Source organism: Schistocerca nitens, chromosome 10, assembly GCF_023898315.1.
Source record: "Schistocerca nitens isolate TAMUIC-IGC-003100 chromosome 10, iqSchNite1.1, whole genome shotgun sequence".
NCBI lineage: Eukaryota > Metazoa > Arthropoda > Insecta > Orthoptera > Acrididae > Schistocerca > Schistocerca nitens.
The window spans coordinates 61,590,572-61,662,660 of NC_064623.1; the positions used below are offsets into that span (position 1 = coordinate 61,590,572).

The 72,089-nt window shown below is 44.2% G+C and overlaps 1 pseudogene; it reads left to right on the forward strand.

Moving 5' to 3' along the window:
- Nucleotides 1-19,681: 19,681 nt before the first annotated feature.
- Nucleotides 19,682-19,799, forward strand: LOC126210936 (5S ribosomal RNA; annotated as a pseudogene).
- The last annotated feature ends 52,290 nt before the right edge of the window (nucleotides 19,800-72,089 follow it).

A 72,089-nucleotide genomic window follows, 5' to 3' on the forward strand; every position in this document is an offset into this window, starting at 1 on the left:
GAGGCTTACGGTCACTTTGTCACGCACAACAACAATGTTTTTTTGTGTTCGAACAGAACGCGGTCGTCCTGTTTGTGAAGCAGAATCCTTGGTCTCAAATTACCGGACCAACTTCGGAACTGATGATTCGGTTGGAGCAGCATTACGACCGCCGGCCGCTGTGGCCGAGCGGTTGTAGGCGCTTCAGTCCGGAACCGCGCTGGTGCTACGATCGCAGGTTCGAATCTTGCCTCGGGCATGGTTGTGTGTGATGTCCTTAGGTTAGTTAGGTTTAAGTAGTTCTAAGTTCTAGGGGACTGGAGACCTCAGATGTTAAGTCCCATAGTGCTCAGAGCCATTTGAACAATTTGAAGCATTACGTCCGAGTGTCACAAGCAATTCACGAAAGGCTGCCGTGGGACTTTCACTGTTTTTGTAATAACTTTTTATCGCTTGGATAAGTTGTTCAGTTGTCATCCGCTCCATGACGAAAATAAGCTTCAAACGACAATCCTCACCACACAAAAACTATCAGGCTACTAATGGGAAGGATCGCAGACAGCAAACAGTAGAAAACCACGGCTGCCAACCGTCATATGACAAAATGGCGCAAAATTCAAATTGGTCCTTACTTCCCGAACACATGTTAGTTTTTGAAAAGAACGGAAAAAGAGTATTCTTTGTCTCTCAAGTTACTAATTGCAGAGTTAGACTCGCGGCTTCTAAAGTTCAAATTTATACAGGGCTAGATTTGAATAAGAGGTAAAAGTCTGGACGTGAATGGTAGCAGCAAAAGGAACTGTGAAGGTCATATAAACACACGTCCTGGTATGGACAGTGGGGCTCCAGCTGCAATACAGCAGTTTGTACTCTCCTGCGATGCAACGGCCTTTGGTAGTGACGGCGTCATAAACTGAAGGAATCGTCATCGAAAGTTCCAGAATACACTCGAGGAATGGTCGAGTCAGCAACAGTTTAGTGTCAAAGTCTCATTTGACACCTAGCCTTCACAGACACACATATATGAAAGTCCTGCAGAAAACTGCTTCTTTTACTGGAGAATGCGTTTTAGCAGCACGACAGGTAGGGTGGCGATGTAGTACAGAGCACAAGCCCACTGCCATATCGCTGTTCGCCAACACCTCACCTACGTGGCCCCTAGGAGACGGGCAGTACGGTTAGGCCCTCACACCTGACCACCTCGATGACTTCGAAGCCCGATACTGGATTACTGCATATGGAAGTATCTGAAGAGCATTTTGAACCAGATCTACCTGCTGATGTTCAGACCCTTGAACATCGCGTCTGCTTGGTCTGTAGCGCAATTTAGAACATTCAAATAAGTAAGTCAATCCATAATGTGGTGTATGAACGATTGCATTGCATGTCATGCAGCATACTTTGAACGTCTTTTGTAAGATGGAAGACATTAATAATGTGTAAGGTACTGGACAGGGTCATCTGCATCTTCATCTACATATTTACTCTGAAAGCCACTGTGCGTAGCGGAAGGTACCCTGTACAACTACTAATCATTTCATTTCCTGTTCCACTTGTAAACAGTGTGCTGGCATAAGATGTCGCCAGCATAAGATGTCAAGCGCGCCTATCACGAGAGAGGCCAGAGACACAGCCTCAAGCAATATGCCGCCAACGCCCTCTCGACAGCAAGGATTTAGGCCGCCGCCGCTGACTGGAGGGCCTCACTCACTCGCTCACTCTACTCACTCAATCATCCAGTTGCTGGTCTCCCCTGAATCTCGCAGATAAAATATTCGTTGTCAAAACTATCCATAGCGCTCGCGTGGTCGGATAAAACTTGGCAACTCTGCCAGACAGGCGGGTCTGCCTGCAGAACCTTGCGGCGTCCGCTCTGCCAGCACAGGTGCCAGACTTAGACAGAGGCCAGCTGCGACAGACTCTACTGCGTCCCATGCTTCTGTCTGGCATCTCTGCCAGCAGACCTGCCGAGGCGTTCCATTGCGAAGGCAACACGAAAAATCATCGGAGTAACAGTCGTGGTCCCCCATAAGACATCTCTTGCTGGCTGCCGCTCGCGTATTAATCGAGCCCAGTGCAGGCACCCGCGAGGGACGACACACGTAGGGTCATCAAGCGGTCGCTCTGCATCGGTATCGAGAGGAACAGGGACCCGGTGCAGCCGTCGCCTGTAACTGACCAGCGCGCCCGTGCCCGCACCTCGCTGACGTCACGGGCCGCGTGCAGTGTCAGGCCCGGCAATCGCGGAATGCGCCCCCCCCCACCCCCCCGGCCCCTCTCTCTCTCACTCTCTGACCCTGGCTCGCTACACAACAGCTGCCAAGGTGAGACCGCGACCCAGCCTGTCTGTGTTCTTCGGCACATAGTGGGCGCACATGGGCCACACGGCTTTCCCATACGCCAGCACACTTGGCCTACTAACCTTCCGTTTCGAAGGCGCAGGCTAAAGGCTAACTTACACGGCGACATTAAGTTGCGAAACTCGTTAGGTGAACCAGTTTCACGAAACTGACTTCCTGTATAGCTGTAGACACAGCGACGCCCATGAGCACCTCATTTCTCTCGTTTTTTGATTGTCAAAGGGCGGAAAGAACCGACAGGTTAACACCAATACTGGTATTTTTCGGTATTTCTGTGGTCTCTGTTATGACGGGTGCTTTTTATTTTTTACTAAAAGCCGAGTAAAACAACATAAGTCATAGCACCAGAGCAAATTATGATGTGGGCATTACTATTTGTGTCATACACTGTTGACTTGGAGGGTACCATTGGTTGTGATGTAACACCATTCAAAAATGACGCAGTCATTTTAAGGGAGTGTTATCAGATATTAATGACAGTTGCAGAGCTCGGTTGTGAGCTCTGCAAGATCCATGAGCTATTTTATATTTACGTGACAAACCCTAATTCTATGGCTATATTTTATTTTTGACACATGGATCTATGCCGACAATTGTAAAAACGGCGACGATACAGTAGTCCTTACTAATGTCAAATTTATATTTGTCGAAACCTAGGTGGAGAATTTCTTTATCCATTGCAACTGGTCGGCTGTTTATAATTTTATTACGTGAAACCGTTGCTGTTGTGCAGCCATGTTTAAAATATTAATGTAGGAATATTATGAACATTCAAGGTGTCTACGTGGACAAGAAAAAAAAATTCCCGGATGTTTCCCGGATTTTCCGGTTAAAAACACAATTTCTCCCGGATGAAATTACGTATAAAGCGGGTGAAAATATATCCGTGTTAAGTAACGGTATACTTTCCCTCGGAGCTGTAAAACCTATCAGTCCTTTGAATCGTAAAGGTCTTATACCGGCGGAGGACGTCCCAGCACTTTAGGAAACGAAATCCAGGAAAAACAATGCGTTTGGAAAGTTGTTTGATGCGAGACAATATGCACAGAGTTTATTTTCGTATTGCGAAAGTAATACACAAATTCCACAAATTACAGCACGGTAGCTTCCGAAACTCTAAAATAGAGGTTGCGTTGAGCGATGTACTTTTGTCACCCAGTCATAGCTCATGTCACGTGATCTCGCTAGCGAATGACGGCAGTTAATCAGAGCACGAGGCCTACGAGAAAGACAGGCCGCGGCCCGTACGTTACGAAGGTAGGCCGAGCTCGCTCAACTCAGCAAGAGCGTTTCTACACCGGTTAACTCGTAAATAGATGTGTATGTATGAACGAGAATTGCATCGTCTATTGGCATCCACTATTATTAGTCCTACAACGATAGGAAGTCCGTAGGCCTACTAACAGGCTATAATTTGGCAATTAAAATCGTGCCAAAATGATTACAGGTTGCGTAGAAAAGTCGAGGTGTTCTGGCATGAAGAGACTTGTGACATTGCTCAGTAACACATTATGCACATTTTTTTGAAGGTCAATTACACTTTTTGCCATCGAATGCATAATTTTTTATCTATGAAAGAACAACATTAAATATGAAAACTAACTTGAAGCTCGGTCTTTTTTTAGCGTGTTTTACACGTTAAGTTATATCAAATACAAATGTGCCGGTAAAATTTTAAATAGTGGCATAAATAATTTATCTTCTGGGCCCGACATTTTTCAAATGGCTGATCCTCAAAGTGTTACGTTTTGAATGAGAGTTATAACGCCCTGTGATTTAAGAAATTCTCTGCACATTATCATACGTAACATATATCATCTTGCGTGGAAATTTACTTTGAAAGTAACGCATCTCAAGCCACTATTCGTAATATTTTCTGGTGATCTGTTAGAAATGTAAACAATTGTGACGTCACGCACATCGAATGCACGTTAGTTGTTACGGACGTACTGCATAATCTTCGACCTAAAGCCGTTGACAGTTTTCGGCGTCGGCAAACTGGTCTGTGCATTGTGTAAATTACCGATTTTCTATGCAGCTAAACTTTTATTTTGGTGTTATTCTCTGATTTATGTTTCATTGCTGCAGTATTATTCAACAGTAGTGGACTAAAGTTCTTTGTCAGCGTATCAGATCTTACACGTCAACCTACAAAACTTTAACTGAAATCTAAAACAATGAAAAATCCCGGAATTCTAAAAAATTCCCGGGTTTTTCCCGGATTTGTCCCGGGTTTTTCCAGGATCTCCCGCATGTCCCGGGCCGTATACACCCTGACATTGTAATATATTGTTCAATTTAGCCCGACGCGTATAAGCACACAGTAAACTAGCTCAGTTCTCAGAGGTTATGCAATTGTAAATACTCATTTGTTTAACTATTAAAACACCACAGATATTCCTCAATGTATGCGTAGTCGACGTCAAGTTAAAAAATGGCTCTGAGCACTATGGGACTTAACATCTGTGGTCATCAGTCCCCTAGAACTTAGAACTACTTAAACCTAACTAACCTAAGGACATCACACACATCCATGCCCGAGGCAGGATTCGAACCTGCGACCGTAGCAGTCGCGCGGTTCCGGACTGAGCGCCTAGAACCGCTAGACCACCGCGGCCGGCAGTCAAGTTAAAAGTCGTGTGCTTATAGCACCAGAGAATATTTCGCCAGAGCGTTCACTGTACAACAATAAATTCCATAACTCAAAATCGTGGTTTCTTGATTCCCAATATAAGATAACAAGCGTAGCTTTTGCAAATAAAATCTTATACCAGAAGTAGAATCCTGTGACCAGGTCTTCCTGCCTGGGATGTTATCTCGCAACTTTGAGAAAATCTGAAAGCGAATCTTATTAAATTATTTGCAGCGACCGCCAGGCTCGTTCAATCTGAAAGAAAGGTTTAGTTTTCTAATTATTTTTTAAGATGGTGCCTAACAATGAACAATTTCTGTTAAGGCCCATGTCTACTCTAGACAAGCAAGGTTTAGGGTCACAAATGATTTCAACACGGACACAATTTTTAAGCCACAAACAACTCTATTTTCAGTTTTGTTAATAACTTACATTGGCTGATACAGCAAGATGAACCTTCAGTTTAACGCTCCTTACGGTTCGCGTTCATAAGCCAAGAAGAAGAATAGTAATGACAAAAGAGGTCAGAGTTCAAACACAGACTCTCAAGTCCATGGAATAGGCATACGTTGTAGCATAATATATTGTTCCTTGGTAAAACTCGCAAGTTACTCATACAATACTTATCGTAAAGACATGTAATCCATACATTTCACATTCATGTCCACCCAGGAGAAACAGTACAACAGAAACAAATATAATCTATTACATATCGTCTGATCTGTCTCTTTTTCAAACCACAACTCTTAGTCGATGTGTTCAGAATAGCGATATTCGGCAGCCATAAGACGATTCTGTAATCACCCCATACACTCAAAACTTTTCCGACTCTGCAGAAACACACTGTAGTGCTACGTAACGGCCGGCCGGAGTGGCCGTGCGGTTCTGGGCGCTACAGTCTGGAGCCGAGCGACCGCTACGGTCGCAGGTTCGAATCCTGCCTCGGGCATGGATGTGTGTGATGTCCTTAGGTTAGTTAGGTTTAATTAGTCCTAAGTTCTAGGCGACTGATGACCTCAGAAGTTAAGTCGCATAGTGCTCAGAGTCATTTTTTTTAATTTGCTACGTAACGCACGTCGATAAGCACGAGAGGCGTTTGAAAAGTCCGTGCAAAAATAAAAAATACGTACGTGTTTGGGGTAAACCTTTTTTATTTTTCGACAAAGTCTTCATTTAGACTTATACACCTCGTCCAACGCTGTTCTAATTTGTTGATCCCTTCCGAATAATAGGAATTGTCCAAGTCTGCAAAATAGCCACTACTTGCTACAATCGCCTCCTCGTTTGAATAGTCTTTGTCCCGCCACAGCCATTTCTTCAAATTGGGGAACAAACACTAGTCTGAGGGAACCAAGTCTGGAGAATAGGGGGGATGTGAAACCAGATGGAATCCTGTTTCCATTAATTTTGCGACCACAATTGCTGAGGTGTGTGCTGGTGCATTGTCGTGATGGAAAAGGGCTTTTTTGCGGTCCAGTCACCGGCGTTTTTCTTGCAGCTCGGGTTTCAAACGGTCCAATAACGATGAATAATATGCACCTGTAATAGTTTTACCCTTTCCCAGATAGTCGATGAGGATTATTCCTTGCGAATCCCAAAAAACAGTCGCCATAACCTTTCCGGCCGAAGGAATGGTCTTCGCCTATTTTGGTGCAGATTCTCCCTTGGTAACCAATTGTTTAGATTGTTGTTTGGTCTCAGGAGTATAGTAATGTATCGATGTTTCATCCACAGTGACGAAACGACACTTAAAGTCCTGCGGATTCTTCCTGAACAGCTGCAAACCATCCTTGCAACACTTCACACGATTCCGTTTTTGGTCAAGCGAGAGCAATCGCGGAACCCATCTTGCGGATAGCTTTCTCATGTCCAAATGTTTATGCAAAATATTATGTACCCGTTCATTCGAGATGCCCACAGTAGTAGCAATCTCACGCACCTTAACTTTTCTGTCGTCCATCACCACATCATGGATTTTATCAATGATTTCTGGAGTCATAACTTCCACAGGGCGTCCAGAACGTTCAGCATCACTTGTGCCCATATGGACACTCCGAAAACTTTGAAACCGCTTATAAACTGTTCTAATCGAAAGTGCAGAGTCACCGTAATGCTTATCAAGCTTCTCTTTAGTCTCCTGAGGCGTTTTACCTTTCATAAAGTAATGTTTAATCACCACACGAAATTCTTCTTCGTCCATTTTTTTGACAATCACTCGACTTCCTTGATTCACACGTATGCCAAACAGAAAGAAGTAGACCAATATGGCGGAAACTTGGTGTGCATTCTTTCCAAAGATGCTACTAACTAAACATGTCCTCGATAGGCGCCGGTGGTGCCATCTCTCGGACTTTGCACGGACTTTTTAAACGCCCCTCGTAACCTATACAGAATCCTGTTGAGGAACCTCAGCACCGCAGTACCCGCCAGCCCAACGTGCTGACGCACCGAGTCCCTGCTCTATCGCTGATGGCTGTCTCGTTCCCGCCTTTCTGTGTCGTCTCTCCCGCTTTGCAGTTTTATCTCTAACGGACGCGCACGTGTGGATCAGTGCGCAGTTTCTTCCAGCGGACGCCGTTCTGTCCAGATGAAAACAACAACACTGTAGCCTCAGAACAGGAAACCGCGACACGCGATAAAACAGCACGAACGGAAATGCGCGGCTGCGGGATCGCTGCGACACACCTTCTGACCGATAGGTTGCGGTTTCTGCAGCGCCGCAGCTTTCAGAAATCAAAACTTTCCGACACGCGAGAATGCGTCAGTTCGGCGACCACACATATCAGAATACACGCCAGGAATCACGAGGTGTATGCGCAATAGCAAACCGCGCCGCTGACGTCAAAGTGAACCCAACCGGCACTCAGTAGCACGCAATAGGCTATTTTCCTGTGTTAAAAAAAATGGTTTGGACTGCCGCTATTGTGATTGATTATAACACTCAAATAGAATTCTCACAAAATATTTGTTATTTTTTTGTAATTAAAGCTATAAAGCTATTAAATAATCAAGATTTGGTCACGTGATCAAAAACGCGCTGTTATTCACTGATGCTCTGGCAATGTCACAGACTAGGAGTAAGACCAAGATATACGTGTGTTAGAGATGTGTTAACCGGAGTTTTGAGGTTTTTACGTACTTTTTCTACAAACAGTTTAGCTGTTTAGTATGGAAAAACGCAATTGCAATTTTTAAGTAACATTAGAAAAGAATTTTGTGAACGCTGATAGCGGAAACCTTGCAAAAGTTGGGACGCTTATGCTCTTCCATTTACAACGGTGATATGTGCAACGACGGACATTCTTTTCTTTGCTCCTTGCAACATCATTAAATTCGCTCAAAACCAAAGCTTATTTCACGCAATGTTTAGTACTGATTTCTTATACACACACAACAACAAAATTTTTACATCAACTCAGATCCCAGAGCTCCTGAAGACAGACGTTGACCGTGCATATTGTATCACAGAGACAGTCCCTTTGACTGTTCAGATATCTCACTAAACCCGCCCAGCCGGCCGCGGTGGCCGTGCGGTTCTGGCGCTGCAGTCCGGAACCGTGGGACTGCTACGGTCGCAGGTTCGAATCCTGCCTCGGGCATGGGTGTGTGTGATGTCCTTAGGTTAGTTAGGTTTATGTAGTTCTAAGTTCTAGGGGCTAACGTATGGCTCTGAGCACTACGGGACTTAACATCTATGGTCATCAGTCCCCTAGAACTAAGAACTACTTAAACCTAACTAACCTAAGGACAGCACACAACACCCAGTCATCACGAGGCAAAGAAAATCCCTGACCCCGCCGGGAATCGAACCCGGGAACCCGGGCGTGGGAAGCGAGAACACTACCGCACGACCACGAGATGCGGACTAGGGGACTTATGACCTAAGATGTTGAGTCCCATAGCGCTCAGAGCCATTTGAACCATTTGAAACCCGCCCAAAGATGTAAACAACTATACATGTGCAGCGCATATTAGACGGAGGGGGTCACACAGCCGATCAGTTCCAGTCATTCCACCAGGAAGGAGGTACACAGCTCGTGTTGACTGTAGTTCAACCATGCCTAGACGGGCAATACTGCGGTTCGATCGCGTCAGCATTGTTACTTTGTGCGAGGAAGGGCTCTCAACAAGAGAAGTATCCAGGCGTCTCGGAGTGAACAAAAGCGATGTTGTTCGGACATGGAAGAGATACAGAGAGACAGGAACTGTCGATGACATGCCTCGCTCAGACCGCCCAAGGGCTACTACTGCAGTGGCTGACCGCTACCTACGGATTATAACTCGGACAAACCCTTACAGCAACGCCACAATATTGAACAATGCTTTTCGAGCAGCGACAGGACGTCGTGTTACGACTCAAACTGTGCGCAGTAGGCTGCATGCCGCGGAGCTTCATTACCGACGTCCATGACGAGGTCCATCTTTGCAACCACGACACCATGCAGCGCGGTACAAATGGACCCAACAACATGCCGAATGGACCGCTCAGGATTGGCATCACGTTCTCTTCACTGATGAGTGTCGCATATGCTTTCAATCAGACAATCGTCGGAGACGTGTCTGGAGGCAACCCGGTCAGTCTGAACGCCTAGACACACTGTCCAACGAGTGCATTAAGGCGGAGGTTCCCTGCTGTTTTGGGGTGGAATTACATGGGGCCGACGTACGCCGCTGGTGGTCATGGAAGGCGGTGTAACGGCTATACGATACGTGAATGCCATCTCCGATGGATAGTACAACCGTGTCGGCAGCATATTGGCGAAGCGTTCGTCTGCATGGATGACAATTCGCGCCCCCATCGTGCACATCTTGTGAGTGACTTCCTTCAGGATAACGACATCGCCCGACTAGAGTGGCCGGCATGTTCCCCCGACATGAATCCAATCGAACATGCCTGGGATAGATTGAAAAGGGCTGTTTATGGACGACGTAACCCACCAACCACTCTGAAGGATCTACGCCGAATCGCCGTTGAGGAGTGGAACAACCTGGACCAACAGTGCCTTGATGAACTTGTGGATAGTATGCCACGACGAATACAGGCATGCATCAATGCGAGAGGACGTGCTACTGGGTATTAGAGGTACCGGTGTGTGCAGCAATATGGACCATCAGCTCTGAAGGTCTCGCTGTACTGTGGTACAACATACAATGTGTGGTTTTCATGAGCAATAAAATGTTGACCTCTATTCCAATTTTCTGGACAGTTTCCGGAACTCTCGGAACCGAGGTGATGCAAAACTTTTTTCGATGTATGTATAATGATTGCAGCAGATTTGTTTACGAGAGTAGTAACGTAACCAATGCGTCACGTCCGTTGGGGACACAAGTTCAGAACTAAGAGTTATACGGATACAATTCAACCCTGCGACGGGTGAGATAACTCGACGGACAGTGTGGGCGGTGTGAACTCGTCACCCACGGGTGTGCTGCTGGATGGGGCAAGTGTCGTACAACGTGAACTACAACAGACTAAAAACTAACCTTAGAAAACTAGTAACAGTGCGTTGCTTTTCGAAGGGCGGCACATATTTCATTATATCATCACTTAAGAGCCAAACATAAATAAATAAACATCTGCCCAATCAGCGACATTGGTGACAACCAACAAAGCACTTGATAGTTGGGTAGCATTCTAAATACAGGAATTAGAAAACCAATAAGGCTTACGTTGCCCAAAAATTAATTGGCAAACAGTTACTTGGACTAGTTATGCAACAGGAAAGTTATTACAAACTATTTAGAAATGGAACACTGACTCAAATTCAAATGGTTCAAATGGCTCTGAGCACTATGGGACTCAACATCTGAGGTCATAAGTCTCCTAGAACTTAGAACTACTTAAACCTAACTAACCTAAGGACATCACACACACCCATGCCCGAGGCAGGATTCGAACCTGCGACCGTAGCGGTCCCGCGGTTCCAGACTGCAGCGCCAGAACCGCTAGACCACCGCGGCCGGCTGAACACTGACTCCTAACATGTTTTGCAGAAGACACTAGTCATAAGTAACGAATCGGGTAGCATTTACTAACGTAAACCCCACTATTTCGAATAGCTAAGCAACTGAATCTGAGATGTCTGACTTTATTTAGAAGGCCGTAACGGTACATTCTTATTGTAGCAGATTTACCATAGAAAATCTCAGAGTGTAGGTCAATTAACAACTCCACCAAAATGTTTTACAAATAATTAATATGATTGCAGTGCAAAAGGCATTATGATTAAATTAGACTTACCCCACTAAAATGTTTTGCAAATGCTTCACTAAAATGAAAGGCACATTGATTAAGATAGATTTCACTGTATTTAAAAGGAGGAACAACACACAGCTCAGCCCTAACGTGGTCCACGGTAAGCCACTCGAAATGTGCCCATTTAAACAGACAGTTCTGATTAATGTACCTCCACTAGCTCTGGAACACAGACCACGCAATTTCCACACGTTTCCCAAACATTTGCGACTAAGGTCTGTAATGAAACAGAGTTGCTTGCATTAAGGTAACGCTGTGGCCGAGCGGTTCTAGGCGCTTCAGTCCGGAACTGCGCTGCTGCTACGGTCGCAGGTTCGAATTCTGCCTCCGGCATGGATGTATGTGATGTCCTTAGGTTAGTTAGGTTTAGGTAGTTCTAAGTCTATGGGACTGATGACCTCCGATGTTAAGTCCCACAGTGCTTAGAGCCATTTCAACCATTAAGGTAAACTTCATTTTTTTTCTGAGAGAACACCCATAAACAGCAAACACAGCAGACCCTCCGGGAAGGAGAATGTAGTCGCAGCAGTACGACTTAAGCAAAACGAGGCGCAGAAGTCACAGGAAGAGTCTCACCAAAATATTTGATGGATCGGTAGCGAAGTGGCACTCGAAATCTCCACACGCTCGGCACAGCCAAATTTCTGGAGTCCAAAAAAATGGTTCAAATGGCTCTGAGCACCATGGGACTTAACATCTGAGGTCACCAGTCCCCTAGAAATTAGAACTACTTAAACCTAACTAACCAAAGGGACATAACACACATCCATGCCCGAGGCAGGATTCGAACCTGCGACCGTAGCGGTCGCGCTTCTGGAGTCCCATCGCCGCCACAGACAAGGAAAAACACTTCCTTCGCGGGATGAGGTCTGTGCTCTGCAAAAACCCTTTACTATCTGCTCCACACAGCGGAGGTAAACCGACCTCGCGCCCTGCAAGTGCTCCTTCCAATTCGGTCCGTCACTTCTGTCAACCTTCGTGCCAGTCAAACTCCTCGCGTGGTGAACCACCAAAGGTCGTGCCCAGCTATCGCGATCTTGCAATCGATGCGAGCCGGTACGGCTCACAAATGTAGCGTACTGCGTATACATAGTAGACAGTAAGGTTCATGATTGTATGATTACACTATTGCAGAACAATTACTGGAAGCAGTTACTCATGTAAAATACACTCCTGGAAATGGAAAAAAGAACACATTGACACCGGTGTGTCAGACCCACCATACTTGCTCCGGACACTGCGAGAGGGCTGTACAAGCAATGATCACACGCACGGCACAGCGGACACACCAGGAACCGCGGTGTTGGCCGTCGAATGGCGCTAGCTGCGCAGCATTTGTGCACCGCCGCCGTCAGTGTCAGCCAGTTTGCCGTGGCATACGGAGCTCCATCGCAGTCTTCAACACTGGTAGCATGCCGCGACAGCGTGGACGTGAACCGTATGTGCAGTTGACGGACTTTGAGCGAGGGCGTATAGTGGGCATGCGGGAGGCCGGGTGGACGTACCGCCGAATTGCTCAACACGTGGGGCGTGAGGTCTCCACAGTACATCGATGTTGTCGCCAGTGGTCGGCGGAAGGTGCACGTGCCCGTCGACCTGGGACCGGACCGCAGCGACGCACGGATGCACGCCAAGACCGTAGGATCCTACGCAGTGCCGTAGGGGACCGCACCGCCACTTCCCAGCAAATTAGGGACACTGTTGCTCCTGGGGTATCGGCGAGGACCATTCGCAACCGTCTCCATGAAGCTGGGCTACGGTCTCGCACACCGTTAGGCCGTCTTCCGCTCACGCCCCAACATCGTGCAGCCCGCCTCCAGTGGTGTCGCGACAGGCGTGAATGGAGGGACGAATGGAGACGTGTCGTCTTCAGCGATGAGAGTCGCTTCTGCCTTGGTGCCAATGATGGTCGTATGCGTGTTTGGCGCCGTGCAGGTGAGCGCCACAATCAGGACTGCATACGACCGAGGCACACAGAGCCAACACCCGGCATCATGGTGTGGGGAGCGATCTCCTACACTGGCCGTACACCACTGGTGATCGAGGGGACACTGAATAGTGCACGGTACATCCAAACCGTCATCGAACCCATCGTTCTACCATTCCTAGACCGGCAAGGGAACTTGCTGTTCCAACAGGACAATGCACGTCCGCATGTATCCCGTGCCACCCAACGTGGTCTAGAAGGTGTAAGTCAACTACCATGGCCAGCAAGATCTCCGGATCTGTCCCCCATTGAGCATGTTTGGGACTGGATGAAGCGTCGTCTCACGCGGTCTGCACGTCCAGCACGAACGCTGGTCCAACTGAGGCGCCAGGTGGAAATGGCATGGCAAGCCGTTCCACAGGACTACATCCAGCATCTCTACGATCGTCTCCATGGGAGAATAGCAGCCTGCATTGCTGCGAAAGGTGGATATACACTGTACTAGTGCCGACATTGTGCATGCTCTGTTGCCTGTGTCTATGTGCCTGTGGTTCTGTCAGTGTGATCATGTGATGTATCTGACCCCAGGAATTTGTCAATAAAGTTTCCCCTTCCTGGGACAATGAATTCACGGTGTTCTTATTTCAATTTCCAGGAGTTTATGTAGGAGTATACGTACGGATCGACTTAAAGTGGACAACACATACGAGGGGAGTTTGAAAAATCGGTGCAGAGTCCAAGAGATGGCACCACCGGCGCGTATAGATGTCATGTTTAGGTAGTAGCATCTTTGGAAAGAACGCACACCGAGTTTGAGCCATATTGGTCTATTTCTTTGTGTTTGGCATTCGTGTGAATCAAGGAAGTCGAGTGATTGACAAAAAGTGGACGAAAAAGAATTTCGTGTGGTGATTAGATAAAACGCCTCAGGACCCTAAGAGAAGCTTGATAAACATTACGACGAAACTACACCTTCGATTAGAACCGTTTATAAGTGGTTTCAAAATTTTCGGAGAGGCCATATGGGCACAAGTGATGCTGAACGTTCTGGACGCCCTGTGGAGGTTACGACTCCAAATATCATTGATAAATTCCATGATACGGTGATGGATAACAGAAGAGTTAAGATGTGTGAGACTGCCAGTGCTGTGGTCATCTCGAATGAACGGGTACATAATATTTTGCATAAACATCCGGACATGAGAAAGCTATCCGCAAGGTGGGTTGCGCGATTGCTCACGCTTGACCAAAAACGGAATCGTGTGAAGTCTAGCAAGGATGGTTTGCAGCTGTTCAGGAAGAATCCGCAGGACTTTAAGCGTCGTTTCGTCACTGTGGATAAAACATGGATATATTACTATAGTCCTCAGACCAAACAACAATCTAAACAATGGGTTACCAAGGGAGAATCTGCACCAAAAAAGGCGAAGACCACTCCTTCGGACGGAAAAGTTATGGCGACTGTCTTTTGGGATTCGCAAGGGACAATCCTCATCGACTAGCTGGAAAAGGGTAAAACTATTACAGGTGCATATTATTCATCGTTATTGGACCGTTTGAAACCCGAGCTGCAAGAAAAACATTGGTGACTGGACCGCAAAAAAATCATTTTCCATCACGACAATGTACCAGCACACACCTCAGCAGTTGTGGTCGCAAAATTAATGGAAATAGGATTCCAACCCGTTCCACATCCCCCCTGTTCTCCAGACTTGGCCCCCTCGGACTACTATTTGTTCCCCAATTTGAAGAAATGGCTGGCAGGACAAAGATTTTATTCAAACGAGGATGTGATCGCAGCAACTAATAGCTGTTTTGCAGACTTCGACAATTCGTATTATTTGAAAGGGATCAACAGCGTTGGACAAAGTGTATAAGTCTAAAAGAAGACTATGTCGAAAAATGAAAAAGGTTTACCCCAAACACGCAAGTAGTTTTTATTTTGGCACAGACTAATCGCACGGACTAATCGCAGGAAACTCAGATGCCAGACTGAGTTTCATTGGAAGAATCCTCGAGAAGTGTAGTCTACCCACGAAGGAGGAGGAAACTTAAAAAAGCCTCCTTCGACCAATATTTGAATATTAATTGTCAGTGTGGGAGCCGTACCATGTTGGATCGATACGGGAAGAAGAGGAAATCCACAGAAGAGCAGCGCGTTTCGTTACAGGCTTATTTAGTAAATGCGAAAGCATCACTGAGAAGGTTAGCCAGTGGCAGACGCTGCAAGAGAGGCGTTCTGCACCGTGGTGTGCAGGCTGTATTCCTCAAATGAACAGCTTAGGGAAAGAAGCGGCGACACTTTCTGCAGGACCTGCCCATCATTGTCCAGGACAATGCTCGCGCGCATTCGGCGTAAATTGTGGCTGATTGGTTCGAGAAATGGGTTGGGATGTGCCGTACCACCTACTAAACTCCCCAGACTGTGACCTCAACTTGATTCCTGAATTGGAGGAAGCACTTCACGGCAAGCGCTTCAAAACTGTCACAGCGATTCGTCGGACAGTAGACCGCTCTACTCGAACTGTCAACAAAACTGGCCCTGCTAATGGTATCCTACGACTCCCGCATCGGTAACAACGGGTTATACGCGATACTGGTGACTATTTTGTGCGATAGTGAAACTTTGAAAAATGTATCTCCACTTATGCTCATACATTAAGGATAATTGCAGTATGTGGTGCCACACAAAGTGGCACTACACAAAACTGGCGCTAACAGCATAGGCACATGGGGAACACACACAACACAGATCTGTAAGTCCACGGTGTTGGTGATAAGTTGAGAAAACCGTCCCGAAACACATGTGCTACAAAATGTCACAGTTTCCTGGGCATGTACCCCGACATCAATAAGGGATATGATCACCATGCACACGTACATAGGCCGCACAACGGGTTGGCACACTCTGGATCAGGTGGTCGAGCAGTTGCTGGGGTATAGCCCCCCATTCTTGCACCAGAGCCTGTCGGAGCTCCTGCAGTGTCGTAGGGGTTTGAAGACGTGCAGCGATACGTCGACCATCCCAGACGTGCTCGATGAGGTTAGGTCTGGAGAAGAGGCAGGCCACTCCATTCGCCTGATATCTTCTGTTTTAAGGTACTCCTCCACGATGGCAGATCGGCGGGGCCGTGCGTTATCATCCATCAGGAGGAAGGTGGGACCCACTGCACCCCTGTAAAGGCGGACATACTGGTGCAAAATGACGTCCCGATACACTTGACCTGTTACAGTTCCTCTATCAAAGACATGCAGGGGAGTACGTGCACCAATCCTAATCCCACCCCACACCATCAAACCACGACCTCCATACGGGTCCCTTTGAAGGACATTAAGGGGTTGGTATCTGGTTCCTGGTTCACGCCAGATGAAAACCTGGCGAGAACCACTGTTCAGACTATGCCTGGACTCGTCCGTGAACATAACCTGGGACCACTGTTCCAATGACCATGTACTGTGTTCTTGACACCAGGCTTTACGGGCTGTCCTGTGACCAGGGGCGAGTGGAATGCACCTTGCAAGTCTCCGGGCGAATAAATCATGTCTGTTCAGTCGTCTGTAGACTGTGTGTCTGGAGACAACTGTTCCAGTGGCTGTAAGGTCCCGAGCAAGGCTACCTGCAGTACTCCGTGGTCGTCTGCGGGCAATGATGATGAGATATCGGTCTTCTTGTGGTGTTGTACACTGTGGACGTCCCGTACTGTAGCGCCTGGCCACGTTTCCTGTCTGCTGGAATCGTTGCCATAATCTTGAGATCACACTTTGTGGCATTCGGAGGGCCCGTGCCACGACCTGCTGTGTTTGACCAGCCTCCAGTCGCTCTTCTACTCCTCATAACGTCATCAATATGTGTTCTTTGAGCTATTTTCACTACTAGCACGTCTGAAAACGTCTGCACACTTACTCGCTGCACCGTACTCTGACATGCACCAACACACCTCTGCGTATGTGTACTGCTGCCAGCGCCACCGTGCGACGACCACAGGTCAAATGCACCGCATGGTCATACCCCGAGGTGATTTAAACCCGCAAATCGCCCACCAGAGCGTTGTTTCACCATGTATCCGCATTTTCCTTAATTTATCAGCATGAGTGTACTTTGTATAACTTTCAAATAAATAGTTGCCACTATTATAGCTCGAACACTCTTAGAGGTAGAATAATATGGGTGGAGAGAGACCGGAAGTATGCTAAAGTGACTATGAAGTATCTTGTATGCAGCAGATGCGTAGACATGAAATGATTGATACAAAACAGGAAAAGATGGTGGACAACATGAAGGTAGTTGAGCTACTGACGACTTACAAAATGACTATGGCTTTTGATTTTTGGACGAGTAACAATGAAATGAACGGATGGCATTGTTGGCCGGGAAGCAAAGGGGCAAATGGGGAGTTCGGCCGCCGTATTACAAGTCCTTTTTAGTTGACGCAACTTCGGCGACTTGCTGATCAATGATGATGAAGGATACAACACCCAACACCCAGTCCCCTGCCGGGAATCGAACCCGGGCCCCTTGCGTGGTAGGCGATAACGCTACCGCTACGCTACGGAGGCGGACGGACGACTAACAGAATTAGGTCGATTAGACGTAGCGTACTTAAAAGGAATTGTGTTGTAGTTTTGCGGTCGCTCGGAGCCTTTCTGGGCACTGCAGCGCAATACAAGCCGCGCGCTGTTTCATGCTGGAAGGCGACTGGACTGACGATTTGTCAACGAGTGCAACTTTGTATGGCTGCCGGTAACGCAACCTCAATCGCAATCGCAGGCTGCGTCCGGCGCACACGTGTTAGCCGCGATATGACGTCCATGTATAAATGGTAACTAGCCGCTTCCAAGTACCATCACACTTCCCGTGACGTTGGCGGCAGGTACAGGGCTTCCCCCCCCCCCTCACCCCTCCCGCCCCATCTGTTTCCTCGTCCTAATAGTTCTTCCAGCTAGTAGACTCCCCTCACGTTCAAACAACATTAGCTCACCCTCTCAGAAAAACCGCAGTATATGATTGTCAAAGGGCCACCGGTCAACACACTGTCAACCCGCCCGTTAATACCAGATTTCGAAAGGAAACCCGTATTTCTGATTGAGGCTGCTCTCTAGTTGTCCTCGCCATGTTTGCTACGCGCCGTTCTTGTTCCACCGCCAACGCGAATTACCTACCAGGTCTTCCAACCGAAACATTACGGATGTCACACACGAAGAAAACTAAAAGTTGAATAATTGAAACAAAGATGGAAGGAGGCAAAATTTCAGTGGCTGGGGAAAAAAATCATAAGGTTCAATTTTGGGTACACTCCTTTTCCAATACAGTATGTTCCAAATTCAGTGCTCGAAATGAGAGGTACGATAACGGAGATGACAACAAATATACATGGTTAAACAATCAAGTGTCAGAAATGTGTATTAAGTGAGAATGTAGTAAACCGAAACTGACAGGTATGGTAATGGAGACAATAACAAACACATTTCACTAAGAAGGCAAGTATCGGAAATGCATGTTGTATGGTTCAAACGGCTCTGAGCACTATGGGACTTAACACCTTAGGACTACTTAAACCTAACTAACCTAAGGACATCACACACACCCATGCCCGAGGCAGGATTCGAACGTGCGCGGTTATGGACTGAAGCGCCTAGAACCGCTCGGCCACAGTGGCTGGCTATTTCGGAAAACCAGATCAAAATAATTACAGTAGTTCCTGAGATTTCTGACAGATTACGAATGTAATGTAAATTTGTAATGGCAAAAAACATTTCCTTATGTGACGTAATTACAATTTAATGGTTTTCTGATTTTTTACCCTTCTTTGTACTACGAAACCTCGATTTTTGTCAAATTTCATGAGTCTAGGTCAAAGGGTAGTATCCTACAGGTTTAGCGAGTATCAAAATATGTCACATAAAAGGCCGTATGTTTTGACTGCACTGACGCAGAAGCTTATACTTTCTACACCGCCAAGGGACCGCAGTCCTAAGTTTGTGCCATAAATTTCAACTCGATACTGATACCCTTTCCTGAGAAGAAGGGATCATAACACACGGACAGACAGACAAACAGATCTTCGTACGTCCATATTTAAACTGGATGAAGGTGGGACACAACTGGTATAATTTTTATTAAAAATGAAATTCCTTCAGCTGTACTAAGATTTTTTATTTACTTCGCTACTAGTTTCGGCGTTGCGTCAACGCCATCTTCAGGCCTTTGCTGAAATCAGTTGTGTGTGGCTCGGTCTAGAAGTCCGCGGTGAGATCAACACGTGCTCCACATGAACGGCGGGCAGCAACTAGTAACAAAGACAAACAGTTGGATAACAAATTATAAAAAAAAAAATTCGGTGTGATATAATCACAGATTAACAATTTTCGGATTTTTTCTCTTTACTTGTACTTTGAAACTTCGTTGCCTAATTTCATGGTTCTAGGTCATAGCGAAGTATGCTCTAAGTTTTGATGAGTGAGTTTGCGAGTGTTAAAATTTATTACATAAATGGCAGTATCTTTTGATTGCACTGACTTAGAAGCTAGCCAACGGCCTTGTCGCAATGGTAACACCGGTTCCCGTCAGATCACCGAAGTTAAGCACTGTCGGGCTGGGCTGGCACTTGGATGGGTGACCATCCGATCTGCCGAGCGCTGTTGGCAAGCGGGCTGCATTCATCCCTCGCGAGGCAAAATGCCGAGCCACTTGATTGAGGAGTAGCGGCTTCGGTCTCGTAAATTGACACAGGGCCGGGAGAGCGGTGTGCTGACCACATGCCCCTCCATATCCCCATCCAGTGACGCCTGTGGGTTGAGGATGAAACGGAGGTCGGTCGGTGTCGTTGGGCCTTCGTGGCCTGTTCGGGCGCAGCTTTAGTTTTAGATATAGAAGCTAAAGTTTGTACACTTCCAAGGCACAGTAGACCCTAGTATGTGCCAGAGAAAAGGGGTTCTTAACAGTCAGGAGGACAAACAAACAACAAAGTGATACTGTAGATACGGGTTCCGTTCCTACCGAGTGAGATACGTTGTGACGGGACATCCTTCTCTAGCACTACTCTTCCTCAACAGTAGTTGTCGATACCAGTATTAATTTTTCGAATTTCGAACAGGTCAGTATTATCTCAGTTGCTGTTTTGGCACACTTAAAATTTAATTTATCAACTACACAATACTGTACTGGTTACTATATTTATTTCTGGATTCATTTATGAAATAATAATCGAAAGTATAATGTAACAGAAACTAGCAGAAATTTGTTAAGAAAAATTGTAAACCCTTTGGAATATTGATATTTCCGCAGAGTGTGAGAGTCGTAAGCATGCCCCTGATGTGATCGGACGTATTTTTGTATTGTATGCCAACAATGTGATTCCGACTTTGTTAATGTGATAAATCAAAGGACTATATGATACACTAAAATGTGAGAAAATACATTTACGTAAAAACAAAAATTCTGCAATAACTATCTTCAAATTTATTTAGATCAATCCAACCGTGAAGACGTGAAATGTGACATTTTCAGCTTCAAGAATCAGACCCCTAGACAAGAAGAACTGGAGCCAACTCTACATGACAAGCTAAGTAAACTATAAAGTTTATTATAATCTTCGCTCCTCTCATATCTTCGTAAAAGACTAATGTGGACAATAGATGGAAGTAGCATGGAGGGGGGAGATTTCAAAGTGATCCTAAAAAAGAAAAAAAATATAGTTTTTGTGTAGCTGCATAAGAAAGTCAGAGAAGTAATATGTTCATTATTAATGAAAAATACACGAAACAGTTGTAATTTCTAAAAATTAACTATCTTACAATAATAAATATATTTGTTTATCTTTGTACCCGACGATGGCATGACACCCGAAAACAGTTTTGTAAAACAATAAACACTGTAGAATATTAAAATAGTTTCGCGTGTTCTTTTTCCATTGTAGCAACAACCGGCGGAAGAGTTAATTGATGCGATAACGGGTGCGTTAGTGTCAAAAGTAATCATGTACACATATCCTGTAAACTGATTTCCCACTGTTTCGATAAATAAATCGTTCAAATGATCTACAGAACATTAAGTCACCTAAAGCAGGGTATCAAAAAGGTACATATTTATTAACATTGATCTGGTTTGCATGGAGATCGGCAACACTTGTCAAGAGATTTAGAGATGTGTTCATATAAAAAAAATGGTAGAAAAACAGCTGACATTTAATGCCACCGCAATCGTCATTTTGAACAACTGCCCTGGAGTGGTAGCCCAGTGGACCATCATTGAGTCTGACAACATGCTCACGCCTAAACCTCAAACATTTTTCATTTACGGATACAAGGAGCGACCAAACTATGTTTCATCCCTGCATACCTGTATGGAATAATTAACGTGTAACTGTCTGCGATAATAACGCAACAGATCCCTCTTCCTGTCACACTGACGCTCGTAACTACTACGTAAATATTATCAGCGTCATAAAGTGTGGATTAGGTCTTACAAGGAAGACCAAACGCCTATCGCATTTTTGAATTCGGAACAGAAACACCAATCATTTGACAATATTCTGCTGCGATAGTCACTCAAGCCATCACGCATTACCCTCTTGACAGCCAAACGCGTTTCATTCGTTATCTATCTACAGCCCTGCCCTATGTTTTACATCTACACTACTGGGCATTAAAATTGCTACACCAAAAAGAAATGCAGATGATAAACGGGTACGCATTGGACAAATATATTATACTAGAACTGACGTATGATTACATTTTCGCGCAATTTGGGTGTATGTTGTTGTTGTTGTGGTCTTCAGTCCTGAGACTTGTTTGATGCAGCTCTCCATGCTACTCTATCCTGTGCAAGCTTCTTCATCTCCCGGTACCTACTGCAGCCTACATCCTTCTGAATCTGCTTAGTGTATTCATCTCTTGGCCTCCCTCTACGATTTTTACCCTCCACGCTGTCCTCCAATACTAAATTGGTGATCCCTTGATGCCTCAGAACATATCCTGCCAAATGATCCTTTCTTCTAGTCAAGTTGTGCCACAAGCTCCTCTTCTCCCCAATTCCATTCAATACCTCCTCATTAGTTATGTGATCTACCCATCTAATCTTCAGCATTTTTCTGTAGCACCACATTTCGATAGTTTCTATTCTCTTCTTGTCTGAACTATTTATCGTCCATGTTTCACTTCCATACATGGCTACACTCCATACAAATACTTTCAGAAACGACTTCCTGACAAATCTATACTCGATGTTAACAAATTTTTCTTCTTCAGAAACGATTTGCTTGCCATTGCCAGTCTACATTTTATATCCTCTCTACTCCGACCATCATCAGTTATTTTGCTCCCCAAATAGCAAAACTCCTTTACTACTTTAAGTGTCTCATTTCCTAATCTAATTCCCTCAGCATCACCCGACTTAATTCGACTACATTCCATTGTCCTCGTTTTGCTTTTGTTGATGTTCATCTTATACCCTCTACATTTTATATCCTCTCTACTCCGACCATCATCAGTTATTTTGCTCCCCAAATAGCAAAACTCCTTTACTACTATAAGTGTCTCATTTCCTAATCTAATTCCCTCAGCATCACCCGACTTAATTCGACTACATTCCATTGTCCTCGTTTTGCTTTTGTTGATGTTCATCTTATACCCTCCTTTCAAGACACTGTCCATTCCGTTCAACTGCTCTTCCAAGTTCTTTGCTGTCTCTGACAGCATTACAAATTCATCGGCGAACCACAAAGTTTTTATTTCTTCTCCGTGGATTTTAATACCTACTCCGAACTTTGCTTTTGTTTCCTTTACTGCTTGCTCAATATACAGATTGAATAACATCGGGGAGAGGCTACAACCCTGTCTCACTCCCTTCCCAACCGCTGCTTCCCTTTCGTGTCCCTCGACTCTTATAACTGCCATCTGCTTTCTGTACAAATTGTAAATAGCCTTTCGCTCCCTGTATTTTACCCCTGCCACCTTCAGAATTTGAAAGAGTGTATTCAAGTCAACATTGTCAAAAGCTTTAACTCCGAGTCTACAAATCCTAGAAATGTAGGTTTACCTTTCCTTAATCTTTCTTATAAGATAAGTCGTAGGGTCAGTATTGCCTCACGTGTTCCAACATTTCTACGGAATCCAAACTGATCTTCCCCGAGGTCGGCTTCTATCAGTTTTTCCATTCGTCTGTAAGGAATTCGTGTTAGTATTTTGCAGCTGTGACTCATTAAACTGATAGTTCGGTATTTTTCACATCTGTCAACACCCGCTTTCTTTGGTATTGGGATTATTATATTCTTCTTGAAGTCTGAGGATATTTCGCCTGTCTCATACATCTTGCTCACCAGATGGTAGAGTTTTGTCAGGACTGCTCTTCCAAGGCCGTCAGTACTTCTAATGGAATGTTGTCTACTCCTGGGGCCTTGTTTCGACTCAGGTCTTTCAGTGCTCTGTCAAACTCTTCACGCAGTATCATATCTCCCATTTCATCTTCATCTACATCCGCTTCCATTTCCATAATATTGTCCTCAAGTACATCGCTCTTGTATAGACCCTCTATATACTCCTTCCAACTTTCTGCTTTCCCTTCTTTGCTTAGAACTGGGTTTCCATCGGAGCTCTTAATATTTATGCAAGTGGTTCTCCTTTCTCCAACGGTCTCTTTAATTTTCCTGTAGGCAGTATCTATCTTACCCCTAGTGAGATAAGCCTCTAAATCCTTACATTTGTCCTCTAGCCATGCCTGCTTAGCCATTTTGCACTTCCTGTCGATCTCATTTTTGAGACGTTTGTATTCCTCTTTGCCTGCTTCATTTACTGCATTTTTATATTTTCTCCTTTCATCAATTAAATTCAATATTTCTTCTGTTACCGAAGGGTTTCTAATAGCCCTCGTCTTTTTACCTACTTGATCCTCTGCTGCCTTCACTATTTCATCCCTCAAAGCTACCCATTCTTCTTCTACTGTATTTCTTTCCCCCATTCCTGTCAATTGTTCTCTTAAGCTCTCCCTGAAACTCTGTACAACCTCTGGTTCTTTTAGTTTATCCAGTTCCCATCTCCTTAAATTCCCACCTTTTTGCAGTTCCTTCTGTTTTAATCTACAGTTCATCAACAACAGATCGTGGTCAGAGTCCACATCTGCCCCTGGAAATCTCTTACAATTTAAAACCTAGTCACAAATGACTATTAAATTTTCGTCTCCCTTCACTACCTGAATAATTTATTTTATCTCATCATACATTTCATCAATTTCTTCATCATCTGCAGAGCTAGTTGGCATATAAACTTGTACTACTGTAGTAGGCGTGGGCTTCGTGTCTATCTTGGCCACAATAATGCATTCACTATGCTGTTTGTAGTAGCTTACCTGCACTCCTATTTTTTTATTCATTATTAAACCTACTCCTGCATTACCCCTATTTGATTTTGTATTTATAAACCTGTATTCACCAGGCCAGAGGTCTTGTTCCTCCTGCCACCGAACTTCACTAATTCCCACTATATCTAACTTTAACCTAACCATTTCCCTTTTTAAATTTTCTAATCTACCTGCCCGATTAAGGGATCTGACATTCCACGCTACGATCCGTAGAACGACAGTTTTCTTTCTCTTGATAACGACGTCCTCTTGAGTAGTCCCTGCCTAGAGATCTGAATGGGGGACTATTTTACCTCCGGAATATTTTACCCAAGAGGACGCCATCATCACTTAATCATACAGTAAAGCTGCATGCCCACGGTAAAAATTACGGCTGTAGTTTCCCCTTGCTTTCAGCCGTTCGCAGTACCAGAACAGCAATGCCATTTTGGTTAGTATTACAAGGCCAGATCAGTCAATCATCCAGACTGTTGCCCCTGCAACTACTGAAAAGGCTGCTGCCCCTCTTCAGGAACCACACATTTGTCTGGCCTCTCAACAGATACCCCTCCGTTGTGGTTGCACCTATGGTACGACTATCTGTATCGTTGAGGCACGCAAGCCTCCCCACCAACGGCAAGGTCCATGGTTCATGGGGGGTTGGGTGCATAGATCCTGAGAAATCAGTACCCACAACAACCACCTTGATACGCCTGGGCATTGAGTCAAACAGAACTTGGATGGCGTGTACAGGTACAGCTGCCCACGCAGCTTCAACACGACACCACATTTCATCAAGAGTAGTGACTGGTGTATTTTGACGAGCCAGTTGCTCGGCCACCATTGACCAGACGTTTTCAGTTGGTGAGAGATCTGGAGAAAGTGCTGGCCAGGGCAGCAGTCGAACATTTTCTGTATCCAGAAAGGTCCGTAAAGGACCTGCAACATGCGGTCGTGCATTATGCTGCTGAAATGTAGGGTTTCGCAGGGATCGAATAAAGAGTAGAGCCACAGGTCGTAACACATCTTAAATGAAACGTCCACTGTTCAAAGTGCCATCAATGCGAACAAGAGGTGACCGAGACGTGTAACCAGTGGCACCCCATACCATCACGCCGGGTGATACGCCAGTATGGCGATGACGAATACACGCTTCCAATGTGCGTTCAGCGCGATGTCGCCAAACACGGATGCGACTATCATGGACTACACCATCACAGGCGCTCCTGTCTGTGATGCAGCGTCAACGGTAACCGCAGCCAAGGTCTCCGAGCTGATAGTCCATGCTGCTGCAAACGTCGTCGAACTGTTCGTGCAGGTGGTTGTTTCCTTGCAAACGTCCCCATCTGTTGACTCAGGGATCGAGACGTGGCTGCACGATCCGTTACAGCCATGCGGATAAGATTCCTGTCATCTCGACTACTAGTGATACGAGGCCGTTGGGATCCAGCACCGCGTTCCGTATTACCCTCCTGAACCCACCGATTCCATATTCTGCTGACAGTCATTGGATCTCGACCAACGCGAGCAGCAATTTCGCGATACAATAAACCGCAATCGCTATAGGCTACAATCCGACCTTTATCAAAGTCGGAAACGTGATGGTACGCATTTCTCCTCCTTACACGAGGCATCACAACAACGTTTCACCAGGCAACGCCGGTCAACTGCTGTTTGTGTATGAGAAATCGTTTGGAAACTTTTCTCATGTCAGCACGTTGTAGGTGTCGCCACCGACGCCAAACTTGTGTGAATGCTCTGAAAAGCTAATCATTTGCATATCATAGCATCTTCTTCCTGTCGGTTAAGTTTCGCGTCTGTAGCAAGTCATCTTCGTGGTGTAGCAATTTGAATGGCCAGTAGTGTATTATGCTGCAGTCTCCCTTTTTGTGAAGTGTCTTTACAGTGACTGTATACCATGGTGGTTTCCTCTCATTATGAACTATTCTACTGGGTGGATATCCATCCAGTGCATGGTCAACTATTCTTTTGAACTTGAGCCATAAGTTCTCATGCTCCTGTCCTGTTCTGAAAGTTTCAAGTTCCTCATTGAGATATGACACTACACAAATCACAAAAGGTCAATAAAGATGAAGTCATTCAGTGGCCAGATCTATTGCTTTCATGATCAGTGGGTATCAAGAGCAGCCACAAAAACTTATCTTCCAGCTTTAGGTAAATACTTATTCAAGCACTGCAAATGGTTCAAATGGCTCTGAGCACTATGGGACTTAACTTCTGAGGTCATCAGTTGTCTAAAACTTAGAACTACTTAAACCTAACTAACCTAAGGACATCACACACATCCATGCCCAAGGCAGGATTCGAACCTGCGACCGTAGCAGTCGCGCAGTTCCAGACTGTAGCGCCTAGAACCGCTCGGCCACTCTGGCCGGCCCAAGCACTGCAGTCATATATCCACGTACGTCCTCCAAGTGTCTGCTGCATTAAATGACAAATATGTTTCGGGTTTTTCAGGTACTTACGAACCATGCTTTCAACGTTCGGTTGTTTTCTCACAAATATCTTGCTTAAGACCGTTTTCCTGCCTACAGCACTTGTTGTTTTAGTAAAATTCAACATTTCTCTGGAAACAACGAAAGATATAGTGCCCAAATACACTCAACTGTCACATATAATATCCGTGCCAAACAGCCGAAAGGTATGGCCGGCCGGTGTGGCCGAGCGGTTCTAGGCGTTACAGTCTGGAGCCGCGCGACAGCTATGGTCGCAGGTTCGAATCCTGCCTTGGGCATGGCTCTGTGTGATGTCCTTAGGTTTAAGTAGTTTTAAGTTCTAGGGCACTGATGACCTCAGCAGTTAAGTCCCATAGTGCTCAGAGCCATTTGAACCATTTTTTAGAAAGGTATGATTTCAATATGATTAATTTCTTCTTTTTGTGAGTAATTTTTTAAAAAACGACTACAGATCATTTTGGCGATTGATAACGGATCTATGGTACACTGTATTTACCAAGTTATCCATTTCACTGATGAATTTCAGTTTACCCTTATTTGCAGGACATAGGGGCCTCTTATTGTAATAACCGCTCACTGTTCTCGCTTATTAATCACTACTTTCCCTTCGTAATTCCATTTTAAAAAGCTTCCAGGTTTTCCGCAACTGCTGCGTATATATATATATATATATATATATGTCACCCCAACGTTACCGCTGGATATATTTCGTAAACCACATCAAATACTGACGAACCGATTCCACAGACCGAACGTGAGGAGAGGGGCTAGTGTAATTGTTTAATACAAACCATACAAAAATGCACAGAAGTATGTTTTTTAACACAAACCTATGTTTTTTTTTTAAATGGAACCACGTTAGTTTTGTTAGCACATCTGAACATATAAACAAATACGTAATCAGTGCCGTTTGTTGCATTGTAAAATGTTAATTACATCCGGAGATATTGTAACCTAAATTTGACTCTTGAAACCTCCGACGTTCAGTTGCGTGTTGTAACAAACACGGAGCACGGTCGGCGAACAGCATCTGCAGGGACATGTTTACGATGAGCCGGCCGCGGTGGTCTAGCGGTTCTAGGCGCGCAGTCCGGAACCGCGCGACTGCTACGGTCGCAGGTTCGAATCCTGCCTCGGGCATGGATGTGTGTGATGTCGTTAGGTTAGTTAGGTTTAAGTAGTTCTAAGTTCTAGGGGACTGATGACCACAGATGTTTAGTGCTCAGAGCCATTTGAACCATTTGTTTACGATGACGACCGTGTTTACGAGTAGTGCACTGTTGTGGTTTGGTCTAGCTGTCGCAGTGTCCGCATGTAGCGCTTGATGCTATTGTTATTCTGCATTCGTCTCCGCATGCAGACCAACTGTAGTACACCGTGTTACCAGACGTCTGTGATAGTGTAGTGTTGTAGGAACTGTGACCATGGTGTATTCGAACCATGAAAAGGCTGCGATGATACTCATCTATGACGAGTGTCGACGAAATGCAGCTGAAGCCTGTAGGGTGTATGCAGAACGGTACCCGGACAGAGAGCATCCATCGTGCCGCACATTGCAAAACATCTACCGCCAACTGTATGCAACAGGTATGGTCGTAGCACGCAAACGGGTCCGTAACAGGCCCGTCACAGGAGAAGCGGGTGCAGTTGGTGTGTTAGCTGCTGTTGCCGTGAACCCACACATGAGTACACGGGACATTGCGGGAGCCGGTGGACTGAGTCAAAGTAGTGTCATGCGCATACTGCATCGTCACCGCTTTCACCCGTTTCATGTGTCGCTACATCAGCAATTACATGGTGATGACTTTAATCATCGAGTGCAATTCTGTCAATGGGCATTAACAGAGAATGCGTTGCAGTTCTACCTGTTTACCGATGAAGCGGGTTTCACAAACCACGGGGCAGTGAATCTACGGAACATGCATTACTGGTCCGTGGACAATCCTCGCTGGCTCAGACAGGTAGAGCGACAGCGACCGTGGACTGTAAATGTATGGTGCGGAATCATTGGCGACCACCTCATTGGTCCTCACTTCATTGCAGGGGCCCAAACAGCTGCAACATACATCGCGTTTTTACAGAATGATCTGCCAACGTTGCTCGAAAATGTCCCACTGAAAACGCGTCAGCCGGCCGAAGTGTCCGAGCGGTTAAAGGCGCTACAGTCTGGAACCGCACGACTGCTACGGTCGCAGGTTCGAATCCTGCCTCGGGCATGGATGTGTGTGATGTCCTTAGGTTAGTTAGGTTTAAGTAGTTCTAAGTTCTAGGGGACTTATGACCACAGCAGTTGAGTCCCATAGTGCTCAGAGCCATTTTTTTGAAAACGCGTCGACGTATGTGGTATCAGCATGATGGTGCACCTGCACATTCCGCAATTAACACTAGGCTGACCCTTGACAGGATGTTCGACGGGCGTTTCATAGGACGTGGAGGACGCATAAATTGGCCAGCCCGTTCTCCTGATCTTACACCTCTGGACTTCTTTCTGTGGGGTACGTTAAAGGAGAATGTGTACCGTGATGCGCCTACAACCCCAGAGGATATGAAACAACGTATTGTGGCAGCCTGCGGCGACATTACATCAGATGTACTGCGGCGTGTACGACATTCATTACGCCAGAGATTGCAATTGTGTGCAGCAAATGATGGCCACCACATTGAACATCTATTGGCCTGACATGTCGGGATACACTCTATTCCACTCCGTAATTGAAAACGGAAACCACGTGTGTACGTGTACCTCACCCCTCATGGTAATGTACATGCGCGTCAGTGAAAAAGACCAATAAAAAGGTGTTAGCATGTTGTGTCTAGACAAGACAGCCTAGACACAATGAGAGGAAGCCGAAAGGCACGCGCTTATACTCACGCAGGCTGGCGTGAGGTCTGAAACAGGATACGTAATGAATGCTATAAAGAAAAGTACGTAGCTTCTGGAATACTTAACTTTAATCCACATTTGTAGAACATCTCTCTTGATGATACATTAATACAATCTCAATATCAATTGAATACGGCGCCTTGCTAGGTCGTAGCAAATGTAGCTGAAGGCTATGCTAACTATCGTCTCGGCAAATGAGAGCGTATTTGTCAGTGTGGCTTCGCTAGCAAAGTCTGCTGTACAGCTGGGGCGAGTGCCAGGACGTCTCTCTAGACCTGCCATGTGGTGGCGCTAGGTCTGCAATTACTGATAGTGGCGACACGCGGGTCCGACGTATACTAACGGACCGCGGCCGATTTAAAAGCTACCACCTAGCAAGTGTGGTGTCTGGCGGTGACACCACATTCCTCCCCCGCAAATCGGCGAACGGTTGTGTTATAAGGCTTCCGCCCGCCGTGGGGAGGACCCCATGTTGACGTATGCGATGAGGCGGGGAGCCTAACAACAGGCGAGGCTGTGCCACCCGCACCCTGCCATTCGGTCCGAGGGGAGATAGGAAACGCCTGAAAACCTAATCCAGGGTGCACGCCAACATGCGGTGTATGCGCCCGTAAAGAGACAGGAGGGGCCGAAGATTCGACCTCCATCGCGTCGGGGTACCCGACGGGCGAAGACGACATCTGGTCCGGAGCGGGCAAGAGTTCCATGTCGGAGGACAGCTGGTCACGGGAAGCGATCGGCGGCGCGTGACCCAGGGAGGCACCCGGCGGCTGCAGCGACGCCTCTACTGCGGGCGTCGCCGGCGGGAGAACAGGCGGCGGCGGCGGCGGCGGCGGCGGCGGCGGCGGCGCGTCGCCATGGGGCAAAATGGAAGGCATCGTCGGTAACACCTGGGGCTGAGGCGAGCCAGTAGATGGGTCCCCAGGGCGCTGACCGGACGGCACCGTCGCTGAAAGCAGACGGGGAGCGGCAGAACCCGTGCGACGACAGAGGCGCAACTGATTGAGATGCCGACGCACCTCACCAGAGGCCCCCAAAACCAGATACATAGCGCGGCCGAGGCAGCGAAGAATGCGCCCTGCGAGCCAACGCCGTGAACCTCGATAGTTGCGATAGTATACAACGTCGCCTGGAGCAAAAGCAGGTGGCTGCCGCTGCACAGGAACCTGATGCGGCGGATGTAGCAAAGACATCAAGGTTCGGTGAGGACGACCGTGTAGCAACTCAGCCGGCGAGCGACCATCTCGGGGCTGAGAGCGATACGAAGACAAAAAGAGCAACAACGCGTCCTCCCGAGACACCACATAGCATGTGGACGTAATGTTCTGTTCCAGTCTCTTCTGTACCTAAGGTCCATCACCGTTCCCTTTGGATCCCTACGTAATTCGGTGCTCTCCGATACACACGATCGAACAGCGGAGGAGTGGTACTCAAGCGTCAGCTTTAGGTTACAATATCTCCGGATGTAATTAACATTTTACAATGCAACAAACGACTCTGATTACGTATTTGTTTATATGTTCAGATGTGCTAACAAAACTAACGGGGTTCCATTTAAAAAAACGTAGGTTTGTGTTAAAAAACATACTTCCGTGCATTTTTCTATGGTTTGTATTAACCAGTTACACTAGCCCCTCTCCTCACGTTCGGTCTGTGGAATCGGTTCGTCAGTATTTGATGTGGTTTACGAAATATATCCAGCGGTAACGTTAGGTGACTCACCCTGTATATATAGAGCGGTCGGACACAGTCTGAAAAGCTTTTAAGGATGTTGCAGGAGAGGTTGAGCTCAGAAATAATGGTTAAGAAAAAAAATTCGATACACTGCGCCGTTTTCGAGTTATTTAGCGTTGAAATTAGTCAGGTCATTGCGCGCACAAGTTAAAGAACTTGGCACGCGCTAAAATGCAATAATGCACACCTTAGTGTCCGTGATTTAGCACTTGTTGAAATGCTCATTACCAGTTCAAATCTGCCTTTTTCGGAAGTGGTAAATTTAAGCTATGTGAGCAAAACCTACGCTTGTTCGGTTTCAAACGAAGGACACCGCCTATGGCAGGCTGTATGAATTTTGGGACGCGACTATCTGGGAACCTAACTACGGTGCTAAATCTCTTGGGAAAGTGCAGTGCACCGAATTTTTTCCATAACAATTATTTCTCAGCACATCCTTCCCTGCAAAAAAACATAAAAAACTGGAACGGGTGAATATCTCAGAAGAAGAAATCAGGGGCAAAAAAACAATTCAGAAGTAAAATCAGAAAAAAACTGAACAAGTGTCAAGAAAAGAATCAAGGAAGAAAAAACAGAGAATTAAAGCCCCATGTGTATGGTGTGGCTTTGAATTTGTTCGTTGCCGCTCTACACATTCTTGAACGTTATTACATCCTTAATACGAGACAGTGCGTTTCCTAACGTTTAGTGGGGTATCTATACGCGTTTCATAGGAATCCTAATAATTTGCACTAGATATCTGAAATGAACTTGGCTTATAGCTTTATAGAGGAAAGCCCAAGGGTATTTCGCTTGTTTGCAACGAGTGTAACAACTTTTTATTTTTTGTTATTTTTAGCATAGCCAGTGCCGTTTTTGAGACTTTATGGTCCACATATCGTTTTGCTGAGTCTATTTAATAATTTATGCAGCGGTGTCTTTCTGAAACAGATTCGCGGTAAGCCAAAATGAAAGTATCTCGAAAAACATAGAATTTGGAGCTAGGACATGCAGAAAATTAGCGATTTATTTACATATTGAAATAGTTATAAGAGTAAATGCTTCCTTTTTCTTTTTACTTTCTGGTGCTATATATTCAATCTCTGTTCATCATTAGGGAAACAAAAATAGACTAACTTATTCTCCATATAATATGTACTAGCACTTTGGTTTCATATTGAGGCACCTTTAAAATAAGCGTAGTGGTCTGGATATTCGTATACTCAGTCATATGTGGATGTTACCTGCGGGTAAGGATTAATCGAAATGTGTACACGTTCAACGGATTTCCCACCAGCACAAGACCGAATTTATCTTGCCCTTGTCTCGTAAGTATTAAATACTGTACACCTCAGAACACAGGAGAGAAACGACGTCTAAAAAATGTGGAATCGATTAGGAAAGCTTTCACTAGCCCACGGCGTGGAAGTTTCGAAAATGCCGAAATGGAAGTGGTGGAATTTGTACGCGAGAAACGTAAAGAAGAAATGGCACTTTCCCGCGGTGTCGTACGAACTAAAGCCCGTGAATTGGCGCAGGAATACGGTACCCAATTCGAAGCCAGCTCTGGATGGTGTGCAAAGATGATGCGACTCAATGAATTTGTGCTGCAACGTCGAACACCTCTCGCTCAGCGTCTCCCAGCAACATATGTGAAGAAAATGGTTGAGCATCAATGACACGTTTTAAACTGAGAAAGGAGCATGCTTAGGGCAAACCGGAATCTCTGACGACAGTCCTGTTTACTTCGACATGCCATCCAGTACAACAGTTGAAGCGTAAGGCGCCAAAAGTGTTTTGCTTCGCACTACGGCAGTTACTATGATGTGTGTTCTTGCTGGTGGAACAAAGATACGACCCTCAATTCTCCTCAATCGTAAAACTATGCAAGAGGAAAATCTGCCGCCTGGTGTTATATTTCTTTGCAACGGTAAAGTATGGATGACCAATGAGTTCGTTACAGATTCGTTATAGATTGTCCCCGCACAGTTTTGAGCACGAGGCCAGGTGCTCGTCGAAAGAATCGTAAGATTCCCAGATTTCCAAAACAAATGTTTAGGATTCCTACGAAACGCGTATACAAAACCTACGGAAAGAACATCAGCTGAAACTAAACACAGATCCTGAGGCATGACTTCGCAACTACAGGTGATATGGTGGTGAATAAGCCCCTTAAAAACCATATGAAGCAGCTGTTACGCCCTACCCACCGGGAAGTTGATGAAGTCTTCAGTATCTCTAATTTTGGAATGGGTCCAGACTTCTTGGATACACATATCAATTGTGAACGGCTTTAAAAAGTGCTGTGTAACAAATGCACTAGCTGGGACTGAAGGCGATCCGCTATGGGGAAAAATGCAAGATAACTACGACAGCCAGTCACAGTGATAAACGATCTGGTTAATGGTATTAACAGTGGCATTAGACTGTTTGCCGATGATGCTGTAGTCTACAGGAAAGTAGTATCACACGAAAGCTGTGAACAAATGAATGAGGATTTACAGAAATTAAATGCGTGGCGTAATGACTGGCAATTATCTCTCAATATTAGCAAGTGTAACCTACTGCGTATAACAAGGCGAAACTCCTCTTTAATGTACGAGACAAAATAAATGCCCAGTCTTTGAAAGCGGTAACATCCGTCAAGTATCTGGGTGTGACTGTTCGAAATGATTTCAAATGGAATGATCAGATTACACAAGTAACGGGCAAGGCGAATTCTAGATTGCGGTTTATTGGTAGAATCCTGAAGCGAGTCCTTCAACAAAGGAAATAGCTTACAATACGATAGTTCGTCCAGTCTTGGAGTATTGTTAGTCTGTTTGGGACCCTTACCATTTGGGTCTGATTCAAGAGATTGAGAAGGTCCAAAGAAGAGCGGCAAGATTTGTGACGTACATTTACCCATCGCGAGAGCGTTACAAATCTCATAGAAAGTTTGAAGTGGGACACACTTGCAGATAGACGGCGCGCTAAGCGGAAACGGCTGCTCACTAAATTCAACTTTCACATCATCGCGCAATGGTCACCATTCAAAGATAAGGGAAATTAGAGATACTGAGGCGTTCAGACAGTCGTTTTTCCCTCGCGCGATCTGGGAGTGGAACAGATGGGGGCAAATATGACTTTGGCGTGAATTGTGCCCTCCGCCACACACCGCTTGGTGGCTAGCGGAGTATATAACTAGACGTAGATGTAGAGTGATACTGCTGCTTCAGTTACCTGTAATAAGGTAACCATTTGCAACTTTTCAAAATTAATCTAGTACAGGGTACGTGTGCATATGTTTTTCTGCAATCCCTTGTGGAAAACTGGGGGGGGGGGGGGAGGAGGAATCTGCATTCGGTGTCGTCTTGGATTCTGAAATATACGGTATACACCCAAATAGTCACATAAATTAGCTGTACGATATTATCTATTTGTTACAGTATGCCTCTGTATTTTCAACACATAATGTGACTCTTTCTGGTATGAAAACTAGAATTAAACCTTTGCGGAACTTACCGACGAAGAGTAGCTCTTCCTCCTTTCACTCGTTTCGATTCGCATCCATGGCAGCAACAATTCATATACTATTACTCTTAAATAACTGTGTTAAACACAGGGCAGATACGAGTGATTTTACGGCTTCGCTATTAGCGCATAATGTCATTACCGTCATACTGCGTCAGTCTGTGACTCTGTCTGCTTGATGCTAGCAATATGTGTGCTAGATTTTCCTCACTTCAAAGATATTCCTACTGTATGATCTGGATCAAAGAGTTTCTTTCTTTACTGCACCACGGAGTCTACAAACTACTCCCTACCGTTACATGGTTTTACTTTTATTCCCTAACCCTTTCAGTTAAAACTATTTTACAAACAACTATCCTAACAATATCTGATACAACAACTAGAAACTAACTTACTTAATATTTATATTATGTAGTTCCATTACTATCTTATGAAAAAGTAAAGTTACTAGAGGAGCATTTCTGTTAGTGGGGAACAATAATACCTTCACGATATTTACGCACTTGGTCTTCAGCTGACGGATAATGCTCGTTTCACAATAATTCCCGCAAATATGACGTCATTTAGACGTCACGCGCAATATCGATGACCTCATGATCGGCTATCGACTTTATAACAAGGAAGAATATGAATATTATTGCTCCTCGATTCATCCTCAGCAATTTAAGCTGTCGTCTTAGGTTCCTGCCTAAGAACACACTCGGAAGTTGCTACGTATTCGGAAAGAAAGAGATAAATGAAGAAAAATACAAATTTTGTTGCAGCTCGTTTTAGTCGCAGTATTTAATTTGTATTCTAAGGTTCTAACCTACCCTCGCACTCGGAAATCGCCATATATTCGGAAATAAAGAGCCAAATATTTAGTGAATAGGCATAATATGAATTTTATTGCAGCTCGTTTCGGACGTAGCAATTAAGGCTGTCCTCTTAGGTTCCTGCCTAAAAATGGTTCAAATGGCTCTGGGCGCTATGGGACTTAACTTCTAAGGTCATCAGTCCTCTAGAACTTACAACTACTTAAACCTAACTAACGTAAGGACATCACACACATCCATGCCCGAGGCAGGATTCGAACCTGCGACCGTAGCGGTCGCGCGGTTCCAGACTGTAACGCCTAGGTTCATGCCTAACACACACTCGAAAGGCGGTACATATTCGGGAATAAAGAGCCAAATATTTGTGAGAAGAAAGAATATCAATTTTATTGTTGCTCGTTACATTCTTAGCAGTTAAACCTATCCTCTTAGGTTCCTGCCTAACCACACACTCGGAAACCGCTAAATATTTAGTTCATCCTTTGTTCTCAGATGAGACTGAATGTAAATAACATCCAGTACTTCAGAACACACTTGTATTACATTCATAAGAAAGTAGGAGAACGTGTTGACAACGCCAACATAAAAAAAACTGCATGCAACAGGTTGCGCCCCAATAACTTTTGACTCGAGAAACCACGACGTTATTCATTACACTAGCACTTAACAATGTGATGTTTAACCCCAGTCTTGGTTATCATATACTATCTTGAAGGCTTAAATCGTTGATGCGTTATTAAGTAATGGTGATGTGTTTGTGATAAATTTTCAGCGCTTCGTTACCTTGAAACGGCATACTGCAAATTATAAGACAAGTATGTTTCGTTCTTAATTTGTAAATTATTGACGATAATGAAACTCTCCTAAGAGAGCACACTTGTATGAAAGCATTAACCGTCGACAAATCATTACGTGACATTTTGTTATAGCAATAATTATAATAAATGATTCCAAGGATGATGTGTTTTTGTATATCTCTGGTACGCGCACAAGAAATCTTGTAAGAGGCCCGTATCGAATGCTAACGAAATCCGATAGCTGATCACGCGGTCGTCGATATTGCACGTTACGTCAAAATGACGTTACGTTCGCGGGAACCGTTGTGAAACGCTCGTTACCCTCAACTGACTAACGTGGATTCAGCTGCCCGACATTCAGCAAACAACAGAGATAAAGTACAGCAACAGATAATTAATCTACAGTTTCTACAATGACAAAGAAGCTGGGCTGACGATAAACAAAGGAAAGACGAAAGGGTTAAACAGCGTTTTGGCCAGTGCTTCGTGACTGTTTCAGCCACGAAAACTAAAGATAAAGAGGTCAAGATGCCAGATGTACAGGGTGTTTCAAAAATGACCGGTATATTTGAAACGGCAATAAAAACTAAACGAGCAGGGATAGAAATACACTGTTTGTTGCAATATGCTTCGGACAACAGTACATTTTCAGGCGGACAAACTTTCGAAATTACAGTAGTTACAATTTTCAACAACAGATGGCGCTGCGGTCTGGGAAACTCTATAGTACGATATTTTCCACATATCCACCATGCGTAGCAATAATATGGCGTAGTCTCTGAATGAAATTACCCAAAACCTTTGACAACGTGTCTGGCGGAATGGCTTCACATGCAGATGAGATGTACTGCTTCAGCTGTTCAATTGTTTCTGGATTCTGGCGGTACACCTGGTCTTTCAAGTGTCCCCACAGAAAGACGTCACAGGGGTTCCTGTTTGGCGAATAGGGAGGCCAATCCACGCCGCCTCCTGTATGTTTCGGATAGCCCAAAGCAATCACACGATCATCGAAATATTCATTCAGGAAATTAAAGACGTCGGCCGTGCGATGTGGCCGGGCACCATCTTGCATAAACCACGAGGTGTTCGCAGTGTCGTCTAAGGCAGTTTGTACCGCCACAAATTCACGAAGAATGTCCAGATAGCGTGATGCAGTAATCGTTTCGGATCTGAAAAATGGGCCAATGATTCCTTTGGAAGAAATGGCGGCCCAGACCAGTACTTTTTGAGGATGCAGGGACGATGGGACTGCAACGTGGGGCTTTTCGGTTCCCCATATGCGCCAGTTCTGTTTATTGACGAAGCCGTCCAGGTAAAAATCAGCTTCGTCAGTAAACCAAATGCTGCCCACATGCATATCGCCGTCATCAATCCTGTGCACTATATCGTTAGCGAATGTCTCTCGTGCAGCAATGGTAGCGGCGCTGAGGGGTTGCCGCGTTTGAATTTTGTATGGATAGTGGTGTAAACTCTGGCGCATGAGACGATACGTGGACGTTGGCGTCATTTGGACCGCAGCTGCAACACGGCGAACGGAAACCCGAGGCCGCTGTTGGATCACCTGCTGCACTAGCTGCGCGTTGCCCTCTGTGGTTGCCGTACGCGGTCGCCCTACCTTTCCAGCATGTTCATCCGTCATGTTCCCAGTCCGTTGAAATGTTTCAAACAGATCCTTTATTGTATCACTTTTCGGTCCTTTGGTTACATTAAACCTCCGTTGAAAACTTCGTCTTGTTGCAACAACACTGTGTTCTAGGCGGTGGAATTCCAACACCAGAAAAATCCTCTGTTCTACGGAATAAACCATGTTGTCCACAGCACACTTGCACGTTGTGAACAGCACACGCTTACAGCAGAAAGACGACGTACAGAATGGCGCACCCACAGACTGCGTTGTCTTCCAAATCTTTCACATCACTTGCAGCGCCATCTGTTGTTGAAAATCGTAACTACTGTAATTTCGAAAGTTTGTCCGCCTGAAAATGTACTGTTGTCCCAAGCATATTGCAACAAACGGTGTATTTCTGTCGCTGCTCGTTTAGTTTTTATTGCCGTTTCAAATATACCGGTCATTTTTGAAACACCCTGTAGCTACTTCAGTTTATTAGATTAACATTATGCTCTTCGGCTGATACGTTTGACATCGTAGAGTTTGTCGATATGAGATGTGGAACAAACAATCAGACTGACACATCTACTGTTGTGATACAAACTCAACTTTCGTAAAAGGGAACTTGCCTCTTAATGCTACGTCGCACTGAGCAACTGTCCATGAAACTTACGGTAAATTTGCGCAATAAAAATGAAGTATTTTGGTTTTAATAGCATTCATCTACATCTACATCTACATCCATACTCCGCAAGCCACCTGACGGTGTGTGGCGGAGGGTACCTTGAGTACCTCTATCGGCTCTCCCTTCTATTCCATACTGTTCGTGGAAAGAAGGATTGTCGATATGCCTCTGTGTGGGCTCTAATCTCTCTGATTTTATCCTCATGGTCTCTTCGCGAGATATACGTAGGAGGGAGCAACATACTGCTTGACTCCTCGGTGAAGGTATGTTCTCGAAACTTCAACAAAAGCCCGTACCGAGCTACTGAGCGTCTCTCCTGCAGAGTCTTCCACTGGAGTTTATCTGTCATCTCCGTAACGCTTTCGCGATTACTAAATGATCCTGTAACGAAGCGCGCTGCTCTCTGTTGGATCTTCTCTATCTCTCCTGTCAACCCTATCTGGTACGGATCCCACACTACTGAGCAGTATTCAAGCAGTGGGCAAACAAGCGTACTGTAACCTACTTCCTTTGTTTTCGGATTGCATTTCCTTAGGATTCTTCCAATGAATCTCAATCTGGCATCTGCTTCAACGACGATCAACTTTATACGATCATTCCATTTTAAATCACTCCTGATGCCTACACCCAGATAATTTATGGAATTAACTGCTTCCAGTTGCTGACCTGCTATATTGTAGCTAAATGATAAGGGATCTTTCTTTCTATGTATTCGCAGCACATTACACTTGTCTACATTGACATTCAATTGCCATTCCCTACACCATGCGTCAATTCGCTGCAGATCCTCCTGCATTTCAGTACAATTTTCCATTGTTACAACGTCTCGATATACCACAGCATCATCCGCAAAAAGCCTCAGTGAACTTCCGATGTCATCAACAAGGTCATTTATGGCTCAAATGGCTCTGAGCACTATGGGACTCAACTGCTGAGGTCATTAGTCCCCTAGAACTTAGAACTAGTTAAACCTAACTAACCTAAGGACATCACAAATATCCATGCCCGAGGCAGGATTCGAACCTGCGACCGTAGCGGTCTTGCGGTTCCAGACTGCAGCGCCTTTAACCGCACGGCCACTTCGGCCGGCAGGTCATTTATGTATATTGTGAATAGCAACGGTCCTACGACACTCCCCTGCGGCACACCTGAAATCACTCTTACTTCGGAAGACTTCTCTTCATTGAGAATGACATGCTGCGTTCTGTTACCTAGTAACTCTTCAATCCAACCACACAATTGGTGTGATAGTCCATATGCTCTTACTTTGTTCACTAAACGACTGTGGGGAACTGTATCGAACGCCTTGCGGAAGTCAAGAAACACGGCATCTACCTGGGAACCCGTGTCTATGGCCCTCTGAGTCTCGTGGACGAATAGCATTCATCCAACAAGTTCGTAATGACGACGAAACAAGATCAGATTTTCCTTTGTAATACATTACGATGATGAGTTATGGCGGAGGGCGCTAAACAGCAATGTCATCTGCGTTGTAATACATGTACCATAAACAATAAGTCTTGAAGTTGACTACAGTTACAATAAACTTTTTCCTCCCCCTGTTTCAGGTAAGCTGCCATCCTTTGCCGGTTTTTGTACGAGTCATTCGTGGTTCACGACAAAGGCTGACAGCGGTGCATCGCTTTCTTTGAGGTAATGTACCGAAACAAAATACGTAAAATTATGTGGTATATTTGAATATAGTGAACCGAGCAATGATTCACAATTGCTAAATACACTCCTGGAAATGGAAAAAAGAACACATTGACACCGGTGTGTCAGACCCACCATACTTGCTCCGGACACTGCGAGAGGGCTGTACAAGCAATGATCACACGCACGGCACAGCGGACACATCAGGACCCGCGGTGTTGGCCGTCGAATGGCGCTAGCTACGCAGCATTTGTGCACCGCCACCGTCAGTGTCAGCCAGTTTGCCGTGGCATACGGAGCTCCATCGCAGTCTTTAACACTGGTAGCATGCCGCGACAGCGTGGACGTGAACCGTATGTGCAGTTGACGGACTTTGAGCGAGGGCGTATAGTGGGCATGCGGGAGGCCGGGTGGACGTACCGCCGAATTGCTCAACACGTGGGGCGTGAGGTCTCCACAGTACATCGATGTTGTCGCCAGTGGTCGGTGGAAGGTGCACGTGCCCGTCGACCTGCGACCGGACCGCAGCGACGCACGGATGCACGCCAAGACCGTAGGATCCTACGCAGTGCCGTAGGGGACCGCACCGCCACTTGCCAGCAAATTAGGGACACTGTTGCTCCTGGGGTATCGGCGAGGACCATTCGCAACCGTCTCCATGAAGCTGGGCTACGGTCCCGCACACCGTTAGGCCGTCTTCCGCTCACGCCCCAACATCGTGCAGCCCGCCTCCAGTGGTGTCGCGACAGGCGTGAATGGAGGGACGAATGGAGACGTGTCGTCTTCAGCGATGAGAGTCGCTTCTGCCTTGGTGCCAATGATGGTCGTATGCGTGTTTGGCGCCGTGCAGGTGAGCGCCACAATCAGGACTGCATACGACCGAGGCACACAGGGCCAACACCCGGCATCATGGTGTGGGGAGCGATCTCCTACACTGGCCGTACACCGCTGGTGATCGTCGAGGGGACACTGAATAGTGCACGGTACATCCAAACCGTCATCGAACCCATCGTTCTACCATTCCTAGACCGGCAAGGGAACTTGCTGTTCCAACAGGACAATGCATGTCCGCATGTATCCCGTGCCACCCAACGTGCTCTAGAAGGTGTAAGTCAACTACCCTGGCCAGCAAGATCTCCGGATCTGTCCCCCATTGAGCATGTTTGGGACTGGATGAAGCGTCGTCTCACGCGGTCTGCACGTCCAGCACGAACGCTGGTCCAACTGAGGCGCCAGGTGGAAATGGCATGGCAAGCCGTTCCACAGGACTACATCCAGCATCTCTACGATCGTCTCCATGGGAGAATAGCAGCCTGCATTGCTGCGAAAGGTGGATATACACTGTACTAGTGCCGACATTGTGCATGCTCTGTTGCCTGTGTCTATGTGCCTGTGGTTCTGTCAGTGTGATCATGTGATGTATCTGACCCCAGGAATGTGTCAATAAAGTTTCCCCTTCCTGGGACAATGAATTCACGGTGTTCTTATTTCAATTTCCAGGAGTGTATGTATGGCAATTGGATACGCATCTTAATCACCTTCTCCCCCCCCCCCCCACCTCCGTCCATCCTTCTTTCTGGCCATCCACTCCTCTATCCCTTTCTCTCTATCACCTCTTTCCTCCCTCCATGTGCCTATCCCCCCCCCTCTGTTCATCTCCTCCTCCCCCTCTCTCTGACCTTCTGACCTTGATATTTGTTTATTGTTATTGAAAATTCAGATGCAACAGTAGCATTCTAATCATAAGCAGATAAGCCATAAATACGACTTCCCTTTTTCCTGTGAACACTGACTTCGAATAAGAAAACAAAGCAACACATTGCTCTGTATGCAAATTTTGTTTAACAATACATATAATGAGAACAATTTGTCTAATGGTTTAAATTCTCTGCAACCGTAGTTAAAACTGACTGCGGGAAAGAAACTAAGTTCCACGTTTTCACAGCAGAGGACAGCACAGCAATCTCTATCGCGCTGTCGGCTTTAAAAGAAAACCTGTACACTGCTGTTTAAAATAAAACACTGATTAAAATAAAACATTGAAGCGCCATAGAAACTGGCACAGGCGTCCGTATTCAAATACAGGGATATGTAAGCATGCAGAATACGGCGCTGCGGTCAACCAAGCCCCTACCACGCCGTAGCGGAGAAGCGAGGCAACTGTTCCCCAATTGAAGCAGCTAATCGCCGCCATTTGCAGGGACGAATCCTAGTACTGGGGTTGTCATTTGAAGTATATGAGACGCAAAAAGAGCAAATTGAAGCACAAATTAAACACATGTTTGTTTACAAAATACCGAGTATTCGAGTCTATTTTAAAAGTATACTTAAATGAATGAAGTTTCCTAATTTCCGAAGTACGTCTGCATACAGACGCGAAATTTAAGAATGTAAGGCTCTTTCCTAACAAGGTGCAGCTAGTGTACATCGATTTGTTTGCATTAGATAATTACATGAAACTTTTAAAGCAGCAGACAACACGATTATTATTTAATTCACGTAATTTTCCTGTCAGGTCCTGTTTGCTTTTTTGCCGACTACTGTGTACATTTTGCACGCTTACTTTTGTTTAGCACAGTATTGTCTACACTCGAATTTTGGTATGATTAATTGTAATAACACACATCACTTTAAATACCGTAGGAATTTCATTCGCACATTAGTTTTTAACACTGGTAGCACCTCTGAAAGTTTTTAGCTTTTAGTTCTTGTAAAATATTTGCTAATTTGCCAATCTTCTGCGTCTGTCTTTTGCACTTTTGTTCACTGTATTTAACTTACTCTTATATTGCGCAATTTTTGCTTCCTTCCTTTCTTCAATTTTTTCGAACTTTTCCTTCAGCTTACTTGGACTTGATGGAAATGAATAATTGTGTTCTCCAGAGTAACCAGAAACGTGCACATACACACACACGTTTTCTGCTGTCTCAACATTTCTTGGCTTTGGCGGTTTCCTTGCCTTGGTAACCTGGAAAAGGAACGTTCAAAATTATACACACTGCCAGTATTTCCACACTATTTAACCTAGGCTTATATTGCACGATTTCCAGGACACTATACCTTTTTCAAATGAGTTGGATATCCAAATACTGTCGGTATAGCATCGTCCTTCAGTTGACGTCTATTTACATAATTTTCCATGTAACAATTCTCTTCAAAATGAAGAGAGCACAGCAAATGATTTGCTGTCGGTTGGAAGTTTTCTCTCCGAGTAGCAACTATCCATTTCCCATTTAGAAAATCGGAAACCTAAACAAAAACAAACGCTCATGATGTATTATTTCTCCATGAAAATACTATATACAAGTAATAGAAAGTAACAAACGACCAGGAATGACTGACCTGTGAAATGTAACATTGTTTCCGTCTTCGTCTTTGCTCCCATTCTTACTGTTACAATTAAAAGCAGCACACGAGCGAACCATGTTTACGCATTGTTTCCCTGCAAATGGCGGCTTCTATCACGTTCAATGTGGGAAAGCGACACTAGCGCCAATGCACGGTCTAGTTTTAATTTAGAAAGTCTATGCGGTCAATAATGCCTCTGTAAGACAAGTGTCTGGCGCAGTTGTTAGATCAGAGCTTTCACATTAATTCGACTAATGGAGGGTTGACTTGAGTCGGGTTTTACGTACTGAGGCCCACACATGTTACAGTATTCAATAAACTGCTGATTAGTTTACCACAGCTTTTCAGCGGTCCCGGTATTTTCGCAGGGAAAATATGGTAATGTTAAGTAGAAGCCGACAACAGTTTCGGAATAATAACGTTTCAAACACTGTATTATAGGCTGCCGTCCTGACAACTTACTTAAGAATGTTTTGAACGATCATGAAGATGATACCAGACAGAAACCCAGTGTTAAATTTCCACCAAGTAAACTACGTATGGCTCCAAGCACTATGGGACTTAACATCTAAGGTCATCAGTCCTCTAGACTTAGAACTACTTAACCCTAAGGACATCACACACATCCATGCCCGAGGCAGGATTCGAACCTGCGACCGCAGCAGCAGCGCGGTTCAGAACTGAAGCGCCTAGAACCGCTCGGCCACATGGGCCGGCAACTATGTATGTTTCCAAGCTTGTATTGCCGATTTTCGTTCTTAAGGCTTACTTAAACTAGCAAGTTCGTTAATAATATTAAAAATGTTTGTCGTTTGTAAGCGCAGTTATTTTAAAACGTAAAAGGTTAAAATGAGTCATCATCATCAGTTATCTGCTATATTAGCAGGTCCTTTGCCTCTCTATTTTCTGCGATCCATTGCTTCCTTCTTAAGGCTGCTGTATGTTGTACCGTCCATCATGTCATCCACTATCTAGAATCTCTTCCTTCCTCGCATCCTTTTCCCCTCTACATAACCTTCTAAAACTGTTTTTACCAGTCCGTCATTCTTTCTTAATATATGCCAAATCCAATTTCTTTTCCTTCTCTTTATTACATCTAGCAACTGCCTTTTTCTCCCACTCTTCTCAGTACCTCTTCATTTTTTACTCTGTCCATCCAACTTATTCTTTCCATCTTCCGCCATGTCCAGGTCTCAAAAGCCTCCAGCCTTTCTCTGTCTTTTTTCGTCATAGTCCATGTTTCAGCACCATATAGAAGGACACTCCATACAAGACATTTTATGAGTCTCTTTCTGAGCTCTCTGTCCAGACCGCTGCAGAAGATTCTCCTTTTGTTATAAAACGCCTCTTTTGCCATTGCTTTCCTTGTTTTAATTTCTGTGGTGCACTTCCAGTCGGTGTCTATCCTGCTTCCAAGATACTTAAAATTTTGCACCTGTTGTAGTACTGAGTACTGAGCAAAAAATGCCGCCCCCTTACGGTGGCGCCCCTAGGCCCGTGCCTAGTGGGCCTATATGTAAATCCGCCACTGCCTTTGACCGCAGATTTTAACGATATCGTCACATTTTCGTAAAACGCACAATTGACGTTTTCTTATTTTCGATGGAAATTACGGCGTACCCCTATTGCGTCTGTATGTATGGGAACACATTAAAACTTGTCACAGGAACTTCGCGAAACTCGGATGTCATTCCTGCAAGTTCTTTGAGCGACAGTGACGGATGTTTTTCCAATAACTCTCAAAAACATTGAGAACTGTTAGTTTTCACCGCCTTTACAGTATTCCTGTTGTGTGTTTCACAAAAGAACAATACGCAATTTCAGCCGTTCCCGCCGTACACATAGGAAGCAGGAACGAGTGAGAAGCACCTCAATGACTTCTCGCATGGTTGTTGAGAAGCAGAAGGGGGGGGGGGGGCTTCCCGCCACTTTCTTCAGTAATCGCAACGGGAGAGGTTCTTTGCCCCTTCCCACCCTACGGATGTTTCTTCAGACTGACATATGTTAACTGAACACTACTGTACTCAATGAACCACTTACACACTAAAGAATGCTGAGCAACGCATTGTCAACACAAATATTTATTTCCCTCCGCACATTCCTATTTCCTCTTACAGGGTGACAACTATTGAACCATATGAAATAAAATCGTCGCGCAACTTACGAACGGTTTGTGTTAGGACGTTCAAACTACACGCTTGGCGCGAAGCACGATGGGAATTAGTGTGCGCTGCATCGTTTGGTGGTGGTGGTGGTGGTGGTTAGTGTTTAACGTCCCGTCGACAACGAGGTCAATAGAGACGAAGCGCAAGCTCGGGTTAGGGAAGGATTGGGAAGGAAATCGGCCGTGCCCTTTCAAAGGAATCATCCCGGCTTTTGCCTGAAACGATTTAGGGAAATCACGGAAAACCTAAATCAGGATGGTTGGAGACGGGATTGAACCGTCGTCCTCCCGAATGCGAGTGCATCGTTTGGTTAGCGGCGAAGCCCACATTCATTTGGATGTGCTCATCAATAAGCAAAATTGGCGCATTTGGGTACTGAGAACCGGCATTTCGCGTTCACGATCGATTAAGGGGCTCCGGAAAGGCTCAAAATCATGAAAAGTTCAATTTTTACTTTTTTGCGTTTTCTGAATCTGCAGACTATTACCTTTTAATAGATATATAATTTATTCAATTCCGAAGACTACAACTATTTTTAAATTTTTTTTGAAATGTGTTCTACATGGGCGTGACCCACTGTGGCGCTGTTAAACTGCTGTCAAATGGTGTTATTATTAACGTCCGTGTTCATCAGGTACATTTTAGTGATGTGAGATAAAGTATGTCTTGTGGCTAACCTGTGATCGTTCAGTATATATCGCTGGAGTGATTGTCGATTGTTTCATGTTTATTTACTCTGTCGTTATCTCGAAAATATTCGTAATTAATTCTGTTTCTTGAGTCTCTGTTTTGTTGAAGTATAATAATGAGTAAAAGTAAAGTTATTAGAAATCCTCTGAACGCTTTTAAGAAAAGGAGAAATGTTGGAAAGCCAAAGGTATGTGTTATTACTGTAAACAATAAAGACGATGAAAATCCCCAACATAGCTTGTGTCCCAAAGAAGAAGACAGTTGGTGTAAATATAACAAAGGATTGCTAACTGGTGAAGTGTACACTCATACGCATAGTCTGCCTCATGCAATAATGGAGGTGATAAAACCTATTTTCAGAGACTTAGCAGCACCTGAACTGTTGAAAAAGTGTATTCACGGAAAAACTCAAAACCCCAATGAAAGTGTAAATAGTGTTATATGGTCGAGAATCCCCAAGACTGTATTTGTTGGAATAGAAACACTTCACTTTGGTGTGTATGATGCTGTTGCGACTTTCAATGATGGCAACATTGTAAGGTGCAAGGTATTTAGAAATATGGGAATGAAGACAGGGTCTAACATGGTACGAGCGATGCTTGCTTTAGACAAGGAACGCCTTCGGGCTGCAGACAGGGCTGTAAAGAGTCTAGAAATACAAGCAAGAGTAAACAGGAGGAGGAACAAGAGGAAGCTGGAGGAGGAGTTTGCAGAGGATGAAGATAATCCATCCTATGGACCTGGAATGCACTAAGAAGTTAATCCAATCTTTGTCGCTCGATTCCCAAAACTTTCATTTTCTCATACTAATTACATGTTTTCTAAGGATCTTCCAAACATATTTGTTTCAAACTTTCAGTAAACGTTACACAGTACCTTCTGCATAATTTAACACAGCCTTTTTCCAAAAAACTGTATATTTTTGAATATATAAATAAAAAATTGCAAAAAAATGTTGTGAATTTTCATTACAATTGAAAAAAAAATCATCTTTAATAACTGAACTAAAATTTTGTAAAATCCCTGTATTAAGTTGTAGCCCATATTCTAATAAATAATCTGTAAAAAGTTCAACTTCCTACCTCAAATACTTTGTGAGGAAAGATGTAATTTATAAGCGTTATTTTAACATTGCAAGTATAGGACCTTCCGGAGCCCCTTAAATAGACGCAAAATCCCCAAGATTGGCGATCTTTTACAGAAGCTCGAAATTTAGCACGGAATTCAATGCGGGATGCCCATAACAGGTTCCACAACGAAACTTTGTCTCGAAACCTGGCAGGAAATCCATAGAGATTCTGGTCGTATGTGAAGTATGTTAGTGGCAAGAAACAATCAATGCCTTCTCTGCACGATAGCAATGGAGATACTATCGAACACAGTACTGCCAAAGCAGAGTTACTAAACACAGCCTTCCGAAATGCCTTCACGAAGAAGACGAAGTAAATATTCCAGAAACGTTCCTGGCAGATTAAAACTGTGTTCCGGACCGAGACTCGAACTCTGTCTGGAAGTTTCATATCAGCGCAAACTCCGCTGCAGAGTGAAATTCTCATTCTGTAAATATTCCAAAATTCGAACCGAGAACAGCTGGTAACATGAGTAACGTACAAGTAAATATCCTCAATATAGTGAAGAAACTTTAATCACTTAATAAAAGCAAGTCTTCTGGTCCAGACTGTATCCCAATTAGGTTCCTTTCGGAGTATGCTGATGCGTTAGCTCCGTACTTAACAATCATATACAACCGTTCGCTCGACGAAAGATCCGTACCAAAAGACTGGAAAGTTGCACAGGTCACACCAAAATTCAAGAAAGGTAGTAGGAGTAATCCACTAAATTACAGGCCCATATCGTTAACGTCGATTTGCAGCAGGATTTTGGAACATACACTCCTGGAAATGGAAAAAAGAACACATTGACACCGGTGTGTCAGACCCACCATACTTGCTCCGGACACTGCGAGAGGGCTGTACAAGCAATGATCACACGCACGGCACAGCGGACACATCAGGACCCGCGGTGTTGGCCGTCGAATGGCGCTAGCTACGCAGCATTTGTGCACCGCCACCGTCAGTGTCAGCCAGTTTGCCGTGGCATACGGAGCTCCATCGCAGTCTTTAACACTGGTAGCATGCCGCGACAGCGTGGACGTGAACCGTATGTGCAGTTGACGGACTTTGAGCGAGGGCGTATAGTGGGCATGCGGGAGGCCGAGTGGACGTACCGCCGAATTGCTCAACACGTGGGGCGTGAGGTCTCCACAGTACATCGATGTTGTCGCCAGTGGTCGGCGGAAGGTGCACGTGCCCGTCGACCTGGGACCGGACCGCAGCGACGCACGGATGCACGCCAAGACCGTAGGATCCTACGCAGTGCCGTAGGGGACCGCACCGCCACTTCCCAGCAAATTAGGGACACTGTTGCTCCTGGGGTATCGGCGAGGACCATTCGCAACCGTCTCCATGAAGCTGGGCTACGGTTCCGCACACCGTTAGGCCGTCTTCCGCTCACGCCCCAACATCGTGCAGCCCGCCTCCAGTGGTGTCGCGACAGGCGTGAATGGAGGGACGAATGGAGACGTGTCGTCTTCAGCGATGAGAGTCGCTTCTGCCTTGGTGCCAATGATGGTCGTATGCGTGTTTGGCGCCGTGCAGGTGAGCGCCACAATCAGGACTGCATACGACCGAGGCACACAGGGCCAACACCCGGCATCATGGTGTGGGGAGCGATCTCCTACACTGGCCGTACACCACTGGTGATCGTCGAGGGGACACTGAATAGTGCACGGTACATCCAAACCGTCATCGAACCCATCGTTCTACCATTCCTAGACCGGCAAGGGAACTTGCTGTTCCAACAGGACAATGCACGTCCGCATGTATCCCGTGCCACCCAACGTGCTCTAGAAGGTGTAAGTCAACTACCCTGGCCAGCAAGATCTCCGGATCTGTCCCCCATTGAGCATGTTTGGGACTGGATGAAGCGTCGTCTCACGCGGTCTGCACGTCCAGCACGAACGCTGGTCCACCTGAGGCGCCAGGTGGAAATGGCATGGCAAGCCGTTCCACAGGACTACATCCAGCATCTCTACGATCGTCTCCATGGGAGAATAGCAGCCTGCATTGCTGCGAAAGGTGGATATACACTGTACTAGTGCCGACATTGTGCATGCTCTGTTGCCTGTGTCTATGTGCCAGTGGTTCTGTCAGTGTGATCATGTGATGTATTTGACCCCAGGAATGTGTCAATAAAGTTTCCCCTTCCTGGGACAATGAATTCACGGTGTTCTTATTTCAATTTCCAGGAGTGTATATTGCGTTCGAGCATTATGAATTACCTCGAAGAAAACGGTCTATTGACACAAAGTCAACATGGGTTAGGAAACATCGTTCTTATGAAAGACATCTAGCTCTTTAATCACATGAAGTGCTGAGTGGTATTGACAAGGGATTTCATATCGATTCCGTATTTCTGGATTTCAGGAAGGCTCGTAGTAAAATTGCGTGCTTATGGAATACCGTCTCAGTTATGTGACTGGATTTGCGATTTCCTGTCAGAGAGGTCATGCTCGTAATAAGTGACGGAAAGTCATCGAGTAAAACAAAAGTGATTTCTGGCGTTCCCCAAGCTAGTGTTATAGGCTCTTTGCTGTTCCTTATCTATATAAACGATTTGGGAAACATTCTGAGCAGCCGTCTTCGCTTGTTGGCAGATGACGCTGTCGTTTATCGACTAATAAAGTCATCAGAAGATCAAAACAAACTGCAAAACGATTTAGAAAAGATATCTGAATGGTGCGAAAAGTGTCAGTTGACCTTAAATAACGAAAAGTGTGAGGTCATCCACATGAGTACTAAAAGGAACTCGTTAAACTTCGGTTACACGATAAATCATTGGCCGGCCGGTGTGGCCGTGCGGTTCTAGGCGCTTCAGCCTGGAACCGCGTGACCGCTACGGTCGCAGGTTCGAATCCTGCCTCGGGCATGGGTCTGTGTGATGTCCTTAGGTTAATTAGGTTTAAGTAGTTCTAAGTTGTAGGGGACTGATGACCACAGATGTTAAGTCCTATAGTGCTCAGAGCCATTTGAACCATTTTTGATAAATCATTAAACTTCGGTTACACGATAAATCAGTATAATGTAAAAGCTGTAAATTCAACAAAATACCGAGGTATTACAATTACGAACAATTTAAATTGAAAAGAACACATAGAAAATGTTGTGGGGAAGGCTAACCAAAGACTGTGCTCTGTTGGCAGGACACTCCGAAAATGTAACAGACCTACTAAGGAGGCTGCCTACACTACGCTTGTCCGTCCTCTTTTAGAATACTGCTGCGCGGTGTGGGGTCCTTACCAGATAGGACTGACGGAGTACATCGAAAAAGTTCAAAGAAAGGCAGCACGTTTTGTATTATCGCGAAATGTGGGAGAGAAATGATACAGGATTTGGCCTGTACATCATTATAAGAAAGGCGTTTTTCGTTGCGACAGAATCTTCTCACGAAATTTCAATCACCAACTTTCTCCTCTGAATACGAAAATATTTTGTTGACCCCGACTTACACAGAGAGGAGCGATCACCAAGATAAAATAAGAGAAATCAGAGCTCGTACGGAAAGATATAGGTGTTCATTCTTTCCGTGCGGTATACGAGATTGGAATAACAGAGGATTGTGAAGGTGGTTCGATAAACCCTCTGCCAGGCACTTAAATGCGATTTGCAGAATATCCATGTAGATGAGAAGTCTCTACTCTCAGCAGGTGACTGTGTGGTATGCTGTGTCCAGTCGCGGAATAATCGGTGCGGTATTCGTTGATGGTATGGGGACTACCGAATGGTACGTGACAGTTTTGGAAGATTATTTCATACCCATTGTCCAAAGTGACCCTGATATCGACAAGATGTGGTTCACGCAGGACGGAGCTAGATCCTATCGAAGCAAGTCAGTGATGTCTTGGAGGAGCACTTAGGAGACCGCATTCTGGCTCTAGGTTACCCAGAGGCCGCTGGCATGGGCCTCGATTGGCCGTCACATTCTGAACACAAGCGACCCTTTTTGTGGGGCTATGTTAAATACATGGTGTACTGTAATAACCCTAAAACAAGTGCTGAGCTGAAAACAGCAGTTCAGGAGGTCGTTGATAGCGTCGATGTTCCGACACTTCAGTGGCTCATACATAATTTCGCTATTCGTCTGCGTCACAACATCGCCAATGATGGCAGTGATGTCGAACATAACATTGAAACGATCCCTTTGAAAAATTAAGAATGACAGTGCTGGAAAAAACTCTTACGTTATATGATACAGAAATAGTTGAGCAAACCTGAACGTACTCAGACAGTTCTCTCTTTACTTATTCTGATCATCACTAAACTGACACTTTTTTTTTTTTTGCGCAACGCAATCTGACTGTCGATTCTCCCTACAAAACAGTGGCCCTGACTAACAATAACCTATACCTTTCATGAATCACTTACCTCACAAAAATCTTCGTTACTCGAACTACTGCAATACAGCGAGCGCCAATACTGCCAGCTAAATAAAAGAGTCTAAATACTGAAGGCACTAACTACTGGTACGCGACTGCTACGGTCGCAGGTTCGAATCCTGCCTCGGGCATGGATGTGTGTGATGTTCTTAGGTTAGTTAGGTTTAAGTAGTTCTAAGTTCTAGGGGACTGATGACCACAGATGTTAAGTCCCATAGTGCTCAGAGCCATTTGAACCATTTTGAACTACTGATAGGCATAGTTAGCAAATGAATTTGATAGAGAACAAACAATGTATTTACCTTAATGGCGTTCAAAAGTCATTATATATATATAATTTTGTGACATCCAATTAAACAAATTTCCTTTTTCTGACGTCCAGATCGTCCACTAAAATCTCTAGCATCTCTCTCCCCACATCCACCACTGCTGGCGGCTCACCTCCAACTTCCCAACGCTACGCGCTGTTCACATCCATCTGCTCAACACTAGACAAGCGAATATTCCAACAATGAGTCCAACCAGCCACAGACTGCACACGCCGCAGTCAGCTATTTTCATACAGAGCACTACGTGGCGTTACCAACATAAAAGCCAAAACAGGCTACTTACAGCATAACCTAAAATGGTTCAAATGGCTCTGAGCACTATGGGATTTAACATCTGAGGTCATCAGTCCCCTAGAACTTAGAACCACTTAAACCTAACTAATCTAAGGACATCACACACATCCATGCCCGAGGCAGGATTCGAACCTGCGACCGTAGCAGTCGCGCGGTTCCGGACTGAAGCGTCTAGAACCGCTCGGCCAACGCGGCCGGCGTCAACATAACCTAAATCCGAATGTCTGTGGTGACGTTTAGGTGTTGAATAAAGTGTGCGTGCGCCATAATTTGTAACTAATTTACTTTTTTTCATATAGTTCAATAATTGTCGTCCAGTAAGTGTCCAAGCCATTTCGATAAACATTTTTAAAAAAATAATTTAGACTGGAATGGAACCCTCAACCTTAGGGTATATGCGAATCACGCACTACCTGACCACGACTGGGTGCTTTCGTTGATATTTTTGTAATGGCACTTCACTAAATTTTTCAAATTTGTTTAAATGAACGTGAAAACTTACGCTTTTCTGCATTTCATGTTCAAAGAAGGAATGCAGAGAGTTTTTACAAGCCAAGGCGACATGTACCGATAAGAACTAGCAATAACGTCGTGTACAGAATTGTACAGAGAAAGCGCCTGTACACTGAAATCTAAAGTAAGAAATACGTGGCGTAAGCAATTAGGATACTGATCAGTAAAACAATTGCTGTCTGCTAATGCTTTAGAATGTCCACGAGTTTCATTAGCGATAGTACAAACAAAATATCAGAGACATAATTCGGGTCCATTTCCAATGGCGTAAGAACGCTAGTGAAAGTGTGATACGACCGCTGACAATTGGTCGTGGATTTGATTGTTTACATCTGGATCATTCGTACAGCGGCATTTCCTTGGACTTTTACTCATTGTACACATGTCATAACTGTAATAATTCGCTCCATAGCTGAATGATAGTGTTTACACATTTCGCGCTCAGTTACTGGTGACAGTACCGATTTAAACGGACATGTCAAATGGTTCAAATGGCTCTAACCGCTATGGGACTTAACATCTGACGTCATCAGTCCCCTAGACTTAGAACGACTTAAACCTAACTAACCTAAGGACATCACACACATCCATACCCGAGGAAGGATTCGAACCTGCGACCGTAGCAGCAGCGCGATTCCAGACTGAAGCGCCCTAGAACCGCTCGGCCACAGCGGCCGGCTACGGACATGTCCATCACTAAAATTGTGCCAGATGAAAATATTTATCCGAGTTGTGGGTCACACGATATTTATTTATCTTTGAACGTTACAATATTATTTTATTTATTTATTTATTTTTTTTTTTCTATACAGACTGAATCACCAAAAACTTAACCGCAAATATTGCAGGAATGGGAAGTGCTATTGATGTGGGGGTTTCAGAGAATAGGTTGGAACAATCCGTATTGACATTAACAGACTATAAGTAAAGTAAATTAGAAGGTGAGTGGTGTTTGTTGCAAGATCCTAGTGCGAGTCGTTTACGAGATACCGTATTTTGAAAAGTTCCGACCTTTGGTGGCACAGACTAAAGAACAACACTAGTCCATACACCAGTGACGTGCATTCTGATAAGTAAAGAGATGACTAACCGTCACAGGCTGTGTTCAGAATAACCACCAACAGTGGCACTACACGCTTCCAGTCTCGTACGACTGCTGCAGACGTGCTAACATTTTAGCTGAGATGTCCGAATAGGCTTGCAGTAATACGTCGTTGCATATCTACATCTACATCTACATCCATACTCCGCAAGCCACTTCCCTCTCGGTTCTCCCTTCTATTCCAGTCTCGTATTGTTCGTGCAAAGAAGGATTGTCGGTATGCCTCTGTGTGGGATCTAATCTCTCTGATTTTATCCTTATGGTCTCTTCGCGAGATATACGTAGGAGGGAGCAATATACTGCTTGACCCCTCGGTGAAGGTTCTCGAAACTTCAACAAAAGCCCGTACCGAGCTACTGAGCGTCTCTCCTGCAGTTTATCTGTCATCTGCGTAACGCTTTCGCGATTACTAAATGATCCTGTAACGAAGCGCGCTGCTCTCCGTTGGATCTTCTCTATCTCTTCTATCAACCATATCTGGTACGGATCCCACACTGCTGAGCAGTATTCAAGCAGTGGGCGAACAAGCGTACTGTAACCTACTTCCTTTGTTTTCGGATTGCATTTCCTTAGGATTCTTCCAATGAATCTCAATCTGGCATCTGCTTCAACGACGATCAACTTTATACGATCATTCCATTTTAAATCACCCCTGATGCCTACTCCCAGATAATTTATGGAATTAACTGCTTCCAGTTGCTGACCTGCTGTATTGTAGCTAAATGATAAGGGATCTTTCCTTCTATGTACTGGCAGCACATTACACTTGTCTACATTGAGATTCAACTGCCATTCCCTTCACCATGCGTCAATTCGCTGCAGATCCTCCTGCATTTCAGTACAATTTTCCATTGTTACAACCTCTCGATATACCACAGCATCATCCGCAAAAAGCCTCAGTGAACTTCCGATGTTATCCACAAGGTCATTTATGTATATTGTGAATAGCAACAGTCCTACGACACTCCCCTGCGGCACACCTGAAATCACTGTTACTGCGGAAGACTTCTGTCCGTTGAGAATGACATGCTGCGTTCTGTTACCTAGTAACTCTTCAATCCAATCACACAATTTGTCTGATAGTCCGTATTCTCTTACTTTGCTCATTAAACGACTGTGGGGAACTGTATCATACGCCTTGCGGAAGTCAAGAAACACGGTATCTACCTGGCAACCCGTGTCTATGGCCCTCTGAGTCTCGTGGACGAATAGCGCGAGCTGGGTTTCACGCGATCGTCCTTTTCGAAACCCATGCTGATCCCTACAGAGTAGATTTCTAGTCTCCAGAAAAGTCATTATACTCGAACATAATACGTGTTCCAGAATTCTCCAACAATCATCGGGTGTAGTTGGTATGTGTTTATAGACAGCGTCTTTCAGCTTTCCCCACAGAAAAAAACTCCGCAGGCCTCAAATTCGGGGAACAGGCCGGCCAAGGTGCAGGTCATCTGCGTCCATTTCATCGATTTAGAAACAATTCGTGAAGACATGCCGTAATACTTCGTGCACTATGGGCTGGACAGTATCAAGTTGGTACCGCATGCCCTCTTAGCCGGCAGAGGAACCTCTTCTAGCATCCGTGGAAGATGGTCTGTTGGGAGGCTGCGATATATGTGGGCCTTCAGTGTTGTATGAAACACGGACCTACGAGTTGATGGCTTACTATCCCACATCGCACATTTACACTCAATGCCGCTGACGTTCCACCTGACAAAGCCAACAGGGATTGTCAGCAGACCAATAGTGCATGTTTCGGGAGTTTCCCTGGCCATGAAACGTGCGTTGGACACATATCTGATACATGCCACTTCCTTGTGCGATTGAGCGGGAGCTAACGTGCTGATCATCTGCAGCAGGAGCAAGAACATTAATTTCCCCCTCTGCTGTCGTCAGCTTGTTATCTTCTGTTACGTTGTCTTGATGTTACACTAACACTTTCACATATCTGGTTGAAGAGGTTGATAAATAATTGTCGAGGTGATTGACGTCTATTGGAATATCTTACAGCATACACTGTACCATAACGAACTGCACTCTTCCATACACCTTGAACATGTTGGCTTTTTCTGCATCGGTAAATCTCTTTGTTCACTCAAAACCTACTGCACACTAAATGCAATCATAACAACATCGTACTACTTAACAGCTACGCAGGTTGAATGGCACAAAACAGTGTCAGTGTGGAAACTTTTCAAAATATGATGATCCATAAACGACTCTCACTAGAATTTTTCAGCAAACACTACTGACATTCTAATTTACTTAATTTACTCTACTTTTAGTTTTTTAATGTCAATAGGCAGTGTTTCATTTAAAAAAGTGTATATTTGCACAAAAAACATACTTTCTAAGTATTATTACAATCTGTTAACCGTGAAAACCGCACATCAATAGCACTTTCTGTTTCCGCAATATCTGCAGTTCAAATTTTAGGTGATTCGCCCTGTATATAAAGTGCAGATCACAGTCAGCAGCAAAAATCGACACAGATGAAAATATATGATAACAAAAGCAGAACTTACAGTGAACTTGGATTGCTTGAGGATGATCACCTTACATGGGACATCAGCACATTTTGCTGATAATTTGAGACATCTTGTTGTGTGGCCCTTAAACCAGCCCCGCCTACCGTCATCCTCTCGTTTGTTTCATGTATTTTAACTTTTAATGTTCGGTGCAATACAATAACAGGTCAACTTCAGTTGCTAGCTCCATCCAAACTTTCCTCCCGAGAGGCCTATAGTCCGATTAAAATTACTTGACGGCTGTCACTCGGCGCTACGGTGTTGCCACAACTGCTGCCAGCTACTGCTCGGCTATAGGCGACACACAAACATGGCGGGTCACTTCACAAATGCTGTTAAGGGGCTCCGGAACGCCCTATACTTGCAATGTTAAAATAACGCTTATAAATTACATCTTTCCTCACAAAGTATTTGAGGTGGGAAGTTGAACTTTTTACAGATTATTTATTGGAATATGGGCTACAACTTAACACAGGGATTTTACCAAATTTTAGTTGAGTTATTAAAGATGATTTTTTTTTCAATTGTAATGAAAATTCACAACATTTTTTTGCATTTTTTTATTTATATATTCAAAAATATACAGTTTTTTGGAAAAAGGCTGTGTTAAATTATGCAGAAGGTACTGTGTAACATTTACTGAAAGTTTGAAACAAATATGTTTGGAAGATCCTTAGAAAACATGTAATTAGTATGAGAAAATAAAAGTTTTGGGAATCGAGCGACAAAGATTGGATTAACTTTTTAGTGCATTCCAGGTCCATAGCATGGATTATCTTCATCCTCTGCAAACTCCTCCTCCAGCTTCCTCTTGTTCCTCCTCCTGTTTACTCTTGCTTGTATTTCTAGACTCTTTACAGCCCTGTCTGCAGCCCGAAGGCGTTCCTTGTCTAAAGCAAGCATCGCTCGTACCATGTTAGAACCTATCTTCATTCCCATATTTCTAAATACCTTGCACCTTACAATGTTGCCATCATTGAAAGTCGCAACAGCATCATACACACCAAAGTGAAGTGTTTCTATTCCAACAAATACAGTCTTGGGGATTCTCGACCATATAACTCTATTTACACTTTCATTGGGGTTTTGATTTTTTACGTGAATACACTTTTTCAACAGTTCAGGTGCTGCTAAGTCTCTGAAAATAGATTTTATCACCTCCATTATTGCATGAGGCAGACTATGCTTATGAGTGTACACTTCACCAGTTAGCAATCCTTTGTTATATTTACACCAACTGTCTTCTTCTTTGGGACACAAGCTATGTTGGGGATTTTCATCGTCTTTATTGTTTACAGTAATAACACATACCTTTGGCTTTCCAACATTTCTCCATTTCTTAAAAGCCTTCAGAGGATTTCTAATAACTTTACTTTTACTCATTATTATACTTCAACAAAACAGAGACTCAAGAAACAGAATTAATTACGAATATTTTCGAGATAACGACAGAGTAAATAAACATGAAACAATCGACAATCACACCAGCGATATATATTGAACCATCACAGGTTAGCCACAACACATACTTTATCTCACATCACTAAAATGTACCTGATGAACACGGACGTTAATAATAACACCATTTGACAGCAGTTTAACAGCGCCACAGTGGGTCACGCCCATGTAGAACACATTTCAAAAAAAATTTAAAAATAGTTGTAGTCTTCGGAATTGAATAAATTATATATCTATTAAAAGGTAATAGTCTGCAGATTCAGAAAACGCAAAAAAGTAAAAATTGAACTTTTCATGATTTTGAGCCTTTCCGGAGCCCCTTAAAGCAAGACGAGGTATGATGAACAGCAATGGGAGATGCCGTATCGATAGCTGAAATGACAGATGACTGAACTGCAGCAGACGACTCGTTTTGTAGCCCTGATGAACTCGTGTCCTAACCTAAAGCCGTCGGCACACGGACCGTGCTGTCGAACGTTAACGTCGAGCGTGCCAAGTTCAACGTGCTGCTGAACGCTCAGGAACGATGCGACTTGTGCATCCGGTACGTGGGCCCTAACCATAGAGTAGAAATATCTCTGGAGTGAGCATTGCGTCCTGCGCATATTGTCAACATTAAACTGAAATTGTCACGTGATCTAAGGACGACGTCGATTGTTTAGCGCCAATTCGCGTCCGCCATCAGGTAACGCCACGTCTCGTCACATAACACCAAAACATTCTACAATATCTTTCGAATGGAGGCATTCGCACAGGTCGTCAACGGAACGTCACGTCATTTCCCGGTACGTCAAGGTTTCTCGGGAAGAAAATTTTAATGGTACCAGTCTGTTAACATCTTAAGTTAACCTATTTTCACCGCGCTCATTCTCCTTATAATAGTCGATTTTGTAATGTTGTATCTTCATAATCTTTATTTTATAATAGCGCTTTGTTTTAGTGACCAATTGGAGATGTTTCATGACGACTGGGATATTTTTTCCACTTTATTACACAACCGAGGGCGTATATCTGAAGGTGAAAAGTTATTTCGGTTTTACGATAACACAACGGCGCTGACACCCACAATGTATATGTATAAGAACATAAGTAGACGAAGCAAATTCCACCATATGACATTTTAAGCAAAAATGTCAGCTTTAATGAAGGAGTAAAATACAGTTGTATATGACGTTATTAATTACGTAAGAAAAAACATAATGGATAAGTTTAACAGGCTTCATTAATTCGTTTGAATCTTTCTTTGATGTGTACGAATGTACATATTTTCCCTAGCAAATAATTGTCGATGTTTTGAAACGTTGTCTCACTTCTCAGTAATTTACCAAACATAATTGATCAAGAACATAGGTTATAAAGTTTGCTTCGGCCATTGACAAATTTTGTCTTTGTTAGCTCCTCAGTTCTGATACTATACTCTAACATTTTATGCATATTAGGGATGGTGACTCAAAACCCCAGTTTCGCCGTTCAGTACTGTGTTAAGCGACTTGACGAGATGTGACATGCTGACGTGAAGCTTCTGTGATGTCATACTCGTTCATTTTGCTCTTCAAAGCTAAGAGCCCAATTTATTTCAAATATCAGACGTAAGCTGCTATGGTGCCTGCAAACGTCTATACTAAATCCACAGCACTTACAAAGGGAATCTGTCTTTACTAGCGATATGACAACATTCAAAATTTATAGGACTAATGACGGACAAATCTACGGCGTCCCGAGATCACGTGACCATTGTGGAAACGTATGTTGACAACACAAAATCAATTATGCGCTTCTGAATGCTCACTCCAGAGATATTTCTACTCTATGGCCCTAACGTGGTATACGCGATCGCAACGTACTCTAGCGGCAGTTGAGGGATGTTTCTAGTTCGTAAATCACACTGTTTACTCAACGGGCGCGCGTAAAATTCCCACGTTAGCTCTATTAAAACGCACATTTCCTTCATCGTCCACGAAAAGGAAAGTGCCATGTCCAATCAATGAGGACACAGGCTTGTAAAAGTTCCATTACAAACAATGCGGTACAAATTTGGAATATTTCTCCGCATAAGACAAACATTATTCATCATTCCCACATTTTAGTAAAACCCCAAGGTCAGCCTTACTTAATCACTCTCCTACCCAGTAGCAGAATCTTTGCAACATGTGAATTACGAAGCTTAAAAGAAAAAGGAGCAAAATATCTTTACACAAGTAGCGCAAGCTGTCCTTTAGATTAAGCCAATCGAAGTCACCCCTAAAAAAAAGATGAACTTATTTTTACATAACATCAAATATTATAGTATATACTTATATTAAACTAATAATAAAGTATCAGAACCTAATAAAAACGCGAATGTTAGGAAAAAATATAGAAGTGTTATGACGCGAACCACCGCCCCATCAAGATCTCATGAGATGCTACTCACTACGCTAAACCGACAACAGGCTCCTAGCATTTAATCATATTGTCTTACCCTTGCTAAAAACTTTAATCGTAGATATTTATGTTACTAACTGAAATTTAATTATAACAAAATGTACCAAGAACAATGCGTTTTGGGTGGATCTTCAGTGTGTCGCTGCCTTCAAATAGCCTATTCTCATAATACGCAAGTTACAATCATTCTTTGGCTTCGAATATGATGTTTCTCAAAATTTTATTGGATCGAATCACACAACTAACAACGGGTTTTCCAGTGATTCTCAATTTGCTGGTGATCAGAAACGGCATACATACATATAGGCTTGAAATGAATCCCAATATGGCGTCTCATGACTGCACTGAAGGGAGACGGAGTGCGTGTGACGTAGGTGGTGTTGTGCCATCTCATTGGTCAACGCTCAGATGCACGCTCAGAATATCTGACATGCCAGATATTGCTCTGCACGTTCGGAAAGGCTCCCGAACGTGCTATTCCACGCTATGACGTCAGAAACTCGGCATGCTCAACGCTCAGTTGCACGGTCCGTGTGCCGACGGCTTAACGACTGCCTTGTATCCGAGAAAACAGCGATCAACAGTTTGCGGCAGAAGTAAAATCATAATCGCTCTGTTAATGGCGATTAAAGCTAACTTCTATGAGCAAAGTCGAGACAAAAAAAAAAAAAAAGTTTCATCGCCAAAAGCAAACTGTAAACTGCAATTTTGTTGCTATCATTGGTTTCCTGGAACTATCCTTATACTGGCTAGATGACCTGCAACATTATCAACTGCCGAGTAGTTCTGGTTGGCAATTGGTTGCAGGTTACAGGTGACCCAAAAAGGTTCCGAACGAAAAAAGAATGATAGGAAGTAAAATAAGAGTAAATTAAAAAGCCAATACGATTTTGAAAATGACGTGGCGAAAAATTATAAATAAAAAAATATATTTAAAACAGTCAACTGAACAAAAATAATAATCAGAGCCATATGATTAGATTTAGAAATTTGAAACAATTCGTTACATGGGACGAGATTCGAACCTACGATCTTTAACATTGCTAAATTTCAATTACTCAATAAGTCACATAAATCTGAAGGCTGTAAATTCAACTAAATACTTAGGGATTTCAATTACAAATAACCTAAATTGGAACGATCACATAGACAATGTTGTGGGTAGAGCAAAGCAAAGACTGCAATTCATTGGCAGAACACTTAGAAGGTGCAACAGGTCTACTAAAGAGACTTCTTACACCACGCTTGTCCACCCTATTCTGGAGTATTGCTGTGCGGTGTAGGATCCGCATCAGGTGGGACTGACGGATGACATCGAAAAAGTGCAAAGAAAGGCAGCTCGTTTTGTATTACCGCGAAATAGGGGAGATAGTGTCACAGACATGATACGTGAATTGAAGTGGCATTTTTCGTTGCGGCGGGATCTTCTTATGACATTTCTATCACCAGTTTTCTCCTGCGATTGCGAAAACATTTTGTTGGCGCCCACCTACATAGGGAGAAGTGATCATCACGATAAAATAAGAGAAATCAGGGCTCGCACGGAAAAAATTAAGTGCTCGTTTTTCCCGCGTGCCGTTCGAGATTGTAACGGTAGAGAGACAGCTTGAAGGTGATCCACTGAACCTTCTGCCAGGCACTTTATTGTGAATAGCAGAGTAATCACGTAGATGGTTTATACGCTAACCCCCACACCATGCCACTACAGTGCGGGCGGTTGCTATTTTTAGGACTAATGATTCAGTAGCAACAATTAACTGCAGTCTTCAAAAATTCGGTATCAGGTAATGTCGTGGGAATTTTATCTAATGTAGGCCGATCTCTGTGGTTATAATAACTGTATATGTAACGTTGAATCGCGTCTTGTGCGGAAGGATACAGTAGTGTTTGGCCAGTGCCGTGTACGAAACGTGTATATTTCGTTAGCATCGTTGTATTTGTGTGCATTGCTTTTGATGAGGTTATTATGTGTGATGAAATACGAGATAAAAGCGTCAGATGCAGGATTCGGGATCCATTACACGTCAAGAAAGGAAGCCGGGCAAGGAAGTTAACTAGGCAATTGTTGCAGCAGTTTGGCAACGGCGAACGGTTCGGGTGTGACGTTGAGCGCTCTGGTTGTAATCGCGTGAAGTGTCAGCTATCAAGTAATTCTGATCGGATTGTAGGCCGCGACGTTTCGTTTCTACCTTGACGTTTCGTTTCGTAATGCCAGGTGGAACTCTGTCCTCATACGGAAGGGAAGCAGCAGCAGCAGTGTCGTATAGCGTGCGTATATCGCGCTCCAGTGTAGTGGACAGGACGCTCTTCGCCGCTGAGTATCTTTGGCGGGAGTGTTTGACGTCTGCGCTCGTAGCTAAACAAGCGAGCGTGGCAGCTAGGCAGTGGGTCCGTGCGTTCCGTTCTCATTAAAAGTTCTCGCGCGGTTCTGTCTCACTGCCGGCCGCATGGATGCCCTCCGAACGATGTGCGGCGTCAAATCGAAGAGGAGCGCGGAGGCGAGGTCGGCTCAGCGAAGAATGACGAATGACTTCGGCAAACTGCTCTGGTGCAAGATTAGTTTTAAGGTAAATAGACCATCGAGCATCTTGCTGCTAATAAGTAATTCTGTGTAACGATAAACTCAGCGTTTTCGGGATGGAGTCAGATCAGGGTTGCCGGGGTTTTCCAAGCGAAAATTTGAGAGAAATTTGCTAGAGACCATCTGGGTCAAGAGAAAATCGCGACACAACCATCGCCCGGGAGCAGTAACATAATGGTAACATTGTTTAAAAAAAAGTGTGGGATTCTACAGCATCCGATGTTTAATAAACTTAGTAGGCTGCAACAGCATTTTCTTTTAATCGTGCGACTAGCTAACTTCGACTACTTGTCGTAGTCAAGCGCCTGTAAGACCAATATGGGAAAGCACTACATTGTCTGCATACATCGCCATCAGCTGCTGTCAGGCCACTTCTTGGTGCATATTCCTTTACAACGCTATTTGTCATGTTTTCATTGGTTTTGAGGCAAATTATATTTTCTGTCTCTGCTGTGTGTGACAAACAAAATGCTATTTCTGGTCGACCGAAGCGTCCGATCCCACCCGTCGGCTTTGACCCGTGACGTAAGGCTGATGTGGTGTGTGACGTCACGACGGCGCGGAATTTAGTTCGTGAGAGTGGCGTGTTTGTAGCTGTCGTTTCGATGCGATCGGTGGTGCTCTCTAGTGGTGTGTTAGGTGAAGTTTTTGGTTTAGTTTGCGAGTGTGGCGTCGTGTGTGAATTTTGGTAAATTGCTTTTTTTATGTCTTTGGTAGTTATGGATATGACTGACAGGGTCAACAGTTCTCGGTTGTCGGCTATGATGGGGGACAGTGCGTTGTCTCTAGTAAAATTTCTTCAACTATTCGGATTTTTGGATGAAGTCGTGAAGTGTTCAGTATGTCGTGAAGAAATGAGGCTTACTTAAAGTTCCGGCGTCTCGGACCAGGTACGGCTGTATGTGGAGATGTCGTAAGGATAACAGGACAAGGGGAGTGTTCTGTCCCAATGTGTGGCTGTGAATGTTGGTATTGGTATCGGGAGATGTGTTTGAGCTATATAAGTCAAGAGAAGTGTTAGATCCTAATTTATGGGATCGGGAGCTGCTGTTGAGCTATATAGGTCAAGGGAAGTGTCCGATTCCAGATGATATTGTGTTTAGTGGTATTTGGGAAGATTTGTAATGTCGGTTTTTTCATCGTTTTGCGTGGCTTTGTATGGGGGTGGGTGTCTAAATTTGTTTATATTTAGTTTGTCCCCACCCAAAAAAAACCTATTTCCCGCGCTTGTCCCGTTGATGTCATTAGGCTTTTTGTGGAACGTGTGTGTGTTTGTTTTTCGATGTATTTTCGTCCTCATAATGTGTACGCAACGACTTTATATGCGCCATATTGGAATCGTTGTTTATGGTCGTTTCCGCCATAATTGTGACGTCATGGATCAAAGCAGACGGGCGGGATCGGACGCTTCCGTAATTCCGCTATTTCTTCTGTTTGGAAGGGATATATATGCGTGCTGTGTTTATCATGGTCCACACCACAGCTGCAGCTTTTTGTGCGGTGCTCGATTCGTGTCCTTTACGATAAAAAGGTCTTCCATGTAATAACCATTCCTATTTACTGTTGATGACTACCCATATATAACTGCGTGACGCAGCCTCCACTTGAGCTATATAGGTAAGTATATTTTTCGATACTAGCCATGATCTATTTACTATAAATAATTTTTTAGTTCGTACTGCCGCCCGTGATACCCATTTCAGCTGTACAATTGGTTTTTACCATATTCGATTCGTTTCTTTCCAATAAATATTTCTGTTATTTATATATGTTTAGTCATAACAGTTGTAATTTGAACTGTTCATTCCCCGATGTAATAAAGCCTCGCAATAAAACCTGTTTCAAAATACCGTCAATGATGTGACGTTATAGTCGCCATGATGTTTGCATTGCGTGTCGCTTGTTCACTACGTCAGTCACCAAATACGACTCTTATTATAGTAATTTCTTTATCCCATCTATTCGTTCCTTTTGTTTCAAGCAAACATGTTTCAGCACAATTTGCGCTATCTTCAGTGGGCTGCACTTAAAATTGTCTGAAAATAGTGGCATGATATCTTGTGTGGGTTGTTTGAATGATGGTTACAGGTGAATACACATCAGAATTTGGGATTAAAAGTTGTACGTTTGTGTTATGCTTCAAACTAGGCCTAGAATAAATGTGTAGAATACAGTAGTTAAGATACGACAGATGACGCTGTCAGTTACTTACGTTGGTAATTTTAAATCTACTGTCTTGTACAATTTGCCAACTGCAAACAAAGGAAAAGTTTTGTTATTCGTCTGACTAAAAATCGTTGTATTGTATCACGTCTTTAGCATGATACTAACGGCCCCAAGTGCTACCATATTGGGTTTGTTTTGCACGTGTTAAAACACTTAATTTTGCGATGGTTGTTTTTAAATGCAACCCAAGTATTTCACATTTTATCAAAAAAGCATGAGGTTTCTGCTACCAGTTCGTTTTATTTGGATAATTTCGAAGAAACGGTCTACATCGAAGTTTCAGATAGATTTAAATCTATTTCGTACGGTGGACTTCAGAGAGATTGACAAGACACAAGAAAAGACGAACGTATTGAAAACAGAAAGATAGTACAAGGTATTGGACATCACGACGTACACCGAGAGCCGGCCGCGGTGGTCTCGCGGTTCTAGGCGCGCAGTCCGGAACCGTGCGACTGCTACGGTCGCAGGTTCGAATCCTGCCTCGGGCATGGATGTGTGTGATGTCCTTAGGTTAGTTAGGTTTAATTAATTCTAACTTCTAGGGGACTTATGACCACAGCAGTTGAGTCCCATAGTGCTCAGAGCCATTTGAAAAAAAAAGTCGTACACCGAGAACCGGTCAGTACACGGTTGTAACAGTTTTATTTAATTATTGGAAGCGGCATGTGAAAGCTATAATTTGAATTTCCCACGAATATGTCATGATACGAGTATGTGGTTACGCAGGATACCTGAGTAGAGGTTGAATTACTGCGCGACTGAAACTATCAGTAATCATATCTACAATGTTGTTTGTCAAAAGCGTTTGTCGCCATGTCCGATAACAAACTTCTAATCGTGTTGCCGTCTCGATCTACATGTAACGGAGCAGAACTGTCTCAGTCATGTAGTAACTGGTTCTCTATATACGTCGTGATAGACAATAACAGACCTCTAAACATGCTGCGTCTTCGTCTACGACAAATAAAATGGGACTTGCAGTTAAACAGCTTACAAATCCTGGATCTCACAAGGGAAATTCCCCATCGCACCCCACATGTCATATGACACAAGTACTGTCACTAATGGCTTGTATGACACACCAGACGTGATTTCCAGTGGATTCGGTTGATTTATCGCCTTGTCATCAAGCGTTTGGGGTTCCCATTCGTAAGCCACTTCCTTTCGGCGGGAATACGGACGCGTCCAATTCCACCCGACTGCTTTGAGCCATGACGTCACCAATATGGGCGCCTATGACGTCATTACATAAACATGACAACAAACACGAAAATACATATAAAACCAACAAACACATCTCCCTCCAAAAATATAATCAAACTAACGTGACTAGCGCGGGAAATTAGGGTTTTTTGGTGGGAACAAACTAACTATTAACAATTTGAACAGTTCTCGGGTGTCCGACCGGGTAACGTCGTAATTTCTCTGTAGAAGAGAGGTGCCGCGAACACAAGCGCCATACTGAATTACGCCAGGCCACTAAATCAGCCGTGGCTGACCATTGTATAAAGACTGGCCATACTATTGACTATGGAAAAACAAATATACTCTGTCAATCCTCCTACTTCTGGGACTGCGTTACTAAAGAGGCCATCGAAATCCGTCTACAGGACGATGCAATTAATAAAGACAGCGGCCTTCAACTTAGTCAGGCGTGGAACCCTGCACTCAGCCTGGAGAGAAAGATGCGGTCCCGAGATCGAGGACCGCCCCCGACGGCGGCAGCAGGGAGGCTGCAGACCCCAGTTCAGACCCACGCGCCGCTTCCCCCACCACTTCCAGTAGCCGCCGCGCCGGCCGCACCGAAGACAACAGGAGACGAACGGTGGAGGGGGTAACGGCTAGTATATATAGGGCGCCGAGAGGAACAGCCCAGCATTCGTGAGGAACCACCTGAAGATGGCAGCGTGTACGTCTGCCGAAATATTGTGGACAAATTACGACGCTACCCGGTCGGATACCCGAGAACTGTTCAAATTGGAAATACGCCGGGAAAACTTCAGATCGCATATTAATTATAAACACATACAGACACACAGCACGATCCCAAACCACACAAAACGACATAAAAACAGCACAAAATTCCCAAATTCCGCTACACTAACAATATCAACAGGAACCAGTAACTTCCTTTCATCTACATAGCTCAACCACAATTGCCGATACCACAAAATAGAAACCAACTGTTCCAAAAATTATAATCACACCGCAACTTTCGATACCACAAAAGCAACACCTAAAACAACAAAAACTGGAATCGGACACTTGCCTTGACCTATATAGGTAAACAGCAGCTACGACGACACATTGGAATCGGTCACTTCCCATGACCTATATAGCTCAAATACAACTGACGATGCCAAAAACATTGAAATCGAGTACGTCCGCTAAGATACATAATCAACCACAAGTGCCGATGCCAAAACATCAACCATCAACACATGCAGTAAATAACACTGACCCGACAACACAAAAACCCCACTGAACATCATAACATGCGAACAATAGACCCAAAAGAACGACTACTTACCAAAAAAACTTCCGGCGCTACGCACTAGGGCAGGCACCCAAATCACATACACAAACAAAAACACAACAAAAACAAACCCCCCACCCAACTCGCATATTCTGCTTGCATGCACCGCATTTCACTATCTCCTCCACAAGCCCAAAAAGTTGCAGAAACTTAATGACGGATAACATGTCGTCTCCCATCTCAGCCCGCATAATCGCCCTGTTAAACTTAGAAGTCATATCCATATCTAACAAAAGAATCCACTAATTGAATTAAACGAATTACCGCGCGACAAACAGCAAACCCATCAAACGACACCGCAATAACATAAACACAACGGAAACTTAATTGTTAAGTCACTGAAACTAATTTCCGTTCTTCTATAACAGTCACTACCGATAAATGCACACTTCAAGCACCGACACCCAAAGGAACCCAATACACCACATAACACGCGGACCATACACATACCGCCAGAAAACACCACCAACCGTAACACGACGACATCTACAAACACAACACACTCATAAACTAAACTCCGCGCCGTCATGACGTCACACACCACAGCACCCTTAACGTCACGGGTCAAAACAAACGGGTGGGATCGGATGCCTCCGTTGACCCCTTTCGATTGTCATTATAGGTCCTTTCCTTACACCCCGACTCTTCCAGACGGACAATACACCACGATACAGACCAATTTGAATACAGCGAACAGCGGGTAAAAAAAATTTGGCGCGAGGGAGCTTTGAACACGGGACGCCTACACCGTGACCACACAACCACGACGTTATGGGATCTTCCACCTTGCTATAGATTGCACTTTATGTGCTGGGGTCGTTCACTGTTTCTTCTTTGCTTTTTTTGTTTCGTACGGTTCAGTACGCCTTCTTCCTGTCTTCATGCTTGCTCTGTGTTCAGTTCCTGGCGGGCTGTCCAGTTGGCTCTCTTACCACTAAATCTAAGAGCGTCCGATGGAAAGTCTCCCTTGTCAGCAGGAACTATCCAGTTAGACTGCACACACCTCCGCCGGCGTGCAGATGTCTGCCAGCGACCCGTAATTGAGCGCAAAAAACTCATTTCACTTCGCGTCAATCCCGAGTTAGAGAATAACGTCACTGCATATTTGTAGCAAAAAGTTACGTCTCAGTCTTACGATCACAAGTGATAAAGTTGTTCGAGTGGCTGGAATCAGTAAGTCCACGACTTCAGTTAGGTACAAGCACTAGATATCCAGTCAAATATCAAACTTTTTTTCACATGCAAGTCGTAGTTGGTATGTCTGCTCCCACTATTATTTACTGCCTCAAATAATATCAATTACAAATATTTCTCGAATGTCTGTTTATCTTTATAATATTACGTTGTTAAATTTTGCATTGACTTCTCGTAAAAAAAACTATAAATGGTAACACTGAACATGTCTGTACATAAATGCTGCCAAAGTCATGCAGTCACCATAAGTCCAGTTGCTGGTAAAAATGACGCATTTAATGTAAATTGGCCAATACACAGCTTTCGTTGGAAATAGGTCTTGAAAATACACCCAGTATAAGTTTGACATACAATTTTTCCTTTCCTTTTCAAAAGTAAACATGTTTACTTCTCAAAAGCAATGCCTGTTTTTATTGAGTATGACGTGCTCCCACTATTATTTACTGATATTTTTACAAGACAATGATTTTTACATCTGGCATTTCGCGGGGAGCAAAGACTTTTCTTGGTTCATGGCTAATTTTGAGCTTCATGTCCTGCAATATATGTTAATGACATAAACGGAATCACTTGAAAATGGCATAAAAGGCGGAAACCTGGGTTGTAATTAAATAAACAATAATACAGTCAAATGGCGGTGTGTTCATTTGAAAACTGTGTGACTGTTGCTCAGGAGCATCCAAAAATGTTTACTTAATCGTGCTATTAGCGAATTTCGACTAAGCGTCATTGTCAAGCACATTTGTAACGTCTGCATTTCATGTCATTTTCAAATAACTCTTAATTACAAGTAAAAAGTGGCCATATTCCGTCATTCTACGAAAGGATCCACATTGGGTATTGGTAACTGATTTGAAAATTATATTGTTGATTGGCGACTCCATGTTGTCTTGTGCACAACGACCAGATAACAGGTATACTTGAAAAAAGAGACAGCATTGGTCGTATATTTTTACTATTGCAGAATCGATTTTCTGTCACTGAGTGACCATCTTCAGTGCTAGAAGTTAAAAAATTTTTCACATTACGATCAGAGAGTACAACATAGAAAATCGCAATTACATCTGTATATGAACATTACACTTGTTAGAAACAAACCTATATTGTATAACTTAAATTGGGATGCACTGTTGACACTATGCATTACGGCGATCACATAGACTGAGGTCGCTGTTTACCTGCACTTGTTCAGCAGACCTCGGTGTGACGGGGCTTGACACGCCCTCTATGTGACATGTGTCACGTGAAGACATAGTATTATTGGTTTTGCGAATTATTAACACTAAATAACTCTTGTACTTTTGTGAATGGTGTAGTAATTCAAATTTAAAATGTACGTACAACACATAGCAGATGCAGGAGAATATCTAAAATACATTGGCATATTGTTTTTTATAAACTATGAAACATAAAATAGATCGATGATAAGTTATTAGAGTGCAGAACATGTAAAAAGCAAAAGACAATGCCAAAGAATAATAAATGAACAACATAAAAAGAGGCGCAACACACGTCTTTCTTAAAAAACGTAACACCCACCATCTGGCGTGGGAAGTCAAAAGTACAACGTTCGTAATTTAGGTAACAAACGTTAATATCAAGGAGTCAATATATAAAAAATAATAACATTAATACCAAGGAGTCAAATATATTAAAAATAATCACATTACGAAACTGCCGTTACTTAATAATTAAATTAAAACGCCGTGCAAATGTAAGGTGCGAACAAGTAGTATACATCAATCATCGAGAAACCAACATGAGAAAGGACAAGTAACAGTGTCACTTATACCAAAATGTACATCGTACTTTAGAGAAATTAAACATAGACTATGCACGATATCCAGCACTTATTCAAATAGCAAATGACATGAAATACAGATGTTACATATGTTTGACAATGACGCTTACTAGAAATTAGCTAATCGCACGATTAAACAAACATCGCATTACCACGTTTACGTTTTTTAAGCATCTGGAGGCTCCTCACCAACCCCCATTCGACCAATTCCTGAATATTGCTAGTCAGTGTAAGATACGTACCAGATAGGATAGGTTGACGAATTAGGGACGATGCAAAGAAGAGCAGCGCATTTCGTTACAGGTTTATTTAGTGAGCGCGAAAACGTCACGGAGGTGCTCGGCTGTCTCCATTTGCAGACGTTGCAAGAGATGCTTTCTGCCTCCCGATGTGGAGAGCGCTGCTAAAGTTGAAAGCGCTTGCGTATATCTAGCGAAAAGATCATGAAGGTAAAATTAGAGGTTGGGGCCCACATGGAGGCTTTCCAGCAACTGGAAGGGGAGGAGGGAGGAAGTGACGGTGATGCACGAAGTACACTCAGCCACACACCTTGACGGTTCGTAGGATGTAGCTGTGAAATCGTATGTGTTTGAAATAGTATGTCCGACTAGACCTGCTGTGTACGGGCACGTACTGTGGAGGAAGATGTATTGCACGCAAGTGGACATTAAATTAACAGCTCACATTTCTGTGTGACACTTTTCGTGTGACTCCCTCGTTCCCACGACACTTGCAGTGGGAGAATTCCAAGCGAGACTCATAAACTAGTAGAGT